Below are 68,955 nucleotides of genomic sequence, written 5' to 3'. Positions count from 1 at the left end.
GGGTGGGGTGGGGGGAGGGGGGAGGGAACAGCAGAAAACACTGGGCACATTGTGTCTCTGCACTCCCCATTGTCTCTAAATGAGACAATAAACATAAAGGTGGCATCCACACACTCGGACTGGGACGCATACAAATGTGCAGTGCAAATGGATTCTCCAGGAGATGTCATTTTATTCGAATGGAGACAAAAAAAATATATCTAAGGTTTGACAACATTTAGATCAAAGAATTATTTAGAGAGGTCAACGTGTCAAAATGTGGACACAGAATTTGGATGAAGGATCAACGGCCGTTTGACAGCTGGATGTGATAAAAAGCCCCTGGGCATGTTTGGGAATCTGTCTCTGTGTATTTGTTCATCAGAGAAGCAGGTAGCTGCAGAAACTAATCGCTTTTATCTTCTCTTTGGATGTATTTGCACCTGCGCACACACAGCAAAATGTAGAATTGTAGTTTTTTAATAAAGATAATTAAAAAAAACGAAGCTCAATTCCAACAAGAGCGAATAAGATGGTTCATTATCATCTTGACAGAGTAAATCATCAACCAGAACCTCCCATTTCCTAAATCAATACCATGTGTAGGCATTTCTGAAGCTTTATTTATGAATCCACGACATCCACAGCTCACAACATGTCGTAATGCTTGGAGTATATATTAAAGAGATCTCTCATCTACTACCACACCAATTTTTTTTTAGCTCAATGTCTGTAAAATTATATAGTTATAGTTATAGCAATTTTTGTGTCTCATAAGCCAGTTGGCTGTAGTGGCCATCTTGAATTGGGCTGACTCCAAATACCAATCAGTTGTAGATGTTCATCTAATGATTACTTGCTGAGAGTTTCATTAAAATTGATCTTGTAGTTCATAAAACATTTTGCTAACAGACAAAACAGGGTTGACATCTTAGTTTAAAACAAAGTTTTAGGTAAAGATCTTGCACACTGTGTAGATCTTAGAGTATGTGTTGAGGAAGATCGTCAGCTACTACCACACCAAATTTTAGCTCAGTCTCTGTAAAACTGTATGAATTACAGCACTTTTTGTGTTTCGTAAGCCAGTTGGCTGTAGCCGCCATCTTGAATTTGATTGACTCCGAAATTTAATAAGTTGTAGATGTACATCCAATCATTGTTTTCTGAAAGTTTCATTAAAATGTATCCAGTGGTTCATGTGATATGTCACAACATGTCCATGTTGAATTGTCACTTTTAGATGTTTATGTAATGATTAATTTCTGAAAGTTTCATTCAGATTCATTCAATGATTCATGAGATATTTTGCTGAAGGGAAAGACAAACACACACACATAAGCAAAAAATGTTACTGCTCCACCTTGGCCTTTGGCAGCCGGCGATACAGAGCAGGACTCTGCCTTTGGATCCGCCGTAACGCGTCCTTTTACTTTTTTACAGCGGCGGGTCACAGGTGCCACAAAAATTAACCATCTTCTTTCCTCCACCGCAAACCAGTGCGAACATTTACCCTCTCACATACTGACATGCAATTCTGTGGATGCGTTCATCCGAGGCATTCAACTTGTGCACAAATGAAGAATAGACTCCTCTTCACAAGCAGAGGTGACTGCTGACCCAGTTTGAAGTTGGTAATGTGTGCCAAGGTCAGACACCCACAGCTTTTATTTGTTCACAAACATCCAGGAGGCATTCTTGACTCAGGTGAGCGTTCTGTTATGTGGTTTTGGTGCCTGTTCTTTTTTGATTCCGTATGTCTTTTTTGGTTTTCTGACACCTGTAGGTGTGTGTGTTATGTAAATAAAAAAAAAAAAAAGAAAAGAAAGTTTTTCTATACTGTAGATACCTGTATCTACTTTATTCCACTTGTAGAACTCACAGCCTGTGCTCTTGACACAATCCAGTTGTGATAAATAAATCTTTTTCGGTTCTTTCAATACAGTTTTATGTTAAATCTCCGAGTTATACAAATCTTTGCACGCGCTTGAATAAAATTATAGTTCTGTTTACCAAAAAGCATGAAAATCATACATTGTCTACAATTAATTCATGCTTCTCGGTTGGGTTTTGAAGACTTAATCTCCGCTTTACAGACTCACTCTAATGTTGAGGATGTCATTTGTAAATCTGACCCGATGAAAAGCCTTTGGAGTCTTTCAACAAAGGAAGGATGACAACTATCTCTGTTTCCTCTTTGCATACTAAATTATGAAGCAAGTGGTGTGGAGGCACTTCACTGCCACAACACTGCTCTCTGCTGGTAAATGAACCTCTCATTCTGAGCTGACCCTTGGGTGGCTGCTGGACCACAGGCTGCAGATTCTTATTGTTAAAGCAAAAAAAAAATTTAAAATAAAAACTGTGTGCTGGTAAAATGTAAAATGTAAAACCTTTCTATGGCACATGAGAATAAATTAAAGAAAAAAAACACCATTGAAGCAGTGTCACTAAATTCTGTTTCTTAGGGTGCAGTTTCTACAGTAAGACGTGTTTGTATTCTTCCCATATAGGCTTGTGAAACAAACCTTCCACCTTATGACTTGCAGATTTACAAACAGGTGCATTGCTTGTAGCTGCAGGGACTGCCAGGACATTTGGAGTAATATTATTTTGTTCAGCTGCTAAGGCTGCGTGCACAAGCTTACACACGTTCCTTGTCAAGAGCTTAGAAATTCCCACAGAGCCCCTGGAGCTGACCACCCACCTCTTTTTTGCCCTGTTAAAGAACCAAAGGGAAATCATATTTCAAGATGATACCCTCTCTCTTCATCCCCACCATGCTTATTACTGCATCCAAGAAAGATCAAAGCTTGCTAAACTACCCTCGGAGCTCGCAGCCCACTGAAGATTCTTCACAGTGCTGGAATAACGAGGTGAAGGCTGCCTCCACTTTTATGCTCACCTTGCTTAGCAAGTGACTCTTTTTTTTTTTGTCAGAAGTGAATTGGTTTTTTTTCACCAGAAGTACCATACTCCTCTTAGAAATGCACTGAGGGACGTTTAGAAGCATGGAATTATTCATGCTGGCAAACACATTGAGAGTCAATATTATCAGCCGCTGCCAGGGGCGAAGGCAGGGCGATCATGTTTTGCCCATGTCTGTGTGTCTGTGTGTGTGTTCAATTGTCTGTATCGTTAGCAAAGCAGCTCATGCACACTTTATACTCTGAGCTCCATTGCAGAAGTAAAACCTCAGGAGGTAATCACTGAATGTACATCTAGAACTGATCAGATTTCGGAGTCATCCCAATTCAAGATGGGTGCCACAGCTAATTGACATTAGCCAACACAAACATTGCTAGAACTCAGTCAATTTTACACATATTGAGCTGAAACCTGGTGTGGTAGTAGCTGAGAGTCATTCACAACTCATACTTTAGATGCGACTCATTGTGCAAGATTTTTGTTTGAAAGTTTAGTAATAACTGTTAGAGTCAATCCTGTTTGTCTGTTAGTAAAATATTTCATGAACCACTGGACACATTTTGCTGAAGCTTTGGGAAAGTAGTCACAGGATGTACATCTAAAACTTATTACCTTTAAGAGTCAATTTAAGTCAAGATGGTCACCACAGCTAAGTAACACAAAAATCGCTATAACTCAGTCAATTTCACAGCTAATGAGCTAAAAATCGATGTGGTACTAGCTGAGAGTTACCCTTAACCAATACTATGAGCTCTACACATTGTGCAACATTTTTGCCTAGGGCTTTGGCATTAACTATTGAAGTCAACACTGTCTGTCTGTTTGCAAATTATCTCATAAACCAGTGGAGGGAATTCAAAGAAACTTACTGAATTTAATCTTTAGATGTATGTCTACAGCTGATGGACATTTGGAGTCAACCCAAGTCAAGATTCCTGACACATCTAATCTACCTTTTCCAACATAAAGATGGATATAAATTATTCTAAATTGCATATTGAGGGAAAGCTTATGTGGTAGTGGCTAAGGGTCTTCCTCAACACATACTCCAAGCATTAACCCAGCTCGCGAGATGTGGCTGTGGCAGCCATCTTGAATTAAAACTCTGTCATGAGAGGCGGCGGGCGATGTGCATTCCTTCGAGGAATGCTAGATCTTTGATTACTTTTTTTCTTCTTTTGTGAGGTGAAGCCATGTATTTCCCCACTGTCTGCCATTGACTTATCAGTATTACCCAGCAATAATCAGATGTGACCAGTATCAAGTGCTGAGTGAGGCTCCAGACTAACTCCTCTCTGTCTGCCCTGAAACAGCTGTTTGAGCTCTAATTAAAGGGAAGTAGCAGGTGTCACCTGAGCCCCAACCGCAGGTCCACACCTGGTTGCATTAATTTGATCCAAAGTGGTTTTGACGGACTGCTTGCACTCTAGCGTCTCGTATTAAGCCACTGGAACGGAGCACCTGCTTGGAGCAAGCGGGCAGGAGCGCTCCACTACCATCACTCTGAAGGACGCAGAGCCTGCGAGCTCATGTCTCTGCTGCGACCCAGGGGACGGGCTCCATCTTCCCTGCCTCTGACTTACCAGAAACATCTGTAAGTGAGCGGCCCTGCGACGCTGACCTGTAGTCACACTGAGCCGAGGGCTCGCTGTGCATGAGATAATTGTCTGTGGAAACCTCCCCGAGGCTGTAAAAGCAGCTTGTTTCAGATCTCCTGATGATTTCACAGGACATTTAACTTTACACCTCTCATTTGTTACGTCTCTAGGGCATTTCCAAATATCCATTACCTGGTTCCCAAGGAATGTAGCAACCCTTAACTGCTGCTAGCTTTTATGTATGCATAAATTGGTGTGGCAATAAATGTGACACTGAATTTGAAGACACTGACGTGATGTTTGTTGGTGTGCAAGTTTGGGCAGACAGACGACCTTTGGAACTTGGTGACAGAAAAGCACGTTGTGTAATAGTAAGTATGCTGAGTCAGCATTCACGCTGCAAGTTTCTTCTGTACATTTGTTGGAATCAAACTACCTTTGGGTACATTGTGCTGTTTTAACCATTCATACTGTATAATAAAACCTTTGGCTCAATCGGGAATAGTGTGCTTTGACTTTTAGTATTTGTATTTTTTATGCTTTTTGAAATATTTAACTTTATTTACAAATATTTTTTACATAAAATTCATTGAGAACTCTTCAGTTCCTTTCAAAACATTGTTCTCTATAATCTAACTCAGCATTAGTTAGTTAGTGAGTTAGTCAAATTTCTTCTATCCCCACAGATGCCTTGCCATAAGCTCAGGTCCATGATGGACAGACAGTCTTCTATCCACCATCAGCCTGTTGGCATCAGCATACTTGCTCTATTTGTGTCTTTTTATGCCCATTATAGCTTTTAGCTATGGTTTTGATTATTTTAGCTTTTGTTCTGCTTGTTTCAATCAGTTAACATTTCGTTCTTCAACAATTCATTCTTTTTTCAGCAAAGTTATTCAGCCTTCATGCTGCATTTTTGCACAAAATGCATTTTCTCCAGTTACAGATGTGATATTGTGCTGTCTGTGCGACACGTCATTTGCCCAGTGAAATTTACATGATGTGAGGATGAAGCAGCAGCGGTTCAAATGGTAACCAGTTCAGGTCACGTTGCACTCTCTGTGGCAACAGTTTCTCTGTGGATTTGACAATACATTAATTTCATGAGTCAACAGGCTACGACTGGCAGTTTGTGTCAAGCTAAACAGTGTTTAATTGGATTCTGATCCATGGCAACGCCACCAGAGGCTTGTTTCCATCTTTTATTTCAGCGGCACCTAGAGCATAATGGTAGTGATTACATCCCTCCTGTGGTGTCCCGGTGGTTGTACCCTCGTGGGCCCCTGGGTGGGTGCTGCTGACAGTCATGGCCTGCTGCCCTGTTTGAATGCTGGCAAACCCTGAGCAGCAGCTGCTGAGGATTTTTAGTTACAGCACTGCTGAGATGAACTCAGGTTTAAAAGGAATTATGACAAAAAGTAAATGAATTTTTTTTTTTGCTGCTGAGATTCCAAACTGTGTGCAGAGAGAAAAAAATCTATTTGAAGAGGCATAAAATTAAAACAGTTTACCTCAAGGTGAATTTAAATTACCAAAGCTGCTTTTCTGAGAATGCTTATAAAACTTAGTTATTTCACATTTGATAGAAACACCTTCCAGTGTAATTAACTTTGTTCTAATAGGACTAAATGTTCCTTGAGTCAGACCGTTTAAAAGGGCCGTTGCGGCTAATCAACGTTTTTCTAAACAAAAATGGGTACGCATCAGGGAATTTTACAAATACTGAGTTGAGATTTGGTGTGAAAGTAATCACACTACACATAATTCAAGAGCTAACAGATCTTGCAAGATATCGCAATATCAGGTGAGATTGCATATAATGCTATAACTCCATCACTTATCAGCAAAGGATGATCTAACTCTTAAACACTGGAATGAAAGGTGGTGGGTGATATGCATTTTTCTTTTAAAGAATGCTTAAGCTTTTAATTAAAACAGTGCTATAGGACAGCAAAAGGATGCTCCTAAAAAGTACATTCATGATGTTACTATCCACCAAACTAAACTATCTTGTGTTTTTTTTTCCACTGGGGCTCATGTGCTGTAATTTATCTTGCTGCAGTCACTTCTAGTAAATGCTTCTATTTTTCTTGTTTTCCTATTATTTAATTCTCATTTTGAAAAAAAAAGATGCTACTATATCTTAAAATGAAATCCTGATTTGTCCGAGTGACACCGGCAAACAAGGCCCTGGAAGGAACGGTGATCTCCCTCTCCTACGCAGGAGAAAGGTTTTCTGACCTCTGCACACAAAGTCTGTCCTGACAGCGCAGGGAGGAACTGTGTTGCCAGACTTGTGACCTTCAGCGCAGCCCCACACCGGCTTACAACCACAGAGTTGGACACGTGTGAATAATACATCAGTCTCTCCTGCTGGGACCACTGTGAGCGCTCACACAAGCAGAGGTGCACAAACACAGCACTCACATCATGTTGTGAGGTTTGTCTCCCTGAGATTCCCATACAATATAATGAAGACAGTGTGTCTCACCAACTGTGGGCTGGTGTTTCACATTGTACATTACAAACACTGGCACCAGCAACCTTTTTTTTTTTTTTTGGGCTGAAATACAGGCAGAAATAGATATTTCTGACACTTTATGTGCAAGGATTTCTCCTTAATATAGTTGTTTGTATACCTTAGCAAATACTGAATGCTTTTCTTTATCTTTTTATATTATATTTGTATTTTTTCATTATTATTTTTATGTATTCATTCCAATAATAGCAGCAAACTATTGCAAAAAGAACATGGTGCTATTTTGGCCATCACAATAATTTCCTGCCACCATGAAAGTAAGTGAACAATAGATCGAGTCACAAGGATTCTGCTGTTTACACAGGGAGAGTGAATAGAAATGTTTGAACCATCTTAAAATCCCCTGTGATTTCTGGAAAGGCGGCATGTCTCTTGTTTCCTTCTGCTTTACATACAAGAACAGCTCTGTGCTTTCCACTGAGATTATTTGAATTTCACAGAGTGTTTGACATTTGATAATAGTGCAGAGAGTTGCTATATTCTAGACTTCCACTGGCGACATTTTTTTTCTATCATGTTTGTTCAAGCTAGCTTCCTGGAAAAAAAAGTGCAGATGAATATAAAAAAGCCCAAAAGTCTGTGTGTGACATCAAAAAGACAAACCAGATTATTGTTTTAGCTTCATACAAAGCCCTTGTGGAATAGGTGTATTTACACTTCACAACATGAGCAGGAGGAGCTTTAAAAATGAGGAAAATAAATGTTTGTATAGCAGTTCTGCTATCATTTACCATGACAGGAGCTGTCTCAAAGCAACGCAGTGATCAGACAGTCTGGTCCACCTGCTGAAACAGATGTATAAGTGTGAACAGGTACATTAATGAAGCTGTACTGCTTTGTTTAAATCGCCTTGCTCAGCTTCACTTATTTAATCATTTGAAAACAGAGAGCTCGGATGAGCGATGAACAGACTTCTGAGCTGCTGCAAGACTAAGACGCTGTGGACAAATGTAACTGTGTGGGAGTGTGAATGTGGTAGAGTGTATAGATAGTAGGAAACAGCCCACACATGACAAACAAGTGTCTGTTTGTATTCATTTTGTAGTTTTCCTGGTGGAGGGAAGGCTTCCTGCAGTCTAATCATGCAACAAGATGCCCTGCAATAGAGTGCCAGACTGGCTTTACACACATTACTTTATCTGTTGCTCTTCAGAGTACAGTGTGTTCAGATGTTAGTACCCTCTGCTGGACCAGATAGTGAATTCATATCAAGTTTCTTCTACTTAAATAAAAGAAATGAAAAGAGATCACCATAGCACTATTTAAACTATATTATGTAATTAATCAACTCGATTTTGTTTTGTTTTGGGAATTTTTCCACAGTTTTGACAACCGCAACAGTGATGTGGAACTAATGTTTTCCACTGTTCCAGTTGCCGCCCGGTGTGTTTTTGTTGCCGCACTGTTAGCTTACTTGTAGCACTCGAGTTAATATTGTACAAATTCATTAAGATTAACGGTGGAAATGGGGCTATAAAAGGTGAGTTAACATTTTTATCTGTTTTTATATTAAACATTTTTAACAAGAGTTTATTTTAAGACCCACTGTTGGCAAACTACACCGATATTACTGAACGTTATTTTCAAAATTAATTAAACTAAATGTTTTCAAGCGTTAGCTAATTGTAAACACTTTATTTTTTATATGTTGTAGATATTTTGGGTTCTTGCTGAAGCATAACTTGGACATAAAAAAATAATAATTGCAGGTGAGTCTTTCTCTGCCCCTGCTTTTGGGTTACATATTGATTTTTGCACAACATAAGTTTTCAGTGCTAATGTGTTATGTTTAAAAGACGAAGCAAAAGCTAATCTAGTGGTGATTTACAAACGTATTTGAGTCAATAAAAAATTACCTAGATAAGTTTGAAAAACTATAATTTTCCAAACATCCCGAATAACTTCTTCTCCTTCCTCTTTATTCCTTTTGGCTCAAGTGTGTTCATTTAATGGGGCTCTATAAACATTTGATAACTGCTGCAGGGCTATATCATCCATATCCATTTTTAATTTTTTTTTTTTTTTTTTTACTGTATTTTATTATCTTTTTTATTATCTTATTTTTGTTTTCTTCACACTATGGACCTATTTTGCGTCTTTAATAAAAAGTTGATTCATCCTTTTAGACGTGATATATTGAGTACAACCCTTATTTTGGTAAACTCGGCCTGTTTTTGCATTCACGTGGCTGGGATTCTGTATAAAAAATGAATCAGGTGCTCAGAGTTGGCTGCCTCCTCCATTGGCAGTATCTCCGGCAGAACAAAGCGTCCAAACATGGATGGAATCACACAAAGGCAGAGCTGGCGCATCCAGAAATCGTGCAACAAACTGTCATCATTGTGCATGTGTCACACGAACAGTTCTGGCTCAGGATGCCCTCACCACTGTTTGGTGTTTGCCAGTTTGGAAATTAGGAGCATACTTCCTTTTTCCCCTGCAGCAGAGATTGATGAAATAAACAAGTATCCTGTGTATGTGTGTGATTATGGTGGGTACTTATTGTGACACTGATGGGCCCACGACCAGCCAAGCGTACGTGTGATTACATTCCAGCCCTTGTCTCTGTTATATTTAGCTTCTTTTTTTTTTCCAATTTAAACTGCTTCTTCACAGCGTAGGTCTAACTTTAGTTTAGATTACTTGTTCTTCATCATTGTTGTTTCAGTCTGAACTAGTGTGGAGCTTTTAATTATCTTTGTTTTCTGTCCCGCAGAACACAGAGAACCATTTTCTTCAATGGCGTCTTTGTGGTCAAAAATCTCAGCTGCCCTTCCAGTTAATGAAGAACAGTTTCCACTGCAGTTCAGTGACAAAGTGGAGTTAAGTGTGTTGGAAATGCTGAAGAGGTCCAGACAGCAGCTGTACAGCAACACAGCAAGTGCCAGCCGAGCGCTTAATGCTCAAATCATTTTGGACATTTCGTGGGAGAGACTCAACACTGGGACGTGGCGCCATGTGGACAAAGACTGGAGGCGAGTTTACTCCTACGGCTGCCTGTTCAAAGTGGCTGCACTATGTGGAGAAAAGCCCTCGGAGGATGAGATCCTGCAGGCTGTCAGGACTTGTGACATGGGCTTACTCGTGGGCGCAGCCATCATGGACAACATACTTCAGGCTTTTGTTCGGATTCTGCAAAGTGAAATGAGAAGCAGTGCTGAAGAAGAGGATAAAAGTGAACATGTTGAGGCAAAGGTTGGTTAGTTGCTTTGTTTTATCCCCAGTTATTTATTTTTCACATATTACTAATATTTCTCTTCAAATATCATCAGATGTTTTCAGTCTTGAAATCGCTCTCTTGTTAAATTTCCCGTCATTTAAAGTTGTCTTTGTGGCAGAGGACATTGCAGAATGAACTAAAGGAGAGATTTTATTGCTCACAGACAACAATCTTTTTTGCCCGTGTTTGTGTGTCTGTCTGTTAGCAAAATATCTCATGAACCACTGGCTGAATTTTAATGAAACTTTCAGAAAGTAATCATGGCGCGTGCAGCTTCAACTGATCCACTTTTGGAGTCAACTCAATTCAGAATGGCCACCACTGCTAACTGACATTAGCCAACACTAAAATGGCTTTAACTCAGTCAGTCAGACATTGAGCTAAAATTCGATCTGGTAGTAGCTGAGATTCATTCATAGCACCCGCTCCTGAGCATGGCAACTTAGGATATGTCATGCTAAAACACTGTCATTTCTCTTCACAAGATAATTTAAGTCTTAAACTCTGGTATGAAAGGTGGCGGGTAATATTCATTTTTTAAAAGAATGCTAAGCCTTTAATTTATAAAATAATTTCCCGTTTTGCCTTTCATCTCGGTGCACCTCATCAGATACCACTGAAGATAAAGTGGCACACATTCTCAAAGGTCACATCACTTTGTTTTGACCAGCCTCAGCTGACTTTTTTTTTTTCTTCCTTCTTGATTGCACATTTTCATCCCCTGCCTTGAAAAATGTCAACTTAAAACTGTTAAAACATCCAAAATACCTCTGAGTAATTGCTTTTAGAGCAGGACTGAAGCAGCTATTTATCATTATTTTGGATCTGCTGCTTATTTTTTTCATCTTAATGAGATCTATAAAATATCAGAAATATGTGAGTAATGACAGTCACCACCTCCTGCTTCCAAAGGTGTTTCTCTTAAAATGAAAATTACTCTTATCTTTTCAACAACAGTTATTTAATTTTTAAAAGCCTAGACAATTGTTTAATCAACAAAACCTTTTTTCGAATTTCACAAATTTATGGTCACAAACACATACAGTAGGGTTTTTTTGGTGACTGCTGCCTTCTGATGATTAAAGTGACATCTTTTCACATTTCTTTCTGCCGTCATTAACAGAGAAGAAAGATTGTGAGCCCACATGTGCCTTTAATCAAAGAAGAGTCGGCAGTTCCCAGAATTAAGTGTCCTTCACTGGAAAGCTTCAATACAAACTACTTGCTTCCTCTCAAGCCGGTGATTTTAGAAGGCATAATCGACCACTGGCCCGCCCTCAGCAACCATCTCTGGAGGTTTGTCTGCTTATGTTCACTTCAGCCATGTAATCAGACTGATCTACTCTTGTGACAATAGCTAAGTGCACTTTCCCTGCTGAGAGGACAGGAAGGCTGGAGGACTCTCATACAGAGGGACAGCTGACACGTAACATACAGATTTTCACAGTTACTAGAATTTACAATCTAAGTTTTGGGTTTATTTTCCCCAAAAAATGAAAGTAGAACATATAAACTGAGCACTGCCAAACAGACGTAATTCCTCCCTTTTAATTGAATAAACCCTCCTAGTTTAACAGTAGCATTCAGTGTCCTCCCTCACAAAGCTCTTGGCTTCTGATTCACATCCAGAAGTGCCTGTTGAACATATTTTTGTGCACTGCTCAAACCTGGTTGTGTCTTGTCTTAGTAATTGTCTTCTTCGTGTGAAGCATAGAGTACCTGAGGTCTGTGGCCGGCTGTCGGACCGTTCCTGTAGAGGTGGGATCCAGGTACACAGACGAGGACTGGTCACAAACGCTGCTAACGGTCAACGAGTTCATTGACAGATACATTTTGGATAAAGTGAGTGTCTTTATCAGGTCTTTAGGCTGTAATTGTAATTCCTATCGGATTTCTAACAGTGCAGGTTTGTTTTGCAGGTCCAGGTCTCTGAAAATGCAGAGAAAGCTTTAGGTTATCTTGCTCAGCACCAGCTTTTTGATCAGGTACACTTTTTTTTTTTATTACATAAAATTCTCTTGGCTTCAGTGGGTTATGTGTCGCCTCACAGTTCTCAGACGTATACAGACTCCGTGTCGCGACCAAAGGGAGTCCGTTTTGTTAGCACACCGCTGAAACACCTGAAACGTCCTTTCTGTGGTTCAGATGTTTGACTTAAAAACATAATCATTAAAAATGCATTTTCTCAGTCACTGCCTTGTGGCTGGTTTGCCTCCACTCCCCCCATAAGAAAAATGTGAGGCTACATTTTTAATAAAATAGCTGACTAATCACAGCACACTGTATGTCTGCAGAGAGACGAAGTAAAGAGTGTTTCAGAGGCAAATAGGTGCTGCAGCAATGTCGAAAAATAAAATAAGCCATTTATTAAACATTAAAATGTGAAAGTAATTAAGGAGACCTTCAAAACAAAATAATAATGATAAAAAATATTTAAATGTACATTTTTGCAGTAATTCTGTAATAGAATTTAGATTACTGTTTGGATTATTCTTTGTAAGACATTACCCAACTAAATAAATACATTTAATGCTTTTATTAGATTTTTTTTAACTTAATGAATATTTTAGGAAAAATTATGTGATTCTAAATATATATATGCACCACTATTCCTATGCTGTTGTTGTTTTTAATAAAATGAAAGTATACGTTGTCCAGACATTGTATTGGTACTGTATAAAATGAATATTTAACACGTGAAACATACAGTATCCATAAAATGATTTTAAAAGTTGACGTGCAGTGGAGTATTTAACACGCAGGGTTTAAATGAATAAACTTCGTCAGTCCCAAAGGAAAAGTAATTATGTTACAAGTGTGTTATGTGCAGGAGAGAGATGAGCTTAAATTTGATATTGCACAGTAGAATGAGAAATTGCACTTGGTTATTGCATTGTGTAATAGTTAATGCACAGAAACAGCACGCACTAGTAAGCAGCCCCAACATTGTGCAGAATGATCTAAAAGTTCCACAAAGTTGAATCTGGAGCTGCAGACTCCCTCGACTAACAAAATTCAAATTTAATGCCTGAAGAAAAGGTCAAGTTGGTAGAAATTTAGGAAAACTGAGAGACTGTGACATTAAATGGCTCTAAAAACATAATTAATACATAATCAAGTCTGCAATCACGTCAGTGGCTTTGGGGCTAGGTAGTGATATTCAAATAAAAATAAAAAAGGTGGCACTACGGTGAACGAAAAGTCAGGGATGAGCAACAGAACCGTCAGGTTACACATCTGCAATAAACTTACATAACAAGCTGAACAATAACTGCTAGCATCGTTTTAGTCTGAAACAAAAAAAGAGCTGACTCACACAATTAATGCTAAAAAGAACAGGCCAAAGATTAGAGTTTAATATCTTTACTTACTATTGTTTTGATCCAGCACTCTTTCTAGAGACTTTAGAGAGTCATATTTTTTGTCTGTTTATTGTTCTAGTTATGAAAAAAAACAAATTCTAGTCAGTAAAATCAGATTAAACTGTTGTTTTGTTTGTTTTATATTCCCATAAGATACCAGAGCTAAAGGAAGACATCTGCATCCCGGATTATTGCTGTCTTGGAGAAGGAGAGGAGGATGACATCACTGTGAACGCGTGGTTTGGACCCACAGGCACAGTGTCTCCTCTTCACCAGGATCCTCAGCAGAACTTCCTAGCTCAGGTGACAACAGCAGCGCTGCTTTATGCTTTACCAACCTGTCAGAACAATTTGTCCTGAGATCACAGTTTGTTAACCACATGGGGATTCTGCTGGCATACAAAGGTGGTGGGAAGCAAATACATCCGCCTGTACTCCCCAGAGGACACAGACAAGCTCTACCCTCATCAATCACAGCTTCTCTACAATACCAGTCAGGTGAGCTCGACAGTTCACAGAGAAAGAGCGTGTGTTAAATCAGTTTTTAAAAAAAAAAAAAAGCCCCGGTTTTCAGTTCTGAACCGTCCCGTGCAGGTGGAGGTGGAGAACCCAGATGCTGAACGCTTCCCTGAGTTTGTCAAGGCTCCGTATCTGGAATGTGTCTTACAGCCTGGAGACGTGCTGTTCATCCCCGTCAAACACTGGCATTACGTCCGATCGTTAGAAGTCAGCTTCTCCGTCAGCTTCTGGTGGTCGTGATGTCATATTTATGATTAAAGGTCCAGCATTCTTAGAAGGAAGACACATCGCTCGCCTTTCGTGTCAGAGTTTTAGACTGAGATTATCTTATGATGAGAAATGATGGAGCTGCAGCCATTTTTGGTCAAACCTTGAAAATACGTGCAGTCTCATTTGAGGTTTGGAAAGTTTCATTAGAATCCGTTCAGCGGTTCATTAGACATTTTGCTAACAGTACAGACAAACAAACACGGGAAAGAAACATTGCTCTGCTCTTATTGTGCTCTCAGCTGCTGTGGAATTAAATCAATCAAGCGTTTTACCTTATGTGAAGCTAATTGTCATAAATAATAAAAGGAAACACTGATCACACGAAGCTTTGACTCATAAGCACACGCTGCTGGATGATTGGTTTCATTTAGCTGCTGATGAGTGAAACAACATCCATTGTGTGAAAGGCTAAACGCCTCACAAACCGAACAAAACAACATAGCTGTTAGTCATCTGAATTAATATTTTACTCTTTGGAAATTGGCTTATTTAATTGTCTCCTCGCCCTTATTCACACAAACATCCTACGACGTGTGATTTCCATAATTCCGGAAAATGAGACAAGTCCTCAAATTTAATAACTGAGTGAGCTGCAGGTACAGAAATGTACTAACAATTGTAACTCTTTGAATAAACTGACAGTCTGAAGCAATCAGGCAGGTCACAAAAGAAATGTATTATATTAAATAAACTAAACCCCAGGGCATACGCAAGGCTTTGAAATTAAAACAGCCTCTCTGGATAAACGTCTTAACAGTAAGACTCCCGTCTGGTACAAAAAGACACAATAACTGATGACAGAGACGGCGGCGTGTTTCGGGCCCCCGCCGTGTAACCTGTAGGTCCGTTTCAGTCAAACCTGCTTATGTCAACTATGATGCGAGGGTGTGATAAAATTAGGCAGATCGGCCCTGATGTGTGCGTTTTTATCTGCTTGTCAGCCTAAATGTGCGCTCGGCTGAAGTGGCGCTTTGGGAAATCAACGGCTGCGGCAGCCAGGTGGAGCTGAACAGTAGCAGGAATACTAAAGTAAAACAACAGCTCAATAAACACAAGATTTATACCCAGTTTTAGGATAATAAATGTCTGCTTCGTTTGACTTCCCCAAACACGCGCGGAATTAAGTTTTAAACGAAGATCATCTGATGATGAGATTGTAGCTGTTTTGGTCGAACCTTGTAAATGATGTGTGTGTGTGTGTGTGTGTGTGTGTGTGATGTCACAGAGTTTGCAGGATCACACATGATCTGCTAGCCCTCAGAGTATGTGTTAAAAATGACTCCCAGCTACTACCACTCCAAGTTTATCTCAATATGTGTGAAACTGACTGAGTCATGAGCTGGGCTGACTCCAGCTGTACAAACGCAGAGTTTCCTTATAATCCGTTTGATTTCATGAGGTATTCTGCTAGCTCTACAGACGAATGAACTCAGACAAGAGTGAAAACATTTTCACCTTTGGTGAGGAGCAATGAACCTTAATGAAACCCTTGAGAACTTTAGCATTTAACAATGTGACTCTTCCATCCCTGTTTCCTCATCTTTATAGTTTATAGCAAAAGGAACTCATGCATTAATCATGCCAGTGTTCAGGTAATAGACTTATCCAAACCTAGTTATGTCCCTTACAAGGTTATCTCCCCAAACTAATAAGATGAATCATACCAGGATTTAAACTTGAGGGTAAATTGTGTAGACTTTCATCAGCCCCTCGATGCTTTGTTGATATCAAATAAGTGGCTTAAATTTTCACCAACCTGTTTACTCTCATTATAATGTGATCAATAGTCAATTACTGATTAAGTAATGCAGGACCTCAGGGGTGCAACCTTTTCCTTTAAACTTAGCCCTTTTATTCCTTTCTTTTTGGATTAATAGCACGATTGATTTTTATTCTAAGTAAATCTGACAAATCAGGGTTAAACTCAGTCAGTTTATTGAGAGACTATAACATCTGGATGCACAGGTTTCTGTAAAAAAAACAAGTCTGTGGAGATACACCACAAATATTGTGATTATCCAGATAAATCAGAACAACTTTAGCCAAAAATTACAAAAATGAGCAAAATAATAAGGACACAAACTTAAGCAGGCCTATTACAGTTTAGACAAAAATGCATAAAAAAATATTCACCAAAGATTTACTAAATAGAACATTAACATTTGTATGCAAAATGTACAAAAACAACAGAGAGTAGTGATTATTAGACATTAATTAGTATCATTTATACTTATAATTAAAAGCCTAGCATTCCTTGCCCACCGCCTTTCATGCCAGTGTTTAGAGTGATGTTATGTTGAGAAATGATGAAATTGTAGCCATTTTGGTCAAACTTTGAAAAGAATAAGCGCAATATTACGACCAATCAAGCTCCGAATATGTATTGGGAATGCCTCTCATCTGTAAAACTGGCAGTTAAAGCCATTTTTGTGCTTTTAAGGTCGGTTGGCTGTGGCATCCATCTTGAATCTGGTAGACTCCAAACAGACTGATGTGTTCATCATCAGATGACCATCCGAAGATTAGATTGCTTTCTGCAAGTTTCATTAAAACCCGTCCAGTGGTTCAAGAGATGTTTTAGTATCAGACACAAACAATATCTTCTGCCTTTGGCTTTTCGGCAGATAACAAGCTTTTAAATTTCTAAAATGAACAAATTAGCAACATAAAATATCTTCAACAGCATTAGTGTTGGAACAAACCTGAGCTGGAAGTCGGTGGTTAGTTAGACCTCGGAGTCCGACTAAACACAGTGCAACTGTTTAGTGGAAAATCCAGCAGGTTAAAGATTAACCATCACTGTGCAGAGTCAAGTTAAAAGGACTGGAAGTCTGCAAAACACTATCTGTGCCTTGATAACCATCTAAAACTACCCTGCTGTACTATTCTGGGAACATCATTATCGACATGTGCAAGACTTCCAGTGCACCAGCAAAACACATTAAATTATTCCCAAACTTCTTCCCAAAACACAGCGGCTACTTAATGAGCGTGTGCGCTTTTTAATCTTCCAGCAAGTCTGCAGGCAGGTCCTGCATCTTCTCCACGATGAAGAAGCAGAGGGTTCCAGTAAAGCCCAGGATGACCAGAAGCAGGAGCTGCCACATCAGCAGGAGGTAACCGCTGTAGAAGAACGCCACCGCCGCGCTGACAGACTAACGAGGGACACACAAATTTTTACTCTGATTAGGAGGAGAAAAGGGTTCCAACGCGCTGCAAACACTGATGCATCTTAGACGTAAGCTACGGGGAGTGACCGTCCCATAGCATTACTTCATCGTGGCGAAAAATAAAGTCATAGCTTCAATTTTGTTTTTCCATTTATCGTTTTGCATACAAAAAGAGTTAAAAGTGTGGAAAAGTTTAATAACAGACAAAGCGAAAGGCGTCTTTTAATATTTATAGTGCAAGTTAAAGATATCATATTCTGATGGGTGCAAAGTTTGTCAACTCTGCAGTAAAAAACAAGCAAAAAAAAGAGGAGAACAGTCGAAGATGTGCCTTTCTGCCACTTTGTATTCCTATTAATGAGCCTTCTAGTGAATTTATTTCACACTTGACAGGACAGCGTTTTGACTGAGCTTTGCTCGGCTCTGCTAACAATGTCTGGGAATAGACAATTGAGGATTACCTGGATGAATTTGAAGATGGCAAAAGCCGCCACGCTTTGCTCGGCATAAACATGACCCAGGATGCTGTAGAGCTGCGTGTTGAAACAACTGTCTCCGAGTCCGAGCAGGAAGCTGCACAACAGGGCGATGGAAACGCTGAGAGAGAAACACGGGTCGTATTAAAACATGACAGGATGCTCTAACTCGTGTGGTAAATCGTAAAATAAGTCAAAAACCTAGCATTCCTTCCGCCTTTCGTGCCGGGGTTTTAAATATCCTGGATAATATGCTGAGAAATGAAAGTGTTGTAGCTGTTTTGGTCGAGCTCTTGTGCTCAAGAGAATGTGTTTGGATTGATGCTCAGCTACTACCACATCAAATTTCTGTTAGATTCACTACATTATAGCCAGTTTTGTGTTGACTAATGTCGAGTAGCTGTGGCAGCCATCTTTAATTAGATTTACTCCAAAGTTGCATTTAGGTTTGTCCATTAGTTCATAAGATTATTTGCTAAAAGACACAAACATACTTGTCCACCTTGGCCTTACGGCGGCAGGTGACGATGACCCACCTCGGCGTTAGATACGGGTTCTTTTGAGTGGTGGATTCAAAGACGACGGGGGCGTCGTCTGGGATGTTCAGAAAGATCAAGTAGGACGCGATGAAATGGACGACCATTCCCAGGAAGACCACGGAGGTCCGTCTGAAGCGGCTGTTCTTACACAGCAGTCCAAACAAACCTCCACCTGAGGGGACACAGCAGCTTCTGGGTGAATCCGAAGACCCTTAAATCACCCAAACGTGTTTCGTGTAAGGAAAGTAAACCCACCTACTATTTCTCCAATGCCTACCACGATCCCAGAGATCCCAATCAAGCCTTTGGCTGCTTTTCCAAAGTGTGTAGTCGCGCCGATGCACGTCCCATACACACCGCTGTAGAACGATAGCTCGAGGCCTGGGGGAAAGAGAAGATGTGCCGTACTGTAGCTGCAAGCCTTTTTTTTTTCTTTTTTTACCAGAGGCTGAAAGATTTAGCACATTAATGCCTTACCGCTGTATGCCATGCAGGGACTCAGGAGCACGATCGTTTTAGTCCTCAGCAGCTGCAGGATTGTTTCTGGAAGGGAGGAGACGCAACACGCTGATCTGAATTGCTAATAACAGCATAATTCTTGAACTAATACACCTTCTTTACGGCTGTATTAAGCTCAGATAAAAATGCAGAGGTTAAGGCCCGATTTTCCTCTGACAATTAAAGTTCAATGCTGGTGGAATATGGGAAAATACTCTTCTAGCAATAAGCCAAAAAGCCACATTTAAATGCAGATTGAAAAGCACCCAGGAGAGATTTTCATTCAGGCTGTTAGAGAAATTCGGGTTTTTAAAGCACAAATCCCACCGGATTTGTTTATATATGCCTCGATGCCCTTTCTCAACATGAATCGGCGTGCATCTTTGATAAACCTGATATCTTTCAGGGAGGTGCACACAACACACACGCACACACACAGACACACACAAGACAAAGAGCAATCAGATCATCCAAACAACCCGGGGCAAGTGCTCAAAGCAGGAGCGACTGCAGCCGAGTTTCCAGATGACAAACACAAGAGATAATCTGAGATAAACTTGCGCTAAGACACTTTCTGTGTACTCTGTCGTGACGCCGAAAGATTTTTATCCACATAAAAGTAAATTTCACTTGAAGAAAAACAAAATTGCCTGCGACTGAGACTAGGAGTAATTGAATGGGGGGGATGGGGGGAGTAAATATCCAGGATAGAAAGGAAAAAACAACCTATTTTGGCTTTCTCAGGCTTCTAGTAGTTTCAAATCAACTATGAAAAACTCTCAGGTGGATAAAACTTGGTTTGGTGACATTGTACGTCTCGTTTTTCACCAAAACAAGCAGCCCGCAGCTCAGCAGAGTTGATTTGGTTTTCAGCTTTGATCCAGACAAAACAACAGATGCCAGCTGGACGGGTAGCAAATCTCGTGTAGATCTATTTTCCTTCGTCTCATAATGAATATAAGTAACATCGTTTATAGGCTGGCTTTTCCTCAGCTGCCATTATTGGCTCCAAACTGCTTTTTTAGACTACACTTTGAATCTCTTTTGTCCACAGGAATCAGTCCCTAAATAAATTACTTGATTTGTGGGACATTTTTCTTACGCACACACACACACACACTGACAAAAACATTATCTTCCACCACCAAAGGCAGGCAATCCTAACTGGACATTTGCTGTTCCAGTTAGGATCCAAATCATCACGCTAATTATAGTAATTCAGTGTTTGTTATCAATCAAGCATCATATCTTTTTATTTTCATTAGAATTATGCAGTTATGAGTTTCCATTTTGAAGTAATGTTTGTTTTCTGTTAGAAGCAGCACAAAGCTTTACTGGGCTTTGCATGGGAATAAGAAAATTACTTCAATTATATTTAGTATGGAACAAACTTCTTCTTGTCATCTTTCCCATACAGCACACTGTCAGACTTCATTGTGTGCTCAGATTTAAATACAAATTATTCCTATAAACTCCAGTAACGGCGTGTTTTTTGTGGTATTTCAAAGAAAAACTTACTGATTTCGGACTTGGTGTCCTGTAAAGCAGCACTCGCTCTGTTCTTGTACCTAAACAACAGAACAAACAACATTAACCCCAAATGCTCTCAAAACCATCAGCAGAAAGAAACACAGAAGAGTGTTGGAGGGTTTCTGCCTGCAGGACTCCTTGTTATTCTGTTGGAGTCACTGTTTAGGCTCAAAGTCGGCCAGTAAGCCAAGGATCAACACAAAATGTGGCCACAAGACAGAAGCAGATGGAGATCATTTTGTTCAAGTCAGCATGCTAACAGCATTTCACTCACTTCAGCCTCTTTATATTTTCTTCTACAACATTTTGATTATATATTTCTCCCGTGACTTTCAGTTGCCTTTGACAAAAACGGCATTTTCCATCCCGTGATTCGACATAAACTTTGTCCAGATCCGTGAAAACGAAGACGTCTGAGGGTCGTTCATGGTTCTTCTCAAAGACTCTCCTCCATCCGAGCCGCTCCACATCTGCCTGATTGCTGCCTACTCTTGTGAAGTGTTATGATCAGGCTTGACTCGTCAAAATTGCAATAATCTCGAGAAAAATGGCCTGTGTCATTTTGTGAAGGACAAAAAAGGCTTAAAACTTGTGTGCAACTGTAGCATTTAGTCATCTTTGAAACCACCGCCACGTCCAGGATGGGCTGTAGTTGGCGAAAACAAATCTTCTGAGAGGTTTTGTCAACAAGAACGAAAGGAAAATTCACAACTTTTTAGGCCATGTTGCCACTTTTTGAGGCATCTTTTGAGTGGCAGTTCCAATATTGTGTTTGATATTGTACGAGCCCGGTGAAAAGATGGTGTAATTATCTAGAGATGGGTCATTTACATGGAGCGGGTTGAGAGCAGCGACTGCCCTTCCTCCTCAGAGAGCATCTCCTCTTCGTGATGGCTCTTCCTCAGCACCAGGAAGCTGAGCGTGCCGAGGACCGAGGCCACCAGCAGGAACAGAAAAATCTTCCTCCTGCTGGTGTCTGAGAGCGGGAGATTAAAAACAGACCTCTTCATTAAAATACAGATTTACTTGTATCTTCAGAATTTTACAGTAAAAAAAAAAAAAAAAGAAAGTTACAAATCCTGTTTTATTTTACCTGATATTTCTGTTTGTCCATTCCAGTCCAGATAAATGTAGAGATTGCCAAACAGCATACTATTAACAAAAACGTGATATTGTTAATTAAACATCACTACTTTCTGGAAAATCTGCTCAACCTCAACCTGTTCTAAACACACACAGTCACCAAAACCAGCCTTTGTTTATTCCTATACATTCAGTGTGTATTTATGGAGTGTACCTGCTTTAAAAGTCCACACATTTGAGTGAAAAAGGACTTTCTGCTTGTTGTTAGTAACAAAGTGTACAAATGGTTCTTTTAATGACCTTACAGTGCAACATGATGACTTGTTGTTGGCAACATGTCAGAGGACTGATAAGTTGCCAACAACAAGTCATCTCAGGTCACTGTACTAAGAAAGGACAAGTCCAAATCATAAATCTAATGAATTCTTATTATCATACATTCACACAGAGAACATAATGAAATGCCAATCAGTAAAAATTGTCCAACTTCCTGAGTTGTGTATTTTCAAATCGCTCCAGGATTTTTAGAGCAGAAAAATCCTGACCTTTAATTAAAGTTTGGTTGTGGTTTTTTGTCCTCTTTTGGACGGTTAGAGTCTTTAAAAAGCCTTGAGTGGTTGGGCGGGAGGTTAACTCAGTCATTTGAGAAATTATATTTGATACAAAATTCCTCAAACACTGAACAGCGTTCATTTTTCCGGCTCAAAATCTCTGCACGTCTGCTACCAGACACGTTACTGTTGGGTTTTGGTGCCGTTTATTTGCTTTCGATGGTTAAAAACATAAAAGGGGTGTGAGGAAACAGAATGTTCTGCAGAAAACTTTGATGGGCTGAAGAATTGTCTTGGTTTGTCGAGCTGCAGCGAGGAGTAACGGGTTATTTGTTACAGCGCTGATCGTCGCTCCGGAGGCACAGATGACAGCCGATGAAGTTATAAAAACTAATTCAGTTTTATATCACACTAATTTGTTGTTCGGGTCAGTGCTACGCAGGAGCAAAAAGCCAAAAGTTTCAGCTTCTGATTTAAGAAGCTTTGATAGGTTTGGACTGCTCCCTTGATCAAGTGGATTAGTTGCATTAAACATTAGGAGAAAAAAGAATAAAAAGCCTAGCATACCTTGAATAAACATCACCTGCTGGATTAGCATTTTCTTCCCAAATACTTGAGTTAATTGGATTATTGTGTTTGAAACATTTCTTTTTCTAATTTTCCTTAAACAGGATGAACACATGAACATATAACATGAGCAGGTTATTTTCTGTGTCAGTGAGTACCTGCACTGTAGGAGGGCCCAGAACATTCCCGTGTTCCTGTTGATGGTGGAAGCCTCCGAGTTCTCCACCAGGAAGAGTCCCTGGGCCGTCCACAGCACTGAGGGGGGGAGGGGGAAGGGGGAGGGAAGAATATTCAGCAGTCTGTAATTTGCCCACATGAAAAGGGATTTTTTTTTTTAAATATGGGTAAATAATGCATCCAAGCGAACAGTAGCCCAGGGACATGATAAAAATGCATAAACTGCAGTGATTTGAGGCAGCATTAAATAAAAAACACAGCTCCAAATCAGGTTGTTTTTTTTTTTATCTTCCCCTCGTTTTTCCATAAAATGCTCAGCAGAGAGCTTTTTCACTAACATTTATGAGCAAGCTCATGGTGCCCTGCACTATTTGGAGATACAGTCCCTAACCCATTTAAGGGCTAATTCAGGATATACTGTTTATAGCGTGGTGCTATCTCAAAATCCCTGTATGCATGATTAAATACAACTTGGATTTGAACATGGAGCCTTAGTGGCAACCACAGTGAGGCTATTGTTAAAACACTGTGTCCTGCTTCAGTGTGCATTCTCAAACAGATGGAGCACGCTCCAAAAGAAAAAAATTGAAATAAACGGAAAGAAAAGAAAGTTATTAGCTCTTTTATTCTGTATTTCCTTTCAGAGGAGAGGTGAAATGTCTTCAAGAGAACTGGAAAATGCATTTTAACTAATTGATGCAAGTTCTAACAAGCACAAAAAGATCATTTATTCATTATAATCGAACCCAAACATGAAAACAATCACATCTCTACTGGAGAAGAGAGTGGCTGATCTTACAGGCTGCTCCAGCGCCGATGAGAACAGAGGTGAGGTAAAAGGACCACGTGGCGGGGGTGATGAACACTGCAACATAACCGCTGAAGACAAACATTCATGAGCCGCATGTTTCACCATCATCATCATCATCATCCTCCTTTTTAACCGTCGAGCTCATATGATCTGCACGTGTACCTGTAAAGTAGGCCACTCAGAAACATGGTCGGTTTGGCCCCAATTACCGACACGACTGTTGGTGCCAGCAAATTGGAGAAAGAAAAGACTCCATAGATGATCCCTAAACTGTAAAAAAGACAAAACAAAGTGAACATTTTTATACAGGAACGTTTAAATAAAGAATGATCACCAGCTTTCTTTTTCTTTACCTGTGGTATCCACGCCCACTGAAAGTAGAATTTGTCAGACTTTTCACCACAGTTTGCTGAAATAAAAAAAAGGGAAAACTAAGATTAGTCTTGCGAGAAGGGGCCTTGGAGTGAGGGCCTCGGAGCATTGATCCGGTTCGATCATTTACTGACCGCTTCAGATAATCAGAAACATGAGATGCGCCTCACACACTCCTCTTTTCTCACGCTGGTTAGACATGAGTGGTCCCTTTATTCTCTCGATTTACTTAGAATAGATAGGGTACAAATTATGTTAAATGAAGCAATGAATACTGTTCATGTCAGAGTTTTAGACTATGATGAGAAATAATGAATTTGAAGCCATTTTGGTCAAACTTGGAAAACAACGATGTGCAAAATCTCAAATGACATTGAAAGCTGTCACGCTCAGAGTATGTGTCATTAATGACTCTCAGCTACTACCAAACAAAATTGAAGCTAAATCGCTGTGAAACTCACTGAGCTGTTGCCACTTCTGTGCTGGCAGATGTTGACTAGCTGTGGGAGCCATCTTGAAAGGGTTTGACCCCAAAAGGTATTGAGTTGTAGAGGTACACCGAGTGAACACGTTCTGAAAATTTCATTAAGATCTGCCCAGTGGCTGGTGAGATATTCTGCTAACAGACAAACGCGTGCGCGCGCAGGCAAAAAAACACAGCCGCCCGCTTTTCCCCCTTTAGGCGGCGGGTGATAGGAGTTACAAAATACTCATGCAGCTTCATAAAATACACAGTTTGTAAGTGACATGAGTTTATTTTCGAGTTCCAATAAATACCATCTAAACTTCTTATCAAAATAAATCAGCTTTTATTCAACTTTTTTTTTTTTTTTTTTGCATTTGATCACTAGAATGTAACTTACCTCAACGTTCCCGCAGGTGGTGAAGGCGGTGAAAATGAGCAGAAAGCCCACACCCAGAACCACAACGTTGTAGGTCCGTCTGTCTGCCATCCTAACACAGTCCGGGTTTATTGGCACTAAGAATGAATCGATTAATCGGAAGTGGATCTAGTGGATCTGCTGGATCTGCTGGATCTGCTGGATCTGCTGGAGCTGAGGGCGCAGACACAGCTCTGTCACAAGAACTCTTCCCTCCTGATCCTCGCAGCACTCATGACTACTTGTGACTTTAATTAAGCAGTTTTTTTTTTAGTTCTGTTTTTCCCCCTTTAACTCACTTTTCTTTCTCTTCTTCTGGACACTCTCTGTCCCTTCTTCTTCGTGTGTGACTTTCAGTAATTCAGATCAACTTTGCTGCCGTCCACAGGTGACCAGGAGGAACATTCGCCAGGGAAAATCAATCTTTTAGCTTTAAAAAAAAGTATTTAAATATGAGTATTTTTGTAATGTTGTCACATCACATCGCAGTGCGTTGCCTGATTAAAAGGCCGATGTAAAAAGATGCTCTAAAATTACCAAAGAATTACATTTTTTTATTTTAACTTTTCTGTTTTGTTTTGTTTGTTGCGCTAAACGAGCATGAACTCGTTCATAAAGCGTTACAATGGTACTAATTGTCCCATTGATGCACAAATGTTCATAACTATTAATTTATTCAAGTATTATGACATCCTAAAGCTGTACAGGGTGTGATTTATTATCATTAAAGAAACAATAATTAACTTGTCTTCTTCAAAACAGGTCGCTAAAGAAGGGATGTAATCATGTAAATCTGTTTCTAAGAGAAAAGAGTAGACAGGGAATCATTATTATCTATTAAATAATCTGTTATTGTTTAATTGTCAGGTTTAACTTTGAGTGGATACTTTAATTTAGCCTAATTAAACAGTTGGAAACATATTTTTATTTTAATTTCCTATAATATAAAAGAAAACAAAGAAAAATAATTGCTTAAAGTGCCATCTTTCGGTATGTTTTTTTGGGCTGCCACAACAACGAAGAGACGTAATATAGCCAGAGAGTAACCCGCCACACACTTCCGGGTTTGCTAAATCTTCTTCCCTTGACTGAGAATTTATTATAAAAAACATTTTAATGCACGATTATTCTGTTTCCTTACATTTTAATTCGCCACAAACAAAACCGTTGTTTGCATAACCTTTTTCTTGCCGTTATCTTGGCTTCTGCTCATTTCTATCACATTTATTCTTCGACAAATTGCTCAAACTACAAATTGTTTAACTTGTTCTGAGTAACAGTAACTGTATTTATGTCGTACGTTAAATAGTATATTAATTTTGGGGTATGTTTTATATGACAGTTAAATGTGTCGGTGAGATATAATTTAAAAAAAAGTTTTTGTCGACTTTTGTTTCCTGTTTCAGGTCCATCCCGCTTCCTGTACTCTCTTTGCCACAAACCGACGGATTGTACACAATCATCATGGCGACCCAGGATGGTGGGTATAGAGAACATTTAGCTAAATTCCGCCAATATTTTCACTCTAACTTCATACTGTTTTAGTGAAACTACACACGACTCGCGTGGGATCGCAAATATCCGATGTTACTCAGAGACTGCAACACAAATTTACGTTTCTCGGCAACGCTTTTTTTTTTCTTAAAACGCGCACGAGTGTGTTCCAGTTAGCGAACGTTAACGTTAACGCTAACATCAGTTACGTTGAGCTCCATTAACGGAGGGTGAAGGTTGAGCTCCGGACAATCAACGGATGGGAGGTTTCTGTTGCTAAACTTAAAGAGTTAAACTGAAAATAAAATATCTTTAGGAATGTCAATGAAGTGTCAGCATGCTGTATCTTACGTAAACCAGTTTGGTACCAGAGAGGCTAAATATCCTGTTTTGGTTAAAGATATTAAAAAGGCATGCTTTAAATCAACCACGGTTTTCTCTTATTTTGAATAAAATCCCCAGCACCGAACACAGTTAAGATTTATTTAGTAGCTGGGGGGAAATAAACAACAACAACGGTGGAAAGAGCTGGAAGGAACACGATACAGAAAGTAGCAGAAAAAGCGAAACTGGACTTTATAGCGTTTTGTTTGGACTGTTTACAGATTTATACATGATTTTAAACATAATTTTTAGTGTGCAGTAAAGAAAAAAGACAAAAATTGATTTTTATTTTAGGTCACGCACGTTTTGGATCATATTTAGGTCAAAATTAAAGAAATATGGTACTCTATGAGAGGGCTATAAGTCTATATATATTCTTGTGTGGACTTATTATTATAATAATAATGACTTATTATTAATCTCAGTCTGGGGAATTCCTTTGTTGAAGCAATATTTAGCTCCAGTTCTGGTCCCCCAACAAACAAACAAAAACCAGAGCAGTTAAACTAAACAGTCTACAAACCAGCAAGAATTAGAGGATTAATCATTTACTCGGATAAAATAAGATCATCTCCAACTATTTTAAAAGGGATCATTACTTACAAGCAGAAACCTTCGACTCTTATCTAATCTTAGTGTCTTCGCTATAAAATAAAAAAAAAAAAATGCTGCTTTTCCTGTTTTGGACTCTTGTAAACAAATGTTTGAATGTGATGGTTTTCATCTGTTGTTCTTTCCTGAAGCTGGGTCACAAAAGCTTTGGTCTGGAGCGTGAATGTCGTTCACCATTCAGCTCTCTCACGACCAAAAACGACCTACGACAAACTTCAGCGTAAGAAACGTTCTTAGAAAGTCGTTCGGTGTGACTGTTACGTCTTTTCCCCGGCCATGAGGCGTCCACAGCCGTCTCTTTTCCTCGTCCTCCTCCCTTTGTGTGTAGAGGCCGAATAGAATAATTAGATCATCAACGTCAGCGCTCAGCTTCCTTTTATTGTTGGACCGGTGTCTCTGTTGGATCTTTGTGAAGCACTCAGTCTTGCTGCAGCTTCTCTTAAATCTTGCATTGAACAGTGGGTTTCAGGTTTCAGGTTTCAGGTTCCTGTCCAGATGTTAGAATCCCGGGCTTGGACACGTACCGCTCAGTTATGACCAAATTGCACAATGTGAGCCAAGCTTAGGACAAGTTTGTTCAGCTTAAACTTCAGTCTAGAAGAAACGCATGTTAAGAGCAGGGCGTCTTCTTAAAGTTTGCACCTGCATTGATATTGAGAATCAAATTTTTTCGAGCCGCTGCACAGAATTTTCTTTCACCAAGTAACTTGTGCTCCTGCAGGAAGTGATGGAGTCATGATGGAAACCGAGGCGAAGCCAACAGAAGCCGAGCCACTTGGCGAGGAGGTCGAAAAAGCCGACGCCGAAGCTACGTCTCACACGGATGCAGGAAATGCCACAACTCAGGACTCTAGTATTAGCAACGGCGACGACGCGGACGACAAGCGGGAGACGGTGGATCTGAAGATCATCTGGAACAAGAACAAATACGACCTGAAAATCCCCGTCGACAGCACCGGAGCCAAACTAAAAGAGAGGATTCACTCACTCACTGGTGCGCACGCAGACAGCTTCAAATATTACTGTAGATACGGCCTATGCATTATTTAAAACAAAACTTATTGACATGTCCATCTTTCGTTAGGTCTTCCACCAGCAATGCAGAAGGTGATGTACAAAGGACTGCTTCCAGAGGACAAGACGCTACGTGAAATAAAGATTACGAATGGTGCAAAAATAATGGTAGTAGGATCTACGATAAACGATGTATTAGCTGTTAACACGCCGAAAGAGGTCATCCAGCAGGAAGTTAAAGCTGAGGAGAACAAGAAAGAGCCTTTATGCAGGCAAAAGGTGAGGCTGCTTACATTGTTTTCAGATTGTCAAATATTCAGATCTTTGCGATTTTGATTTTACCTGCAATGTGATTACAGCAACACAGGAAAGTATTAGACAAAGGTAAACCAGAAGACATTATGCCAGCGATTAAAGGAACAAAGGTGAGAGGAGGTGTTGGCTGTAGGTTTGTACGTACAGCATTGTTGATGTGTGCAGCAAACAGAGTAACCGCCGCCTTGTGCCGCCAACAGGAACGATTGCCAACAGTGCCTTTATCTGGAATGTTTAACAAGTCTGGAGGAAAAGTAAGACTCACATTCAAACTGGAGCAGGATCAGCTATGGATCGGAACAAAAGGTGAGACGACGGTTGGACTCTTGTGTTTTCTGACCCCAGAGCCGCGTGAATAAAATCCTTGTCATGCCTTATTTTGGTTTCTCGCCCGCAGAGAGAACAGAAAAAGTCCCAATGGGCTCAATAAAAAACGTAGTGTCTGAACCCATCGAAGGCCACGAGGACTATCACATGATGGTAACTACTGCCGGCGCTTCCTGCATGCCACATTTACTGCTTTTATAAAGAGAGACAGAAAGTCAGACGTGAAGCTGAGAAGGTTCAGTTTATTTGTAGAGAATGAGCAGATCAAGACTTTTGTTTAAATAATCGGCTCTTTTAGGAGTTCTGTGATGTGTTCAGGGTTCTGCATTGAAGCTGTAAATCTCCACATTTATTTAGAGAGTCGGGTCACGAAGATCAGGACGCCTTTAAAGAGAACCATGTTGTGTGTCGGAACACATCACTCTGTGACATTTACAGTGTAAAAGTTTAAATCACTCCTAATTTATTTAAGCCAGACTTCCTTGAAATCTTTCAGAGCGGTCTTTTTGAACAACCCCTCTCTAATCTCTGGGCTTTCTAAAGGATTTCTGTGGACTTTAGCTGCTTTTTCTCCACTTTGCTGTCCAGATTTTGCAGCTGACCACGGCAGTGTATTGTGCAGTCCATGCTTAAAAGACGAGGAAAGTGGAGAGAAACAAAAGAAGTGTCAGACCTAAAAGAATGTATTTACAACAAATGAACAGTATTTGAAAGCAGTTTTTTTTAAGAAACATGAAAAAGAATCCAGCAAAGTCCTGACCTGAGAGATGCATCATCCTTCAGTTGATTATCTGCTGTTTGTCAGGTTCTCAACTACTAACTCTTTGGGAAAAATGTGCTAAACTGTGTTATATTTGCTATTTTTATGGATTCGTTTAAATTAACGAGAGGCTGCTGACAACAAAGTGTCTAAAGATCCAGTTTAGAATCGGTTCTTAGTGAAGTTATGTGTTATGAGTCAAAACAACGTTGGTTCTTCCCTTGAGTTCAGGAGAGTTTCTGCCTGAATAATTCATAAATCAGAGTTTCAACAAAAAGACACTCTGAAAATGGTCAGGAACTGAACTGAGCAGAAAATCGGTGAAAAAGCAGCCAATGCCCAAAGATCTTTAAAAGATCTTCAGAAATCTCGATCAAGACCTCTTTAAAAGATGCCAATAAAAACCTGGCTCATTGGAAGCACCATCTAAAGGACTGAGGGATGACTCAGCGCTGTCAGGAAGGATCAACCTCAAAACTCCCAGATGAAATGTCGAACTGTGCAGTGAGGTTCTTTTCTACCACCAGTAGGTGTGTTCAACCTCATGGTGACCGTTTTGCCTCATACTGGCACTTCTATAAGTGGGAACTTCCATTTTCTTGGTTTATTTAGCACCTCCGGCTGACTGAGCACTTGTGAATTTTTTATAGCGTCGTTGGAAATCTTGTTCCATAGTATGGATCTCAACATGCACACGGGATCGATGTGGCGGTGTCACGCCCTGTAAACCGGATCCCGATCAATGTGGAGTTGCACCTGCAGTGCGGAGGTATTGAATTATATTCTGGGGCTTTCAAGGCCCGGCAGCTCGCTTCTGTGTTTACATTCTGACTCGGTAAATGAAACGCGATCCCGGCGGCTCGCTCGTCGTGTCCCTGCGTCGGGATCAGTGAACGGGTTGGAGAGGATTGAAAATGAAACCCCTGATGGTAGAAGTGAATGGGAAAGGAATATGGCTGGTGTTGTCAAGATGTCATTATGTTTAGTTTCAGGTGGGTTTTTTTTTCTTCTTTGTTTTAAAACTTACATCTCGTTCTTTGTTTGAGGGTCTTAGAAGATGTACGGATTTCCCACAAAAATATGTTTCTATCAGACCTGTTCGTATTGTTTCAGGTTTATGTTGCAGAAGTAACACGGAGCATCAGATGTCAGTTGCAGATGCACACTTGTTTGTTTTTCTGTTTACCTGAAGTTAATCTTTAGTTCAGCTCTCAGCTGCTGTAGGAATATTCGGTGGTAGTGAGAGCGCATGGCGCGTGTCCACGTGGAGACAGACGGTTGCTTTGATGTGATAGATCCAAAACCAATCAGGGAAGGAGACAAATAGATCCAGCTAGACAGTAAACCTGGTGTTCTGTATCACCATTCAGCGATCCTGGGTTCTCCCGATCCAGAGGAGGTTTCTGAATATGTTACTCCCTGTGGAGTTTACAGAGGCTGTGTTTAATTGTGATATTCAGTGGAAACGTGGAGATTTTGTCATCCAGGACTTCTTCTTCTGCTTTCCTCTCTTTCTTTGGATGTTTTCTTCTGTTTCCTTTATTTGTCATCTTTTATTTTCTTCCTCTTGCGTCTCCCGTCTGCTTCTGCTTTCTTCTCTTCATGTTTGTTTCTTCTTCCTTTGCTTTCTTTCTTGTCATGAAAGCAGCATCTGTGATCAAAACGATGCATTTCAATAAGCTGCATCCCCATGTCCCGTCCCCCCCCCCTGTTGTAGGCTTTTCAGTTGGGTCCAACAGAAGCGTCTCAGTATTGGGTCTACTGGGTGCCTGCACAGTTCGTCGATGCAATCAAAGACACAGTCCTCGGAAAATGGCAGTATTTCTAATGTGCCTCTTTTTTTGACTTTGATGAACTGGGACTGAGAAGAGGAGCCAGCGACGAGCGAAACGAGACACCAACGAGGCGTAAGGAACTCTTTGGAATATGTGTGAAGGAAACTGACGGATGCCTGTGGACTAATGAAATTGTTTTTAGGTGAAAAGTGCACTATGTGGCAGCGTAACGTTCCTCGTCCCTGTTGATCATTCAGTTTTCAGCAAATTCAAGGGAAAACGATTTAAAACAAATGTACAGAAATTGCTAACACTTTTCTTCAGTTATTCTTAAAGAAATAAAAATTATTTAATGAAATAAGTTTACGTTGAGTTATTTCAGCTTTGCTTGTTTTGAAATCCACACACTGTGTTTACATTATTATGAGGTCTTTAACTTTAGGATAAATGCAACCAGTGAAGTTTTATTTTAAAGAAATGAGAAAGAGGCCTGGAATAGATCAGCGCCGACGTTTTAAAGTTTAATTTTTTGTATTTGGGTTTGTGTAAAATGACTGTTTTCCTTAGAAATAAATCATCCAAACAGAACTTTGTTTTACAGCCCAGCCTATTTTCATCCTGGATTTCTGCTTGCTTATGAAACCTACTGTAATGTCTGGTGGTTTTCTTGTACCAAACAACTTAAAAACTTTTTGAGATTAGCCTGAAAACACAGAGCTTTTGTTTACAATTTTCAAAAAACCCTTTTGTCTTTCAGCAAAATAAAAATATGCTAAATACAGGACATTAAAGTCGCAAAACACATTAAGGCATGTTAGGTTTACTCAAATGACTTATCTCTGTTGTCACTTTTTTATTAGGTTACAACAGTTTTTTTATTGAACTCATTTATCAGTTTAGTGGAGGAGTGGAACTGTGTTACATGAAGTGTTGGTTTTGTTTTCAGGGCAACAAGGCAGAGAAATAACTTTACAAACAAAATAGTGATTTTTTTTCTTTTAAATATAAAGTTGTTTTGCATGTTGGGTTAATAATTTATATTAGTTTTTTTGTGGGGTTGAGGTAACATGTTATTTGTATTTATTAACTTTTTGACTGACGCCTCAAAGGTGTCGGCTGTAGCAGTCAGAGTACACATTTCACATGGGACTCATGGCAATACTTTTAAATCTCTTCCCAGTTCTGTACAATATTACTTGAAATCAAATAAATTCTAACATTGTTGCTAATGAGCTCAACTAAAGAAATTAAAATGTGTTTTTCTTGCAGGCTTGATTTTCCCTTGTACGAAGAGGAATTGTTGTGTCTCTATATTACCTTAAAGTCTCGATTTTCTTATTTAATGTCCTTTTTTTTGCCAGTATATTGCAATTTATTTAAAAAATACCAGCAGCTTTAGTTATTAAACAATGCAAACATTACAACAAAAAAATCCAAATTGGGAAATAAAGTAATAAGTTTAGTGATTTGTCCGAACTAAAATTGCACGTCTGGAGCCTGTACTTTGTGTTGAAGTTTGTAATGCTTTTACTTTGGAAGATCTCAGCTAGGAAGTTGCTGTTCCGGGAACACTACAACTTCCGGTTTAGCGGTTCAAATTCCAAACTGTAAAATTATTAAGTCGGAGGTTATTTAAGCAATAATTTGTCATGGAACGTTTTAGTGCCTAAACTCAAGCTAAATAAAATCATCTACTATGTATTATAGTTTAAAAGAGACAAATAAATATATCGGGATGTTTTACTTTGAAAGTACTTAGCCCGGAACCTCTTGCTACAGGAAAACTACAGCTTCCGGTTAAAACTGTTTGGCGGTTCGCTGTGAAATGAGAACTTTCCTTGTCGACCCCACCGTCTGAAGACAGCCGCTCTGCTTCGACAAGCTTCACCATGGAGAAAACGGGCGGCGAGCAGAAACGTCCTCCGCCCGTCAAGGTGCTGTCCGGCCAGCTGAGGGCGGCGGGGAACCGGGCCGCCGCGGCCGCCGGCAGCGGGGAGGGGGTCGTCATCAGGGCGGGCAGAGGTCGCTCTCTGCGGGTGTCGCTGGTGTGGATGCAGGGGACGGTCCTGGAGGCGCAGCCGGACAGAAACACCGTGCTGCTGATGGATGAGACCGGGACCTTTACGGTTCAGGGCGTGAACAGCATCCCGAGAGGAAAACCATGTTTATTTCCAGGTAAACAAACAAACAAACAAATAAAGGTGAAAACATGTTAAATAGATTTAATCAACCACTTGTTTATGGCTTGTTAAATATTAATGAAACCTGCTATTTAGTGTCCAGGGATATTTTAAACGTCACACTGAAGAAATAAAGATAAAAAGTACATCTAAAAATTGAACAAGGAATACTGTCAGTCATAAACATGAACTCTAAATTTGTTTTTATTTATTTTGCTGTGGCATTAATATTAAAAATACTAGTTATAAATGAATGAAGCACTTAAGTAGTTTATTTCAAAATCATTAGTTTTGGTTTTAATTGTGCAGTGTTTTATTTTGAAACCTTCCTTTCTTTCTATACCCTCCAATTCATTAGATTTCTAGTTAAATAAGCTGTTAATTTCCCATTTTGTAATGAGAGTTGCAGATTTTTTCTCTCAAAGCAGCATCATGTGTAAAATGCATGACTTTACATCACAGCCCACAGCTCCATCTGATCTTTAAATCTACAGTCAGGTAACGACTAACCAGCTCCTGCTGCTGATGTTGCAGGTAAATATGTCATGGTGATGGGTGTCATCGAGGCCGCCTCGCCCGAACCGGTCATCCGTGCCGTGAAGATGGCCGACCTGTCAGACTTTGCTGCTCTTCACAGACGGATGTGGAAGCTGGAGGTGGAGGAGCTGCAGCAGATGCTGACCTGAGTGCAGTCACTGCGAACAGGTGTCAAAAACTCAAAAAGACAAGGAGACCGGACCTTCCTGCTGTCTTGGAAATGAGACCTAAAAGAGATCCTTTTGGGGTTGTTTTTGTTTTATTTGGGCTGTAAGACTGTGCTCAGAACAAGAAGTTCATCTGCAGGCCTCAATCTGAAGGTGTGACTCGGTGAAAAGGACTCAGCTCAGTTGAATAAATGTTAACTTTCTTTTATAAAACATAGCTTTACAATTAAAGGTCTAGCATTCCTCAAAGGATGATGATGAGAAACGACAGAGCTAACGTGCAGAATTGCGCCCAACATTTGTGCTCAACATCTGTAAAATTGACAGTTGTAGCCATTTTTGTGTTGGCTAATGCTGATCCGCTGTGGTGGCCATCTTGAATTGGATTGTCAGTTGTAGATGTACATCCAATGATCGCTTCCTGAACGTTTCATTAAAATTCAACCAGTGGTTCATGAGTTATTTTGCTAACAGAGTTGACTACAAATAGCTTTTTCAGGTCTTGTGCAGACTGTTGGTGATCAGAACAGAGAACATAAACACATCTTTGACAGAAGCAACCAAATATATTCAAGTTTTCTTTGGAACTGAACACTTAATAAAGCAGGCGTTTCAATAGATTATAAAAGGAAGCTTTATTTGGTAGGGTGTCCATTACACTGGAAACACTATTAGATAAATGGAAAGTGAAAATGACCTGTTGACTGATTAAACACAAAAATGCCAACTGAACTCTTAATTTAAGTAATTCATACTTAAACAAGAACGGTCATTAACAAACTGCTTTTGAAAAAAAAAAAAAACTTTTAGGTTAACTAATATTCAGAACATGTCTCTGATCGAGGTTAAACATGCTAATTTTGTCACCGTTTTCAGGTGTTTTACAGAACAACGCGCAGCAAAGCTTCAGGAGCCACACTGAATGTTTGCTACTGATGTTAACACTCTGTAGACGAGATCAGAGGGACGGTCCTGAACGCCCTTCGTTTAAAAATCATGCTGCGGTCAGGTTCCATCCTGGGCTCAGCAGAGGCCCTCAAGAAGAACCTGACCCAGGACTGTTTGAATACTGCATTTATTTGCAAGTGGGCATGGATATTCTCGTTAGGTCATTATTTAATGTCTTTAAGCAGAAAACTGTATTTTCCAAAGTCATTGTCATTTGGTGCTATAAGATGGTCTTTTCTGGCTTTGGCAAGTTTCATCAAAAGGAATTCTCTGCGCTCCCTCCATTCTTTCAGCTCCTGCTCCCCGTGAGCCAGCTTACACAAGTCATCCTCTGTGCACGTGCCTTTGAGGAATCTGAAACCAGATCGTATAATAAGCAAAACAATAATGCAGGTACCCAGAACTACAAGTGACGCACCTATTATTAAACTTACCTCTCACAAACTTTGAAAGTGCCGGTGGGAAATCTGTACTGCCAGCAGTTCTGGTCGTCCTCAGAGTTGAAAACTCTCTCTTTGTGTTTTTCTGAAGTGATGTGCTGCTGCCACTGCTTCTCACTGTTACAGTTTTTACCACATAGCCAACAATGATTGCCAGCCTGCAAAAAACAAAAAAGATATCCGTCTTAATCCTGACAGATCATTCACAGACTTTGAGGCTCAGATTTCCAGAGTTCTCTGATGATCTGCGAGCTCTTTGTGATGCCAAACTGTCTGGAAATATCAGGACCCTATAAAAAAACATTTTCCTTCCCACACTGTTTTTATTTTTTCTAAATTCCATGTTTTATGACGTAACCACATTTTTTCCACTTTATGTGATGGATTAATAAAATAATTCAAAAGCATTGTATTTAAGAAATGAATAAAATTTGACGTTTCGATGTGAAGGAGCGGCGGCTCTGCTCCGAGCTTCCCTGGATGACGGAGCTCCTCGCCTGAACGGTGAGGGTGAACTCAGCCATCATACGGACGAAGCTCATTTCAGCTGCTTGGATCCAGGACCTCGTTCCTTCTGTCATGATCCAAACATGACCACAGGTGAGGGTTGGATTGAAGACAAACCAGTAAATCTTTCTTCCCTACGGCAGACCGAAGCAACGCTCTCTTTACTGTGGATGAGGCCCAATCCGTCGAGGCAGAGATTCCCCCTGACTCGAAGGAATAATTCCACCTTGTTCCAGTGGAGAACCTGGTGTTTGACTTAGAGGAACTGACTCTTCATAACTAGTAAAAAAAATATAATGAAAACTGGGACGTCGTATTGTAATTGTGGTCTCTCTTCTTGTCTTGTTGACGACTTGAAGTCCAGATTTCTTTTAGAGCTGATGTTCCGCTCATAAAGCTGTGCGGGTCACTCGCATCTGGTTTCTCCTGATGTGTTTTCCTGTAAAAGTCTGCTGAAGTGATAAGCTAACGTTAGCCATGTCCTGGCGGTCCCAGTCTGTTCCTGCAGCAGACTTCTGTAACGCCTCTACCCTCCACTCACCCTCTCCTCAGACACAGGACACAAAATACTGTCTGGTTCTTTGCAAAGTGTGAAAAACTTAGATAAGAAAAAAAAAAAATCATTACATACATTTTACAATTAACCCCATTTTTAAAGTCTTATTCCACAATTCTGCCCAACTTTTCCACATCTCAGAAATTAAAGGCCTCTAAAATGTCCTATAATTTAAAAACAGAGGTGTGATGTCATTGTATGTAAGATTTTACTGTCTTGACCTCTATAAAGACAGTACATAAAACATACATAAATCATGAAGATCTATGAAAGCAATGCAGCAATGTGGATAAAACTGAAATTAAAAGTTGAAAATCTTTAACCAGCAAAATGCAGCAGTTTCATTTCCTTTATTGAAGCAGATTAAAAACCCCAGAGTGATCGAGATCTCAGGATCTTTTAGTTCATGTCCTCTAATCTCGGAGTTTAAACACAACCTGTGTGCATAACCAGACCAGATCCAACTCACCACTTCCTCAGCGTAGTCTGTTGGCATGTGGATCTGTTTGCCGTTCTCTCTGACCGAATTATTGGACATGTCCTCCCCCCAGCCAGGCTTCTGAGACAGCAGCCACTGCTCATACAGCTGATCCATATCTGGAACTGCACGAAGAGAGTGAGACGATTTACATCTGAACGATATTTTACTGATGAAATTCTTGTCAGAACTCACTGTTGTTTTCCTTCATGTAGGTCCAAAGGTCTCTCTCTTCTACACTGTGAGCAAACGTGCAATTCCCAATGTATTGACACTTTTTGCCGGCTGTCACATGCATGCAAATCTACAACCGACAGAAAAACATTTGGTTAATATTCCTGGGAACGTGTTTTCAGCTGTGCTGGATGGGATCATGTTGAGGACTCACCTCAAACTGAGACGGGATGGGTTTTTTGGTTGGGAGTGGTCTTACCGTTGTCCATTTTTTCCTTTCATGGGAACTTACGAGCACAACTCTCCTGTCTTTTGCCCACCTGAGTGAGAACGACGCACACAGAGTCACGACATGTTGAACAGGTTGGATCTCTTTGCATATTTAAATCCAAATACTTACGTGTGTCTCGCCTTGGCTGTGCAATACTTTTTATTTTTGTCAGCTTCACTTAGTTGGCCGTTCCTCCAGCACTGGCCACAAACAAACATCATCTTCAGATTTGGAGGACCAAACCGCCTTTGAGTGGTAGAAAACTGTGGACAAATTTTAAAAAATAAAAGGTTAAAATCTGTATTTAGCTCTGCAAATTTGTAAGAATTAGCCAACAATGCGCACAAGTAACGGGAAGCTCACATTAAAGTCATTTGTGCAAAAACTCAACATTAATACAGAACAAATAATTCAAAAGTGCACAATCAGCAGTCAGTAAGTTGCTGTTTGATTCAGACTTTATGAGATTCTGACCACGGTTTGACAGCATTACATCAAAACATTTTAAATCATTATTTGTTTACATTTAAAAACCAATAAAAATACGATTACTGCTGCTGCCTAAATAATACCTCGTATAGCCTAATAATGATTATACTGTAGGTATAATATCTAAGTATTTTATTCTTAATGCAGTAATATAAAGCTTTTTAATTTATAACATTTTTATTTACAATGATATTTAGACTTAGGGCTAAATTTAATTTAATTACAAGTACTGAAATTAATTTTAAAATTGAACACCACAGAGTCAGCAGGCCGTTTTAAAATAGTGACTTATAAACAAATTAAACAGGACATAGATATCATTGACCAAGTATAGGTTAGTTTGTTGTTTACTTAGGGAGCTGATGTTTTATGTTTTATACTGACTGTAAATTGAAAATAAAAGTGAGGTATTTCCCTTTAAGAGAGTCCTGTACAAAAAAAATGCAGCCGTCTTTCATTTTCAGTGTCAGAACGAAACTAAACTACAGCAGCAGGTCAATTTCTTTATCCTTCTAAAATAATTCTTTTTGTTTGGCAGAATATTACTGCTCCTCTGTCAGCTCTTTGTGAAATAATGTTTAAAATGTTAGTTCTTTAATGACCCTCTGTGGTGTAGATATTTCACTAACATGCTGACTCCTGGAGCTCGTTACAAACAAAAATCGGTCTCTTAAAAAGAAAGCCAGGTGTCGCTCCTCTGGCAAACAGGACCTGACTGACTGGGTTTTCTGTCAGATAAAATCTACAACCAACCGAGCCACCAAGCAGAAGAAGCTGAGGGGAAATCCCCCTCAGCTGCGGCTCGGAGCAACACGTTCAGTAACTGAGGGGGGAAATAAAAAAGCAGAAAATACTCTCCGCCTCTGTCATCTCATTTTAAGGCATTTCTACAGTAGGAGTGTCATGAGGTAAAAACACTGTGGCCTACTCAAAGCTGGTAGATGCCCCGGGCTTAGTGTCATCACCTCCAGGAGTGTTGCTTTGTCTGTCTGTAGCAAGATGACTAAAAACTAATGAACAGATTCTGATGACGTTTTCAGAAAATGGTGTGTTGTCACAAGAAAAAATTAAAATTTGATGGCGATCCTGATAATAGACACTTTGGGCATGGCAGAGCTGCTGTTAAAGACATTCAACGCTACCCTGAGATACTGGCCTGATACTTCCATTGTAATTATTAATATGAGTCGTACTCAATGTAAGAAATAAAACCACAATCTTGTTTTTACCTGGGCTCCCTGCAACGAAGCTGTTGAATTCCAATACTTCTTTGCCTCTTGAACAATACTTTCAGGAGTGATACCTGCGTAAAACAGACACATAAAACAAAGCAGTGTATTTTCCTGGAGGATGTTTTCTACAGCCTTGGTGGAAAAGACTGAAGCATTTGTACATAAAACACATGATATTTTTATCCAGAGACATTCAGCGGCTGTGCGTCTTACCGAGCTCGTGCTGCATCATCCACACCTTCAGCTCGATGAGGCTGTGGGCGTAGAAACACTCGTCTTCTCTCACGCAGCCGTAGCGAACTTCATGGCGACAAAGATCCAGCTGACTCTGAGGACTCAAAGGTCTGATTTTGGAATAGCGAACCGAGTTCTCCTTCAAAATGTGGACTAGGCACCTTAAAGACACACACACACACACAGGTCAGTCTGGTTCTGCTCAGATTATTCCTGAAGACTTTTAAAACGTTTTCTTTGAATACAAGCTGTCAAACTTTGGCTGACTCACTTATGATCTTCAAAGTTATGTTTTGTCACGGGGTGAGAACAAAGTGAAGGCTCATCTTTGTTAGTTTTGCTGATTATTCTGGGCTTGTGGTCGAAGCACACCTGCAGAACAAACAAGTACTGAAATTGAGAAAATGAGCAGTGAAAACAGTTCATCACAGAGGCTCGTTATTAGTTCACATTCTTTGATTTGTAAACCACACAAGTTGTGTTTGACTTATTTCTCTGCATATAATTACATTTAAAACTTATATTTTCAAATTAAAATTGAAATGAATAATTTCAGAATAAAAAAAAGTGGAACATTACAAATGGTTAAGGGCCGAGTATTCTAATATAATATTCTTATGATTCCAAACTTGATGTTTTATCACTGCTGCTGATGACAGTCAGTCAGGATTTATTTATTTTTGTACACAGTTCACAACAGAAACTCCAGCAGGAAGAATCAATTTACTATGAATATTATTATGATGATTATGATTATTAAGATTTACTACGAGTCAAAAAGGTTTTCCTGTAAAACCATCTATTTCATCATCGGCGTGTTGGTGCTGCAGGATTTAAAAATAAAACGCCAAATTACGCAAAACTTTTAATTCTGTCATCAATTTTGTAGGAGTTATTTAAGATAAAGTATCTCCTGATACAGAGTCTTGTGTTTTCTTACAGAACAGCTGCAAACAGAACACCTTAAGGACATCAAGTTATTAACTGTAACTCAGATATTTTGTATTACCATGAATGAGACCTCTGTAGCTCTGTAACACAGTGACGTAAACAAACTGTCTGTGCACCATTAGACCATTCCTTACTGGAACCACAACACTGCCTAATATCACAGTCTCTTCAGTAAATGAAGGCCAATCCTCACCCCACAGAGAAACGTGAACGTCCCACGATGCTCCTGTAAGATCTTGGGGACAGTCAGCCTGATGTTGGAGTTTGGTCCAAAAGGATCGAAGAGCAGTTCTCTGGAAATAAATCCTTTCCGCTCCAGAGTCCAAACATCAATTTCCTCCTGACAGTATGCAAATGTGCAGTGGCCAGGGTACAGGCACTCTTTTCCAACAGCCACCTCTGAATCAGGTAAGGTCATATTTTAGTATTCACTCCAAGTACAAACGTAACGTGAGAGAACAAAGGAACAAAGTGGTGGTAAAATCTGTGTGTTTTAAATGAGGGTAGATTGCGACAAAATGTTTCTGTCATAATATATAAAAGGAGCAATGAAAATTTAACAACATTGAAATATATTTCAATCTACAAAGACAATTCAATTTCATCAGGACTTTTTTTTTCTTCTTGAATAGAACTGGGGACAGAAGTTACCTTTACAAATGTAATAAGGTCCGACATATTGGGTTTTTGTTGGTCGGGGTCGAATGAGCTTCCACATTTTGTCAGGTGAATGCTTGATTCTGCCAAGTAATACATCCTTTTTGCATTTATGATCTTCAGTATGAAGCGTGTAATCCAACACTCCAGGTCCTGCGAATGGTAAAAGCAGGTTACAGCGAGCTCTCCTCTTCATCTTGAAAAACAATGACCACTTCCAGCTCGGAGTGGGCGATGTTTCAAACAGATGAACCGCTTGGTTTCCATGAAAAACTGCGTCGGATTCATCATCTGGCAGTAGTTCAGATTCTGAAAAACATCACTTAAAGGCACTGCCACAAAAGGTTTGTTAAACCGCCTGCAATGTCATAAACTGGGAACAACGAGACGTGTTTAAAACTCTGCGTGTCGAACATAAAACCTTTTTCAGATGTTCCCTTACATGCACCTATTCACCTCTGAACTGAACTATTTGATAAGTGTCTTTAAAAACCAGGTCACAACAGAAGACCTAACAGTTTGAAGGCTTTTTTTCATCCTGCCCTAACTCCTGTCACAAGGACCCCTCACCTGTTTTGACGTAGCATATTGAGCAGGCTTGCTTGAACTCGTGTGTTTCAGCTAAAGGGTTCTTTGCTAAATCCACAGCTGCAGGTAGGTCCTTCACTTCAGGCATACCTACTGCCATCCCCATTGGTGCGTCATTATTGTTGAGCTGCGTTTAAAAACAACGCAATTAGGGTTTGAAACAGGAAGTAAGCTGATGTCGTCTTAATAATAAAGAAAACCTAATTACCTGTGGAATGAAGTGACCAGAAACATAATCTGAAGAGAGAGAAAAACAGAAAAATACAAGTTCTGTTGATTTGAACCAAAGTGAAATTACGAGACTTTCCAGGAAACGTTAAGTAGTCCCACCTGATTTGTAGTCTATAGAGAGACTATCAAGAGAGTCCAGCGGTGAGGCCAGAGAGTCAAAAGTGTCCATACCAAAATACGTGCTTGACCCTGACTTGTTATAGAGAGGGGGCAGAGTTACGGTGCACTGCTGGCCACTGCTGTGCAGAAACGGGTTCATGTCAGATGGCATCAAGAACGAGCTCGACATAGAACTACCCGAGGAAATACTGGTTGGTAGAGGAAGGGGCCCCTTCACCGTGGGAATAATCTAATAAAAGAGACAAAAAGAAATTACACATCTGCTCAGACATCTATTAAATTGTGCCCTCCCCCATTATTCAGTGGGTATCTACAGTGCAATCTGCTCACTAACCATGCCTGAATCAGGACCGGCTTGGTCCAGTAGATCATCCAGGTCGTCCCCGATGATGTCTGCGTCAAAATCCTGACTCGGTTCGAGAATCGGATGAGGCTTGCTGGTTCGACACCCGTTTACAAACGTGTGCACAGAAAGAGGAACTGACGTGGGCGCAGATACGGGCAGGGGGACAGACTCAAAGCCCGGAGGCTCAGATGGGGTTACAGATTTGATACTGTTGCTAGCAGGAAGTTCATCAATTACTGAGTCATTCAGAGGCGAGTGGACTGCTACTGGGGGTTGGATTGGAGCTGGACTGGGGGCCAAAGCACTGCTATCCTGGGTAACAGGAGGCACTTCTAAAACACACAGAAACAACAGGATGAGTCATCGACAGCATGTGTGGTACCCAAATCAAAGCTTGGCTAAAAATTAAATCTTACCAATTTCTATATCTTCAACTGAAGGTGAACCATGAGAAAACTGAGAAAGAAAAATCACAAGTTACTATATTTCTGGGAGAGTGTGTTTATTTTTAGTTCGTTAAACTGTGTGGGTGATGATGCTTACTTTGTCACATGATGCATCCTGATAACTTGATCCCCGCAAAACATTCAAGGCAGGCTGGTAAACAAAAACACCTCTTTTTCATTTTTATTGTAAAATTATAACAACATAACTACTACTAATCTGATCAGGTTACATCAACAGTAACACGCTAAACTAGTTTGGAGATAAAAAAAGGAAACAATAACACTTCTGAAGAACTCCATGCTATCAGTAGTTTCACTCTGTGTCACAGTTTATACATACCTTACTTCTTACATAGGCTTTACGGATTTTTAACCCCAAAGTTTTGGCAAGGTCCTGAGTCAGCTGAGTGACATTGGAATCCTGAAGACGAAACAGGAAGTGTTGATCTTTACGACGTGTTGTAGTCTATTATATTCAGCATTTAATTTAAAATAAGCAATCAATCTTTCTGATATGCTTTACTTGGTGAAACTTATATGACCGAACTGATTCTGGTAATCTTTTATTTTTTTTGCTGTATTTAAGTTCAACATCTTCCAACACTGCAGATAAAACAAACAGTGACATGGTGTAATGCAGAGCTACTAACAACCAGCTCAGTGGCCTAATGGTAGAGTGTCCGCCCCGAAACTGGGAGGTCGTGGGTTCAATCCCTGGCCGGGTCATACCAAAGACTGAAAAAATGGGACCCATTGCCACCCTGCTTAACACTCAGCATTAAGGGTTGGAATTGGGGGGTTAGATCACCAAATGATTCCCGAGCGAGAGCTGCTGCTCACCGCTCCCTCAGGGGATGGGTCAAATGCGGAGAACAAATTTCGCACACTCAGGTGTGTGACAATCAGTGGATCTTTCTCTCTTTTTTTTTTTAAATGAAAGATAAGTGTACGTTTGTAAGAAAGAGTAGAGAGAAATATAACCATCTGTTATTAAAGGTTTCGCTTGTTTTTGACGTTAAATGAAGTGGAATAACTTTTTTGCGATGTTTAAAATGTTAAGCTGACCCTCTCTAAGCCATGCCCAGAAGTACAAATTTTGCTGAAAATGGAAACACACATTTATGTTAAATTCAGTTTTAATCTCAAGAAGCATCTACTCTGTCAGGAAAACAACAAATAAACCCAGATGGGTTTTGTGTGCCTGCAGGTAACCTTGATGACTCGTTTTATTTCCTGTTGTTCAAATTTGTTTTGCCAACTTCGAGACAAAAAATGAACAAATTACTTGGAAATTTAACCAAATGAGCTGCAATTTGAAGATATTTTCTCTTACCTGAGGCACTGCAAGAGAGCATTTGGCAACAGCCTCGTAGGCCTCTTGATGTCTCCCCATCTCTTTCAAGGCTTTTGCTTTTCTGTACAGGGCTTTGTAGTTCCCCTCGTTTAGCTGGAGAGCTTTTTCACAGTCTTCTAGTGCTTGGTCAAACAGTCCCTATTAATGTGATCAGAAACATGTTGATTTGGTTAGAAAGCCTCACAGCGGAACAAGCATGATACTTTGTACATAAATGGATTTTATGTTGGGTGTGTCGTCCTGTGACAACAAAGAGGTTTTACCTGCATGTATTGTAGCTCAAAGCAAACAGACAATGAGGAAACAAATACCTTTTAGACGCACTAATTAAAACAAAAATACTAGAACTAAGTTTATCAACTAAAACATAGAACTTAGTTTATACCAAGACAATTTTATCCAGGTGGGCTGTTGATGTACTCATAAATATCACCATCTTATTGCATTTCTTCTGATTTGCAAACATGTTATTGACATTTACTACTGCTTTAAAAGAATTTAGCAAAAAACCAATGTGTTTATTTGTTTTAAATATTTACCTTTGTACAGACTGAAATAAAACATTTGCAAGTTTGTCAAATTGTTCCTAAAACTTGAACTTGTATGAACAGATCAACATGTTGGTCTATTAATCCACCCTGAAGTCCCTTATAACGTGATGTCAGCGAGGGGAAAACAGACCCCATGACTCCACGGCCAGCATCTTATCAACCTTAGAGATCTCATAATGTATGCAAGTTAGTATCAATGGCAAAAAAAGGATCTTATTACAGACGTTTATCACATTCCATGCCAAAGCTGCCTGCCTCCAGGCTAAACTGCAACACTGCATCAGTACTAAAGGTTAAACCTTAAAGGCCGTCTAAACAAACTGGGACAAACGTTTGAGCTCAAAGCAAATCGCAATAACCCTCGTAGTGGGCAGAGATCACGATTTACAGAATGATCCTACAAGAAACCAGCTTTGTTCCCCTTGCACTGTGAGTAGCCACTTGAAATGTCTTTGTTAATTCTGTTTCAGACGTAGTGTTTTGTTGAATCAAAGACAGAAGGAAGTGGAAAGTAAGTTGACCTCAGCGTGACAGATCCCGTCTACTTACCGGAACAATATTGAGGTACGCAGCAGCTCGATTTGCATACAGTTTTTCCAGTAAACCCGTTGGAATACAGATTTCTTCGGAGTCCGCGTAGTCTGCTATGCTCAGCGCTTCTGTGTACATTTCAATAGATTTTGTCCATTCCCCTTCTCTAAACACGTCATTCCCTTCTCCAAACAGATTCCACACCAGTTCCTTTATGAACACCTGGAAATGGAAAAAAAGAGGATGATTTAAAAAAAATAACCATTCAAAATGTGGATTCATCAACCAGAAATGGCTGCCTATCATTTAAACGTTGTGTTTCAATTAAATCAGCAGAACAAAGCTTACCTCATACTGCTCTTGGCTTCCAGGAAATGGAAGAGTTGATCTAAAAGCAAAAACAAAACTTTGGTTAAAACAAAACAAACAAAAACAACAAGCATGAGAATGAACAAGTTTAGAAACATTTAGAGCTCAAAACCTCTCACTGGGTACAAAGCATGTATCAGACTCAACAACTTCTTAAAAAACTATCAACAAAAACAAGAAAACCTTAATAGGAGTAACAATGCTGCCATTAATTGTTTTCAATAAACCGTTAAAAATCAACAGTAATGAAGCAAATAAAAAGTATCTGAATATAAATCACAGAGGTAAAGATGGGTGTGGCTGTGTGTTTATGTTTTATGTGCAAATGTTAACGTCTGGATGCAAACAAAGATCAAAAATGTATCATTTACATTTAAAGAAAACTGATTCATTGTGTTAATGATTCTTTTGTTTTCTGCACTGAAGTCAGGATGTCACTGGGCTGTGACAAAATGTGAACAAAATTCGTGAATTTCCAAAACATCTCAAAACGTCTGCCGGGGTTCTCACGTTCGTCCCGTGAGTCACGGAGCCTCGCAGTCTGGACGCTTGCGAGACAAATTTTCTCTTGAAATAGTTGCAGAAACTTCCCACTTTTGTTTCTCTGACTCTGGAGCACCAAAGCTGTATTTTTTGGTGAATTCCCACCTTTTTTTTACGTACTCTTTGGAAACCAGCACGGATTTGTAACTTGACATTGCATGCACTGTTTGCATTTGCAAAATGAAATCTGCATCAAAATGTTTGTTTAAAAAAAAACCTTGTTAAAGCTCCGCTGTGGTCCAGAGCTTCCTTTTAGCTTCACAGGGGGGATTTCCTCCCTGAGGAGAGCTCGGGTTTGACAGGTGTACCGCCCAAGTCAAACTCCCCACCTGTTCTTGTCCCGTGTCAGCAGGACAGCCTGAGCGCTTCATGTTACTTGGGACTCGCCTTAAGTGGTAAATAATTACAAAAGTAGCGGCATTTTGCTGCAGCCAACGGAGCAATGACAGGGCTGCGATGCCCTTAGATGCCATCCCATACCAAACTAATTAATAGAAGACATCTTGTAATCGGTGTGTAAACACACACGACCCACAGACTCTCAATGCAGGTGTACTGAAGCAGATGCTGCATGCAGAGAAAGTGCAACAACTCTGTGTTTTTAAATGTTTTAGGAGCTTAAAGTCTGATTTGAGTAGAAGAGCAGTTTGAAATTTTTTTTAATAATTTCAGAAAACACCTGGGGCTGCAGCCTAACCACGTCGAGGAAATTATTTTATAAAACTGCTCCAAATCTCAAACGCTTACTCCAGTAGATTAAATCACAAATCGAGGGCAGAGACAGCTGCCAGCGTTGGTACAAAACGGGCCGAGGTGTGTTCGATGTGGGTGGAGCCGGAGACAAAATAACGTGCATGGCCTAGAACACAGTTTTGCAAGCCGTGCACAGAAAAATAGACCACGAATTGGTAAGTAGTCTCCAATATTCACAGCCAAGTAAGATCCTGGCTTTACACAAATAAAAAAGAAAAAACATTTAGTGTCAAAAAAAAGATTGCAGTAATTTCCCCAAGTTTCATATCAATAATAGTCAGACATGTGATGCAACATTAAACTGGTCACATGATTTATTGCACAAACCAAGTAAAAGGTTGCTGTATTCATCATTACAGCAGGAAAGCTGCTCTTATACGCTCCACGCTGCTGCAGTTGCTGCCTGGCACAAAAAGTTGTATTTGCTCCTGCGCACACTAGATTTGGGGAATGTGACATTTTAAGTTTGTGCACTTTAACTGAGGCAGGGCCAGCTCTCCTGCACACAGCAAACCAAAACACATTTAAGACAAAGAACACGCCACCACCTGAAAGTAACGTCATTTAACGTGTAGTTTGTGTTCATCAAGCTTTGTTAAGATGAAAATTAACCTATTATTTGAAAAATCTAATTCTTTTCACACATCTAGCTCCTTCTCTGTGACACATTCATAGGATCGGTCGCCGATCTTCCGAGTTCGTCATAAATGATGTAATGTATTAACCAGAAAAACTGGTTAATTAAAACAGTTTCACCTCGTGACACAATGATACAGTTATGACACACGCTGTTAACGCACCACTTTTGTTTCAAGACTAAAAGCGCCCTATCAGATAAGAGGAAACGCGACTTCATGCTGCAAAGCAGTTCTAGAACAATGTGTGGAAGAACCTTGAGTCTCCACGAGCCAGGAAAACAGCACAGACGTCCCACAGAAACACAACCCAAGGAAAGCCACTAATCAGCTGCCTCCAAGCTGATCTGAACCATCATGACGCAATCACAATGTTGTTTTGACAAGAGGAACATGACTAAGATGTTTCCCATGCTCATTTATTATCACTGGATATGCTTATCGTATTTTATTTAGCAGCTCACAATGTTGACATGTTAGATTTCCACAAGCTAAACATTCACAACAATGAGGGCTCAACCCTGCAATCAATTTATACTCATGTGACATTCAAACACTATCCATTGTTTGTGCTGGGTTTGTTTTTTGTTTAAAAACATTACATAATATATCTACGGTGAGCACGCAGCACAACGCTCTCACACATGTTGTGTTTACAGCTCTATGTTTGCATCAGATTTTTGTGGATGCGTAGAGTCTCTCAACTTCACTTGTTCTCTTTCTCCTGAAGCTGGTTATGAAATCCCTACAACCACAGTAACTCAAAGGCCTGCAGACCTTTACACCGATCACAGTTGCTGTCTCACTTAGCAGCTCTACATACCCTGGAATTCACTGCTGGCCCTTTCCTTTGTGTCTTCCTGAAGTTTGGAAAAGCTAAGATTACTGACTGTCCATTACACGGGCTTGTTTTTAACCATAATAAATGTTTATTTTGAAACGTCAGCTTCCATTAATGTATCCGAAGATCAATGACAACTGAAACATTCATCTTTCTATCATTCAGTTAGGAAAAAAAACACTAATAGATCACATTCTTTAATAAAACACTATTCAGAGCAACAATAGAACATTATTAGCCAATTTCTACCTAGAGTCAAATGTAAATTAGTAGAGTTTGCGGTTTTGCATTTGCACTTTCAGTGAACAGTGAACCAAACATGAGCTGAAACTAAATGGAGATGGGTTTTGTTTTGTTTGTTTATTTTATCTCCAAACAAGGTAAGTGGATTCTTTTAATCCCAGAGATTTGAAGCAACAGGGCCCCATCCCATGTCTTGTCTCTTTTTAAAAAAAAATCATTAACTTAAACAAGACTTACTGGATAAACTGAAGGCCTTTCTGAATCTCCTGCCAGCGACTCCTTCTGTCCCGAAACACTTCGGACATATCTGTGTGTTTCAATATCCTCTCCTTAGACTGCACCTGAAATGAAACAGTAACATCCAGACTGTTAGTAATGAACCAAAGGGCGGGAAAAGCACATAAAAACAAAACATGAACTGCAAATCTAACAAACAAAAAAAATGACTTTGTTTCTGAACATCAGAACATCATCTTATTTAGGGTCAAGAGTCATTATTTCTGAGACCTCTGAAGCTTCACCCTGTCTGCCTTCCCCGCCTCACACACACACACTTCCGCGTTTAAGAATGACGACACATTTGTAGTTCCGGAAATGAATGTTGAGTCGGCTTCATTTCAAAGCTCAAGAGCCAAAACTGACTCATTAAATTAGTTAATCGCCGATCGACACGACGGCTTTACTTTACTTCAACCTGTATGTTTACGGAGTGAAAATTAGACTCGACGATTTTAGTTTTTTTTATTATTATTTTCTTTAAAGGGCTTAGCATCTATGAGCAAGAGATCCATTGTCGGACAACAAATAGGTGACATTTACCTACGACTCTGCGTCAGTATTTGTTTATTTCAGCCGCAGAAAATGTCGCCACGTTAAGTCATTTCTCAAAGACGGGATGACAGAAATGTTAACGAGTGTCCAGGTTTTAGTCGTGCTTGTTTTGATTTTAGCAGTCCCAGGGAAAAACCCAGTCAAAACAAACCACAACCCACACGTACTTACAGTCCACCTCATTGATTGTAAATGTTTAACTTTAACTGTAAATTTAGCCTTACAGCAAATTAGATAATGAGCTATGCTGGTGATGTTAGCTGAGCTTCAAAGCAGTTATGCCCCTCCTATTAGATCCGCGAATCCAAAAAATCAGATTCATTCTGGTGACATTTCGTAGCTCTAAACCCATATAATCCAGGGTACCCTAAACTACCCAGGCAGCCCGGGTAGAAACACGTTTTTAAAGTGAACTTATCCCAGCTGTCCGATAATGGGCGCACAAAATTTAGCGCACGTGTGTTAACCCGCCGACAGGGACCATCGGCTCTACTTCTCGTTAGCCGTCGTTACCGTCTGATAGCAAACTTCAGCGATTTTTTTTTTTTTTTACACAGTCGCAAATTAATTGTAGCTGAGAAAAAAATGTTGTTACTATTCTCCAGTTACCGCAATACACACAGGCCTAACATGTATAAAAAACGCCCAAGTTTTTAGGAAGTAGTCTTAGCCTAACAAAGCATCGGCATGTCTAAGTTAAACTAGTTCCTCAACGCAAACAATAGCGAGCTGGAGCCGTTTAGCTCCTGGCAGAGGCTGAGTAAACACCGCAGACACTGCTGAACAACAGTTCATTTAGACACTTACATGAATGGGTCTCAATTCCAAACAACCCGTAAGTCTGTATTTAACAAGAGGAGGGAAAATGATTTTTTTCGTTTTAGCTAAAAAAGAACTTGGCTGGATCTTTCGTTGAAGGCCGCCCTTTGCTTCTTCTTCGTCGAATGATAATGAGGCGGCTCAACCGTTGACTCCAGCACTCTGCTGCCTCCAACCGGTGAAGGTCGGACACTACACCGTTTTATATTTTAAAATGACCCTATTTTAGAAATAATCATCATGAACATAAATAAATCAGTTTATTTTCTGCTGATACTTTTATTTATTTATTTTATTTTTGCTGAAGTTTAATCTGATCAAATGCTGGTGTAAATTCACAGTTGTCCAGGACATGGTAAATCCAAAAAAATGTTAAATATATAGGTTGTAGCTGAATAAAAGTCCAGTTGTTTTTGTTTTTTTCTTTATCTTTTTTTTATTAATCTGATCATACTTCAGCATGTTGTGTCATGCTCCACAGGTAAATGAATCAATTGCAAAAAGAAATAAAATATTGGATATCATCCTAAAAATAAATACAACAAATAGTTCAAATAAAAATTCCTGGCTGTTTTATTTTGAATTTAAAAGCCTTTAAAAACAGAGCAACGATTTGCAGTTGGTTAAATTTAGTAAAGTTGTTCAAATGTTGAAATAAGTATTATCATGCATGTTCTCAGTCCAAACTTTCAGGTTTAGACCAACAAATGTGTTTTTGGTGGCTGACAGAAAAACATATAACCAACATGACCTGTCATTTTTAAACCGTATGTTATGCTGTTCATGACCTTTTCTTTTTTTTTTGCATTATTTCCCAACACAGGGACAGAATTATCTGTCAGTTTGCTCAATTTCTTTTAATCACTTGATCTGATGCTTCTGTCACAACAGGTGGCTGCAAACTGAACTCTCCACCACAGACTTACTGGAAACACTAGGGATTTGAGTTTTGTCAAAAAATGTAGCCTATTCTGTTTCTCTTCAGTTTCATTTCTACCAGGTGGCTACACAAGTATCTCTTTCTCTAATAAAACATCCCCTTCTAGGATGGAAACTTAGTTTGTCGCATCTCTCGTCCTCCTTAAACCCACAATGGCCTTCTTTGTTTGGGAACATTCAAAATGAGGTTACGTTTCCTCACCATGTTACAAAGCAGAAAAGAATCTTGCTGGTTTAACTGTGATACTCCAAGTTGAATCGTGCGTCATCTAAGTTGTAGCACAAAATTTAATGTATAATAATAATATTATTAATATTTTCCCTCATGTTTCTTTCAGATATACTTTATATTTATTCAGCTTGTTAAAATCTTCAGTGATGGATGATGTTTCGTGGCAGCTAAATCAATCAATCCATCCATCCATCCATCCATCCATCCATCCATCCATCCATCCATCCATCCATCCATCCATCCATCCATCCATCCATCCATCCATCCATCCATCCATGTGACTGCAGTTCAGGAAGGAAGAGCGGTCATCTGCCAATCAGAGGTTAGTGGTTTGATTCCAGCTTCTCCCATCACATGCCAAAAGAACTTTGGGCAGCTTACTGAACCATACATTGCCTCTGATCTGTGCATTGTTATGTGAGTGAATGTGAACTTTTAGTGGTCAGAAAGTCTCTGACCAAAAGAAAACTCATTATGCAGAGAGAACTCATTCCAGCCTCTTGTATGCACAGTTTTATTTTTTCTATCATTAGTCTCGACCATAGGTCAAAGGTAGATGTAGATTGACTGGTAAATTGACAGTTTTGCCCCTCACCTCAGCTCTGTCCTCATTATGGCACTGGTACAGGATTTGCACCACTGCAGATGCTACCCCAATGAATATAATTCCTCCTTTGAACAAGATCATGAGAGACTCATGCCACTCACGTCACCTGCGCCAGGCAGTGGCTCATTTCCAATCTTTTACCGACTGAGGAGCATGGCTTCAGTCCTGGAGCAGGTGATCCTCATCTAGCTGCTTTGGCCTTGGCTGCAAACCCACCAGATGCTGATGGTGCTTCCTGTAGGAGGTGGGGGGTCCTCGAGAGGGTGGCCCTGTGTTCAGGTTGTGCCTGGTTGGGTCCACATAAGTGTAGATACCAACACCGGGTGAACACAGACAAGGCTCTACCCCAGGTGTTGCTGACAGGTGAGGTTTTCCTGGTCTGGGTGAGGTATCAGTGTCCATTAACCTTTTTTTTTTATCAAAAGAGTTCATTAAATTGTAATTAGTCAGGCCCCTCACCCAAAACCAATTTGTCACACCCACACAGGGGGCAAACTGTCCAGGAATGGGAATCTTGGGGCACACAAACCCTTCCACCGTGGTAAGGTGGCAATTCATCGAGGGAGTTTTGTAACAGAAGTTAACAAGAAAACCTTAAGTCGTGTTCTGCCAAGAGGAAGATCTTATCTCACATTTTACAGAAGTATTTCTAAAGAAATAAATGACCAACACTTTGTGCCCACTTATTAAAACCAAACTGTGTGACAAGCTGCTCGACTCAAAACAACCAGGAAATACTTTCAAAAGAGAAGAATAGCAAAGTCTGAACACTTTCCAAGCTACGTCCAGATAAGGCCTGAAAGTTGTCAACTGAACAATTCCAATAGTTAATCATTACCAGCTGACATGCAGCTGGTAATGATTAACTATTGGAATCTCTCTGATTGTTGTGTGAGCTGAATATGTGTTGAGAGTTAGTTTTCTGAAGAGATGCCTGTTTGTTAACGTACTGATCTTCAAGAGAAAAAGCTGGAAAAGAAGCACAAGAAAAAAAAATACAATACTGAAACACATTATATTAATTAAAGCTGTCATCTCTTGAAATATTGTTTTGCTTACAATAAATAAATATTTACTCTGTGAGCAGATTCAATAAGAGCAGATTTTAATGCTTCTAGAAGTTTTATTTTCAAAACTAAATGTTAATAGGAGCAGAAGATCACACACAGTTTAATTTATTATCCTCAGAACGCTCTTAAATCTTGCACAAGTTGTTGGCGAGGGCATCTTTGCCATGAGCAAATTTGAACTTTGACCTTTGCGTCCTGAGAGACCTTGATCTACTGAATAAACCACTTGACTTAACAAATATATTCTCACAGGTTAAAGCTACAAAATGAGGTGTTTTGTTTTGTCTATTCAAGATTCAAACGAGTAAAAAACCTGCATGCAACCCTTGCTTGGCATTACAATTGTATTATTTACTTTAACAGGCTCTTTTATTATATTTTACCTGTTTTTGTGTACACACAAGGAGGGGGGAATACTGGAAAGAGAAATACTTGATTAAAATAAATATCTGGATTATTATTATACAGCGTTAATAATTTCCAGGACACTCCCCAGGGAGCATAATCGTCTCATATTTGTGCACACAAACATGGTTGGAACACTGCGAAATCAAGCCCTATAATTTATCAAAGCAAATAATTATCAGGCAACCTAAAAACAGCTATAACTCAGTCAGTTTTACAGATACTGAGCTAAACTTTGATGTGGTAGTAGTAATGATTCAGAAGAAATGGATATTTTTAACACAGAAGAAAATAACACACAGAGCGTAGAACACACACTCAGGGTTCTATTACTTATGCTTCAAAAATTCCAGATTCAGACGCACAAGCAGATAACTGAGAAGCAGCAGTGTGCTGTTCCCTGCAGGGGGAGCCCAGTTTCACAAACCCTGGATTACAGCCTCCGGCCAGCGATGATGGTGCAGGAGGTTATTCAAACAGCCTCTAAATAAAGCTCCCCTCTTCACTTCACACTGCACTCAGACAGTGGAGGTCCAGGAACCCTTGTTGTGAAGAGTCCAGCTGCCTGTTGCACTCCATGATGGCACTTCACCGAACACTCCTCCTGTTATCTGGTAAGTTGATTGTTTTACTTTAAGGTTTGTGTGGCAGTGAAAGTACATTAGAGTGGAAAAGTTATTTATAGAACAGGTAGAGTCTGAGTTTTGAGTCGTGTTTACAGACAGTGATTCAGAGAACGATAGTGAGTGCAGACAAGTTGTGGGATTTTGCCCCACGGTTTTATCTGTTTTTGCAGCATTTATTGTAGAATTTTGTGATGTTTAGGCTGAGGATGAAGTCAGTTCTCAGAGTAAGTTGCTAAGGAAAAGAGTCTCTGTGGACTTCAGTGTAGCTACAGAAGAGCGTCTGACAATTTAATGCTCCTTGAGTTGTCTTATATGAGATCTTTTTAAGATTCTCCTAACGTTGTGTCCATTTGTGTGTAGAATCATGTATGAAATTCTCTCAGATGAGATGCTGTGGGCACACAGAGAGAGTTAAGTTTGTTCCTCCTCTTCTGTTGTTTGTTTCTCTTCGCAGTGGCTGTGGCTTCTGTGGCAGCGCACGGTTCCCAGCGGACTAAAAGAGGGCTGTTTGAGCTTGCAGGAGCCATCAGATGCAGCACAGGGAGATCCGCTGTGTCCTATCTGATGTACGGATGCTACTGTGGGCTGGGGGGTCAAGGCTGGCCCAGAGACAAGGCAGACTGGTGAGGCAGCCACTGGAAACAAATCGCACAAAAAGTGAATCCTGCTTTTTACTTTTGTTGCTACACCTTGACCTGATTATAGCGTGTGCCAAAACTGCAGGTAATCAGCAGATTTTAGATATTTGCTACCCGTACATTATCTTTTCCAAAGGATGTCAATCAGTGTGTTTTTCTTTCTCCACTCCAGGGATGGTATGGATACATTATTTCCTCTTTTTTTGTTGTTTTTTTTCACTCTTTCTAGTCATCTGTCATCCAGTGATGCATGTACAGTTTCCGTTTTTGACGACGTCTCAGCCAAAAAACACTATACCAGAGATGGAAGGATCCAAATTCAGCAGACTCACACGGTCCCCAAAGAGTTTTAAAATGGGCCTGCAACTCCACACCCAAATCTTAATTACTGTCTTCTTGTTTTTTCATTTTTACCACAAGACATCTCACCCACTTAAAACCAGCTGACTACAAAATATCTGTTGTGAAAAGCCAAAGCGGTGATCTTGCCCCGTTTTTAAAATAGCTGTGGTGTCCCACGACCACCCACCTACTGCTCTCTCGACCCGGCCCACTCTTGACCGAGCTCAGAGTTCAAAACAATCCACTCATGTAGCTGTTTGTGTCCTACAGGTGCTGCCACAAGCACGACTGCTGCTATGGAACTGCAGAACGTCAGGGCTGCGAAGCAAAGATCGTCCCCTACGACTGGACGTGTGAGGACAAGAAGGCTGAGTGTGGTACTGACATTTGGATTCCTTGTTTGCTTTTTTAGAGACATTACATATAGGTGTCCATCCATCCATCCATCCATCCATCCATCCATCCATCCATCCATCCATCCATCATCCATCCATCCATCCATCCATCCATCCATCCATCCATCCATCCATCCATCCATTTGCTTTGTTTTTTTAGGAGCCCATAAATTAGTATATTAGTAATTAGTATTAGTATTAGTATAAGCTACAGCCATAACAAAGAATACCAAAAATATGGTCTGGTTTCTTAAAAAAATGTCACAATTTGGACACTTCAGTGGAAACAGTCTTAGCTGAAACTTTGCAAGCAGAAAAATGAGGTGGAAAACTTGAGAAATTACATTTTCTGCAAAATGTGGTGTGAGTGCTGACTGCTGAATGACTTAGCTGAAATTTGTTGAAGCTGAAACTGAGTTGTTAACACTTAAAAAAGCAGAACACTCGACTAGCTACAAAGCTCAAAGGGGCAAAATGCCAGCTACAGGCCAAAAGCAGCAAAATGCTAAAGTAGCTAAAAGTAGAAAAGGGTTAGCTAAAAGTAGTAAAAGGCCCACATTTTGGCAGGATGGGCATCCGGCGTGAAACATTTGTCAAATTGTTCGTGTGAGTTTGCTTGCTGTGGCAACCCTTGAAGAAGGCAGCAGCCAAACCAAAAAAAAGCCTATGATGTGAAGTTTGAATAACAATTTACACAAATATAGAATTAAAATCCTCTTTTTCAGCTTGTTAATGACAGACGTCTTTTCTGTTTTTTTTCTCCACAGATGATTTAACGGACAAATGTGAAAAGTTTATTTGCAAATGTGACAGAGAAGCAGCCAGGTGTTTAAAGAAATCACCTTACAACCAGAAATACGCCTTGTGGCCAAATTTCATGTGTGGTTCTGAGCAGCCAATGTGCAACCTTTACAAAAACAAATAAAAAGCTTTTTTTTTTTTTACTCCTTGTGTGCCTTTTGTGACTCTAAAGCAACCGTGGAAATAAATCTTTTGGTAATCAGTTGTTAGTGATTTAGATGTCTTGTTATTAAATGGAAAATGCACTTATCAGTTCTTGTTTTCAGATGAAGTGTTTTAATAAGATGCTTCTGACTCGCCTCCTGTCGCTGGTGTTTGAAGGGACAAAAAAAACACGAGGAAGCTGATGAAGTAAGTGAGTTAATAAAGTGAGTTATTTTCAGTCTGCAGTCTCGGCAGCAGGGGTGTGTTACTGCATCAGCTCTTCACACTTCAGCTCCTTTTAAGGGTTTTTTACAGAATCAACAGCACGGTCACAGTTTGTTGAGCAATAACTTTCTCGTGAACCAATGTTGCCGTATAGAAGGTGAGCTCATTTACTCCTAATGTTTGGAGCAGATTATCTGTAAGCAATTAAGTCCTTCTGAAACTGGAATAGGTCCTCGGAACGTGCAACGTCTCATCGCGAGAAACATTAACAGGGATGCAAAACCAAGAGGACATTAAGTGGTTTATGTTGCATGAAATCTAGATTGTACCCTGTAGATGGTGCCACATTCACAGCCAATCTTTGCAGGGCACACGTCCAGGCAGCTTGTGTGTTCTTGTGTCTGTTAGCAAACTATCCCATGAACCAGAGGGCAGATTTTAATGAAACTTGCAAAAAGTAATCATTGGATGTACATCTACAACTGGAGTCAACCCAATTTAAGGTGGCTGCCACAGCTTTTAAACACAAACATGGCTATAACTCAGTCAGTTTTACAGATATTGAGCTAAAATCTGCTGTCATAGTAGCTGAGAGTCATTCACATTCACACATCCATACTCTGATCATCACATCTCCCCGTATCCTGTGAGATTATGCATAACTTTATTCTAAGTTTGACCAGAACGACTCCAGCGTTGTCATTTCTCATCATGAGATGATCTTAGTCTAAAACTCTGGCATGAAAGCTGTTGGTCAGTATCTCTCCAGACGGTGCCCGTTAACAAAATCATAATGTCACAATGTCCCAGTGCAATCTTAACGTCCCTCTGCGAAGACAGAATGTCTGCTAAAACTCGTAAACATACTTGGTTGAGAAGATAGAAACTTTTCATGTGGACTGGGTTGTGTTCTCCATATCTGGTGACCCAGAAGAAGACACTTTCAGATTACAGATTTGGTTTCAGCCCTGTATCACTGCTTTCCGTCTCAAAGTTTTTGTTTTGATTCTAATAAAATCTCTTCAGCTGTCAGTCCAGTAAAAAATCTTCTCCACCACCGTTTGTGATCTAAAACCTCTCAGATGACCCGCTCCTCTTCACTCAGGGAACACGGCTTCATTGTTGAAACAGGTCGTGAGTTTATGACTGAAATGGGAGACGGTGCCACGGCGCAGCATCCAGCTCAGGACTGAAAGTTAATATCTGGGTCAGTCCAAAAACACTTGTTGGATTGTGTGAAACTTTTTGCAGTGCGTGATCTCTGACATAGACTCGGTGCTTAACATGATACAGCAATTCAACGTTTTGTGCCTTTTTCCTGGAAAAAAGGGCACATTATATGATTGCAAAAATTGTGTCATGTTTCCCATTAATAACAAGACTTTGTGCTGAATTCTAAGCCTATATAAAGAACAAATATATTGTTTTATGCTGTAAAAATTACAATCTCTTGAGATAATAAACCTTCATATTAAATCTTTGCCATTTTTGTGTTATGAATCTTGTGGGTGTAATCACTTAATCCCTCTAAGGATGAGTCGGTGTATTTTCTGCATTGTTTAGTTTTTATAATCAAAGTATTTCTAAGCTTTAATAACAAGATCAGAGAATTATGAATCCAGTGAGTCTCAGCAGGGCTTCATGTTGATGTTTTCGCCAGAACCAGCATCACATGAACCCTACCTGTGCTGATAAAAGATAAAAGAAAGATGCACATGTGTGATTTTTAAATGTGAAATTTGATGTTTTGAGCTTTAACATGTGGAAATCTCCATGTCCAGGGTGTACTCTGCCTCTCGCCCAGTGAACCCTGGAGGCAGACACCAGCTCTCTGTGACCCCGAACAAGACGGTAAAGAAAATGGGTCACAAAAAGGCAGTGGTGAAAAGTAATGAAGTACAAGTACTTTGTTACTGTACTTAAGTACATTTTTTGTGTATCTGTACTTTACTTAAGTAGATTTAATAATTGATACTTTCTACTTTTACTCCACTACATTTTACAGCAAGTATCTGTACTTTCTACTTCACTACATTTCTACAAAACTGTTGCGTTACTCGTTACATCCAAGTCGCATTTCGGTATTTTGATTTGTTCGTTAGTTTGAAAGTATCCAATGGCGAGAGAGGAATCAGTCCACTGAACCAATGCAAAGTGAGAAAGAACCATTAGCCCCTCCCCCAAGAAGAGCAAAGCATCACGCAGCACCTGCAGAATCACTAACACCCGGAATGGAGTCCGGTGATAGACAACCAGAAGACCTGCGCCACCCATGGTCTTATTTAAAAGATTTATTTGAAATAACCGGGTCAAGTTTACCTTAAAGTGGCCAACTCTCTGCTATTCCTGTATCGATTTGATACAGTAGAGGCCTCTGCACTTCCCATATCTGTGCCTTCTGTCACTTTTTCCAGCAGTTAAAACTGTTTAATCCGTTGTTAACACATCGGAAACTGCTTTTCCAAGCCGCCTTTGAATGCAGCATGAGCGCTAAGATGCTAGCTGGGTTTACAAATGTGGGGCAGCGAAGGACACTTGCATAGCTGCTCAGGTGTATGTTAGAATCATGGCAGCAAACCAGCAAAACGCAAACTTTGCACAGTTTTTTCCCCGAACTAATTGACTGAGTTGAGTAAAACTGTTGGATACAGCTAATGTTTGCTAAAAGATAACTATAGCAGTACAGCACCTTGAGCTTGTTGAGAAGTAGCCTGTAGGCTACTGGTGTTGTTCAAAAGTGGGTAGTACTTGTTACATTTACTTGAGTAACCACCCCTGTTGAACTTGTCTGGAGCCGGGGCTGTTTTCATTAGACCCACATGCCTGCATAATGTTTTTTTATTGGTCTGTAATCTATTCAGAATTGTCATGTTTTCATTAACTGTAAGCAACAAATCATCAGCATTGTTTATTAAAATGGTACATTACTGATTTATTAAAATTAAATACGATAGGTACACTTAAGGACATTGTATTAGCCTTTAGGTAATACAGTCGACAAGTACTTTTACTTTTAATACTTAAGTAGTTTTAAAAGCCAGTACTTTCTTACTTTTACTTAAGTACAAAAGTTAATGTGGTACTTTTAGTTTTACTTGAGTACATTTTTGTCTGTGTATTTGTACTTTTACTTAAGCACATTGTTTGAGTACTTTCTCCACCACTGCAAAAAGGCTGCTGATTTGTACGCTTCATGCAGTACTTTATCCCGCAGTGATTGTAGATTAAACAACTATCAGTGATGCGCTGTGGCTGTTATTCAAAGTTTTTTTATTTTGCTATTATCACATTCTATCGCTTAATAAATGGAATGTGACACTACTGCACCAGATATGATTCACTGTTGCTGCAAAATGTTGTGTTACCCAGGAAACAGCTTTAGTCTGCAGTGCCAGCTGAGAATGTGTCAGAATACAACTGTCATCACAAGGCCAAATTAAAACTTATTCTATATAATACAAAATTAATCACAGTTAAAACCGATAAGTAAAAGCATTTGCAGGGATCAATTTTAATTAAAGGGATAAAAGAAACCTGTATTGTTTTCCTAAAAGGCACGGACGGGGTTCGAACCCGCGATCTTCGGTTTACGAGACCGACGCCTTACCACTTGGCCACCGCGCCTGCGCCGTGGAAGCCTGTCCTTGTATTTTTAACGTGAGAAGTTTCCCTTTCAGGATGGACGGAATGCTTGTTTATTCGTAAAACAATTCAGTTTTACGAGTAAGCAGGCTATAAATATGGAGGACGGACCGAAAAAAAACAGGTTTGGTTTCATGTCGACCTGCGGTCTGAACACAAATGTATTGTTGTTATTCGACCACAAGAGGAGGCTGTTACCATCTGAGGCCTGGGGGAGGTTTTGGAAATTGAAGCAGGCAGATGTCTCTGTTTTACCACTGTCAGAGTTTGCAATGGATTCCTCCAGAAAAGGCGAGAGTTTTCTTTTTTTTTCGCTGCTTATTTTTATTTAATATTTTTTATTTTACTGTGTAATCTACCACGTGGCTGGTGGTTGGGCGTTTAGCATTAGCATGGCTGTTTTTTTTGCATGGAGCCTTTCTGTAGCTTTTCACTGTTTTTCTTTGCAAAACAACAAAGTTGAATGCTTGGCTGTGCAGATTTTCCTTTTTTCCTTTCCCTTGTTTGGTGACAGTTTCAGAGAGTGCTTAAAAGATCCTTTTGACCTTCTCTGTACGTCTTCATCGGCACTATCAAAGCAAACATCACACCTGCAGAGGTCTTTCTCAGCATAAACCATACTGCTGCTCATTGATCATCACCTGAATTCATCAGATTTATGCCTCTGTAGTTACTGCAGCTCTGCACACACCCCTTCTGATTGAAAATCAGTACCAGTACTACCAGTACCTAGTGCTGGGCGATATGACGATACATATCGTGGGGACAATAGAAAAGTGTCTATCTGATATATTTTCTTCTATCGTCTCTATCGTTTCTATCATAATTGTATCAATGATTCATGTAAATATTTCATAACGACGAATGTATTAGTGTTGTCACTTTACATACATTCAGTTTATATAAGTGATAAATAATAAGAAAAAATAACTATTTTGCAAAGAACCTCCGTTTTGCGACATGACGCTGCTTTACATGTGGGTTTGCGACATGCTTTACGGCAGCGGCTTTCTGTGCGGCGCGGTGTTACACAGGGCCCACAGTATATTTTGACAGCATTTAAGTCATAAGTTATGAAAGATGGAGATGCATGAAGTATCAAACCCGGGGTCGTAACAAGTAGAGACAGCTAGCAGGCAGCCCAAGAAGAAAGACTTTTACCAAAACAAGGGGGGACTTCTGTGATTTGGTTCAAGAAGTCCGACACTGAGCAGAAAAAGGTAATATGCTAACTCTGCTAATGCTAATGCTAACTCTGCTATGAGACTGTTTTCTCATCTGAAGCCAACACAACAAACCTCTTCTCATTTGTGAAAGTTCAGTTAAATGTTACTTTGAAATAAAGCTTGAAAAAAGTAAGAAAGGAAATTATTTTTTTCATATTTTTCAGAGAATAACTGACAACGTACGTATTTGGGGTATATCGTGATATATATCGTTATCGTGATATAAAATTATCCATATCGTGATATAGGATTTTTTCCATATCGCCCAGCACTACCAGTACCTCAGGCATCCTCCCACTTGTTAAGTGATCTGGTTGAAAAGCCCTCCACCCTCACTCCAAGACATTTCCATACCTGCACAGGTACAGTATAACATCTGGACCAAGCACCTTTCCTTCATCCCTCACGTCCTGCTTGAGCCTCTGCACTTTCTGATTCTCTGCCTTTTCTTCATCTGTTCTCCTCTTCTCTCGTTTTCTTCAGTCATCAGCTCCTCAAAATGCTCCCTCCATTTTCCCAACGGACTCTCTTCTCACTTGTTAGTGCATATCCATCTGTACCCCTAATCACTCAAACATGCTGCACATCCTTTCCGGCTCCATCTCCCTGCTTAGCCAATCGATCCTCTTTTTCCTTAGCATCCAGTCTCAAATCCAGTTCACCATAAGCTTTTTTTTCTTTACCTTTGCTACTTCTCTCTCTGCCATACTCCTAGCCTTCTCGTAGTCCTGTCTACTTTCTTCACCTCCCTGACTATCCAGCTGCCTTCACTCGCTTCGTCTCCTTGAGTCCCAGTTATCCTACAGACTACCATCAGACGCTGCCTTGCTACAGTGTCCCCTGACACCACCTTATCTCGTTCAGATTGTATCTTCTTCATGGATACAGGATAAAGTCTTGCTGTGTGCACCTTCCTCCACTCTTACTTGTCACCCGATGTTCCTCCCTCTTCTTGAAGCACAGCAAACCTTCCCCATAGCCATTTCTATCCTTGTGGCAAAGCCTTTTACTTCATTTAGTTGATTAGTTTTATTTGACGAGGACAGCACAAACTGATGTGAAGAAGTTCAGTGACAGTGTCTCACAGGCAATTTTTCTACAGCTCAGATATACTGTTGTTATTTTGAAAGATCTTCAAACCTGCAGCGAATTAACGGTTTGTCCTTAAATGTCCACAGACCTAAAGCTTTCCCTCAGTGTGGATGAGTTTCTGATAATTCAGATTTTCTGTCCACCAGAATCTCCTCTTTCACAGATCCCAGTGTGGACACGCTGACTCAATCTCCCGTCACACTGGTCACAGATTAACTTTTTTTTTCACCAGGGTGGTTGAGTTCGTGTTGTTTTAAATCCCTTAAGTCCCTGAAACTCTCCGCAGCCCAGTCCCTGCTGTGTGGTCTGCCGACTGGATCAGCTGCTCCTCACCGAAGCCGTCTCCGTCCTCGTCTTCAGGCTCCTCTGGGATTGATGGCACAGAAAACAGGTAGAGGTGTTGGAAAACACCAGTTCAAGAAAATAGAAAATGACTTACCTTAAAACCTTAAACAAGAACATCCACAATGACACTTAACATAGAGTACAGGAACAAGTAGAAAGATATTGTAACATAAAGCGAAATTTATTTTGAACGTGAGCAAAAAAACTGATTCAACAGTGAGAGACAAGAATATACAGACATAAGTATATTTCATTTTAGGCTTTAGATTTAAATAGCTGCAACTTGCCTTAAAAACTAAAAGATTGTCTTAGACTATAGCAATCAGTTTAGAAACTTGTTCTTTAAATAAAACATTGTTGTGATAAAATAGTTAAAGAAAAACATTTTTTCTTACTGTGCTTATGTTGACTTCCATGGTTACAGATATTTTAAATATAAACGTGTTTAATGTACTAAATTGAATGTGAACAATAAAACTGATTTGACAACTCGGTTTATGAACAATGAAAAGATTTATAAACAAAAAGTCTTTAAGTCTTTAAGGGACAATATGGCAACTCTTGAGATGCTATTATATGTTTTTTCTTACATTTTTTCTTGGTTAAAAAAAAGTTCTTAAAATCAGTGAACATGTTTAACTATTTCAGCCTTTTAAAAGCTTTTAGACAGTTTTTCCAAACAAAAACAGTCTGATTGTTTTACCAGAAGGCTGTTGATCTGACAAACATCATAGAAACGTTTCGCTTTTCTTTGAATCTTTTATTATGTCGTCATGGTTGGAAGTTTAATTAGCTAAGAATTTGAATTCAAACCAAGTTTGAATTTATTGTGAAGTTTCTTTAATCCAAACAAGGTCAAAATTAGATTTACAGGCATTCTACTGAATATTTGAACAAGTGGTTGAAGGCTCTAGATGATTTAGACTTGACAAGATCAGGGTGTATTCGCTTCCTGTTAGTGATCGTGATTGACTGCAGCAGTTAGTTTCTTTTTATAAAGAGGAAAAAACGAAATGACCAATACTCAGAACACTGGGGAAATCCTTTTGTTTTTTTTGGACAATACAGATGAGAAGCAGATGCTGTGTGTATGATGTAAAGATAAACCACAAGTTGAACTTGTATTTTTATGCAAACATATTCTATAATCATGATATTTTCGAGGCTCCATACACGATTTGAATAGAACAGGATTTTATACATTTGCTCTGTCTTCTTGGCCTAACCAGGCCTCTGGGTTTTGCAGCTCAGTTTTATTTTCCTCCTTTTTTTTGGTATTATTTCCTTTTTTGGAATCATAGATTCTCGTAACCTGAGGAAAACAGTGTGTTAACGTCATAGATCGTATGCACCTGGTGCATCACTCTGCTCACCCCCTGGGAGAATGAGAAGTAAACTGAAGGGTCTGTTTAATTATTTATTGGTTAGTTATTGTTGTTAAACTATGTGGGAAGGAAAACCTCCTGCATCTGTGAGAATATTTGATTTTTGTTTTAGCACATTGTTTTTTTCTCCTCTATGTCTGCGTTTCTGTTTAGTTACCAGACACACAGACACATTTGCCGTCCTAGTTCAGATTTTTAAACACCAGCAGAATTATATTCAAGTGTTTTATGAACTTGTTTGCTATTCTGGTTATATTTAATTTAATTTATTTACCTTGTTTTTTAACTTACATCCAGATGCCAGCATTTCATATTTAATCATTGTCTCATTGCTTAAATTTTGAGCTTGTTCAGAAAATATGTGTAACAGTTTTTGGTTCTTAAAATAATCACACAGTCGCAGCAGGTGTCCTGAACTCGTCTCAGATACTTCTTCATTTTGTCTCGGGCGTCTCCAACCCATATAAGGAGCGGTGCTTTGTTTTTTTCTTTGTTTTCTAAAAATACTTTAACATCAACTTAATTCTTTTTGTTTTCAGGTAGGTTTAAGTGTTGAGATGTCATTGATTATGGTTAGGCATGATCTGATTGGTGTAAAACTGACACTTTTACAAAAAAAAGTCTTTTTTTTCTGACTTCTCAGCTGATGAGTCCTACTTCTTTTCAATATTTAGTAAATAAGTTTTGGAGATTCAGCTTCAACTGAAGTGCGGTTCAATATTATTATTTTTTGATCAGATGATAAATGATGCAGGCTGCTGCAGGGGGTGTCTTGCTGCAGACTGAGTGTGTTTTTGCTCACAGTTCTGATGCTTATCGTGGGATTTTTAGCCCTAATTGAAAGCCAGGCACATGCTTCATAATATCACTTTCTGAAAAATATATGCTCTCGTGCCTGTTTCAGGTTCTGTGCTCTTCTGTCTGTGTGTCTTACGTTTTTCGAGACGGAACTAAAATGTGTGTGTTCAGGCGAACGGGTGCAGCTTGAGGAGAAAACTGGTCATTGTGAGAAGGGTCTGCTGCCTCTGACCCTGGTCACAACTCGACGTGGAAGTGTGAAATCTGGTTGAAAGGTAAGCAGCTGATAAAGCTACAATACAAAAGGCAATATCATTTCTCCCCCTCTTTCCAATTTTTTTTTCCCTTTCGCCCATCTCTCTTCTCTTTTCTTTGCATTAATCTGCTTCACTGGGCTGTTCTCACAACTTCATACAGCAGGTGGATCAACGATTAGAATCACATCATCTTGTTACACATTTCTGTGTAGTCACTTTGCTTAATTCACATTTCTCTCAAATTTTCTGTCTACTTCGTGTGAATATATCAGGTGCTTATCCTGATAGTTGTTTTGTCCGTTACCATAGCTACACGATGAATGCGCAGACAAGCATGTGATCGTTTTTTTTTTTCCTCCAATAGAATCTCACAGCCGAAGCTGGTAAATAAAGTTAAAGATGCTCGTGTTTCGAACAGATCCGGGAGTATCGTGGGGTGTCAGACATGAGCCAACAAGACGGGAAGGTAAGATTGAACCAACTTTATCGATAACTGAAAGTGTCTGACAAATTAAAACAGAAGTGAAAATACTTTTTTTTTTTGCATTCCAGGTTTACAACAAAGATATTTAAAGGTCTTTCATACTTTGAAGGAATGCATATCACCCGCCGTGTTTCATGCCAGAGATTTAAACAAAGATTATTTTATGTTAGGAAATGATGGACTTGCAGCCATTTTGGTCAAATCTTGAATATAACGTAATCTCATGCAATATTGCAAGAAGTCTTGCTCAGATTATGTGTTGTGAACAACATTAGCTCAATATCAGTCAAACTGACAATGGTTAATGTTGATTAGCTGTGGCGACCATCTTGAATTGGGTTGACTCCCAAACTTATTCAGTTGTAGACGTATGTCCAATAATTACTTTCTGAGAGCTTAATTAAAATCTGTGCAGTGATTCATGACATGTTTTTGCTAAAGGTACAGACAAACAGACTGACACGGGTCATTGTCACGGTAATGAAGTTGATTGGCATTAGTTGGTAAAAAAGCAAACAGATGAAGAAAGTCTGAGGCACTCAAGAAGAAAACAAACCAGTGGAGCTTTGTTCAGGAAGGAAAAATGTTGCTCTTTTTATAGAACAGAAAGAAAACTGTTTAGAAGTGTTTTTAAGTTTGATGGATGGGAATAAAAAGGAGCAAATTTTAAAACAGGGCGCAGATAAACGTCTACAGAAAATATGAGTTTTTTGGACAGATCTACGACCTGGAATATTTTTTTTTACGGCTCCGTCAGAAATCGCTGAGAAAAAAATAATTGTTGATGGTTAATGTTCAGCTTGGAAAAGGACAACAGCCACCGCAGCATGTTCAAGCTGCCCCCCTGCTGGGCGGCCCGTGAGCCCGTCGATACGCTGGTTTGATGTTGGATGGAAAATAAGAACCCCCCACAACAAACAGAGGGCTGGAACACAGAGACTGGAACACAGAAAGAGAGACTAGAAAGGGAAGAACCATCGACAGATGGACTCTGTTGTGATTAAAGATGGCGGCGGTCTTCACCGCAGACTACGAAGGAATAAATTCGGTCTCTGGAAGAGGGATGGGAGTTGTCTGCGGTCCAGCCGAGCAGAATCCGGCGGCACACAGTGAGGAAGATGATCAGGTACAATGTCTGCTTTTACATCCGTAAGAATGGAAACTTTCCTTTGTCTCGTCCATCGTTCTGTTACGTCTGCTACCATTTTTTCATGTCGGTGCCCTGCTGTTTTGTTGCATCCTCCCTCTCATCAAAACAAAGCACATCATTTCATCTGACCAGTGAATGTGGAGCTCATAAACAGACGGCTGAAGACCTCACTAAATCTAACAGATTCGTTCATTTGAATTTTTTTTTCGTAGCTTGGCAGTTCATCCTTTGTTACACGGTTCAGCACGAATCGCCACATCGCCATCAGAAATGTAGGCCTTTTAAGAAGCTTTCCCCCTTTTTTGTGGGAACATCACAAGCATGAGATCCAGCAAAAATAAACTCAAGTCTGCAAATTGCTCAATCTTCTGTGCCTAATCCATATGAGACGTGTTGGTCATGATCTATTCAGCCGGGACAAAGGACATCGGCAGGACTCCAGAATACATTTTCTAAAAAAGACTTTTGATATCAATCTTTAGATTATTCTCAGAAGTTCAAACAGGGCTGAAATGATCATGGCACAGTTTAATAAAACTCTCTTACTGAAATATTTTCTATTACATCAACGGCTTTTATTATCTCTAAATTAAAATCATAAAATATATTGAATATTCTTTTTTTCAGTTTTAATTCAAAATGTTTTGGAAAAATTGCCTAATTTGGACTGTTTAAAACAGAGCAGTCTTGGTTGTGAGCGCTTAGAACGGGAACATTTGTGGAAATGTTTTCACAGGCTTTTGTTCTTCAGAGAGACTCGAGCAGAGATAAGCTTATTTCAGCCGAAGCCTACAAGGAAATCTAAATCCACACTGACAGGTGGAACAAAAGCACTCTGAAAGGACTGAATGGGGAGACATGAAGTTGTCTTCTGGTAGGACTTAACTGCAGTTGGACGTTTGAGAGCATGAACTTTTATTATTTCATGTATATTTAATAAAAAAAGCAAATGTAGTCTTATTTTTTGGGACATAAATAAAGAAATCCCATAAACAGTTTCTTAGAGCTGCGTTTCCTTCGACTGACACAAAACACATCAGGTTTTTAGATTTTTAAGAAAAACAGACCCTAGTAATGTAATAAAAATGCATTTTTTTACTGTTTCTGTGTCCTGAGGAGCTCAGCTGGGCTGTTTGATCAGAGACATTTTGATTTTAGTTGCGTTTCTTCTCCACACAAAGCTGTTTGTGACGGATTCAGTTTCAAACTGACTGGCTCCCTTTAAATCCTGCACAAATAAAATAGCTTTTGTAAAATAAGTTCAAAAACAGTTCCATTTTGTACTTTATTATTAATAAGAATTTGTCAAATAAAAGCTGATGGTGTTTCACATTGTTTCCAATCATTTAATTAAGAAAATGAAAATGTATTTGGTTGATTTT

At 39.7% G+C, this 68,955-nt stretch overlaps 7 protein-coding genes and 1 non-coding gene across 14 annotated transcripts in view; 5 read left to right on the top strand and 3 right to left on the bottom strand.

Annotated features, from left to right (window-relative positions):
- The first annotated feature begins 8,367 nt into the window (after positions 1-8,367).
- On the top strand, positions 8,368-16,331 carry kdm8 (lysine (K)-specific demethylase 8). 3 transcript variants are annotated; one of them, XM_025008853.2, is made up of 9 exons: positions 8,406-8,521; positions 8,696-8,750; positions 9,758-10,236; positions 11,385-11,557; positions 11,971-12,103; positions 12,181-12,246; positions 13,777-13,926; positions 14,029-14,121; positions 14,198-14,329. In XM_025008853.2, the coding sequence occupies exons 3-9, from the start codon at positions 9,781-9,783 to the stop codon at positions 14,201-14,203; spliced, it is 1,077 nt and encodes a 358-aa protein (XP_024864621.1). In that variant the 5' UTR covers positions 8,406-8,521; positions 8,696-8,750; positions 9,758-9,780; the 3' UTR covers positions 14,204-14,329. The 3 variants fall into 3 exon arrangements, with proteins under 3 accessions (XP_017284803.1, XP_024864621.1, XP_017284804.1); XM_017429315.3 differs by having other exon boundaries at positions 8,408-8,521; positions 14,218-16,331; XM_017429314.3 differs by lacking the exon at positions 8,696-8,750 and having other exon boundaries at positions 8,368-8,521; positions 14,218-16,331.
- LOC108243680 (UNC93-like protein MFSD11) lies at positions 16,325-25,480 on the bottom strand. 2 transcript variants are annotated; one of them, XM_037978684.1, is made up of 13 exons: positions 25,050-25,480; positions 24,168-24,223; positions 23,977-24,084; positions 23,803-23,882; positions 22,985-23,081; positions 21,719-21,777; positions 21,457-21,601; positions 20,614-20,663; positions 19,075-19,140; positions 18,853-18,978; positions 18,553-18,769; positions 18,044-18,179; positions 16,325-17,567 (listed from the first exon to the last, which is right to left on the bottom strand). In XM_037978684.1, the coding sequence occupies exons 1-13, from the start codon at positions 25,137-25,139 to the stop codon at positions 17,415-17,417; spliced, it is 1,383 nt and encodes a 460-aa protein (XP_037834612.1). In that variant the 5' UTR covers positions 25,140-25,480; the 3' UTR covers positions 16,325-17,414. The 2 variants fall into 2 exon arrangements, with proteins under 2 accessions (XP_037834612.1, XP_037834613.1); XM_037978685.1 differs by having other exon boundaries at positions 18,595-18,769; positions 25,050-25,468.
- Positions 25,481-26,402: 922 nt separating this feature from the next.
- On the top strand, positions 26,403-32,109 carry ubfd1 (ubiquitin family domain containing 1). Of its 2 annotated transcripts, none has more exons than XM_037978686.1 (7): positions 26,403-26,547; positions 28,279-28,551; positions 28,642-28,850; positions 28,931-28,996; positions 29,087-29,192; positions 29,284-29,366; positions 31,622-31,646. In XM_037978686.1, exons 1-7 carry the CDS (start codon positions 26,532-26,534, stop codon positions 31,628-31,630), a joined length of 762 nt encoding a protein of 253 aa, XP_037834614.1. In that variant the 5' UTR covers positions 26,403-26,531; the 3' UTR covers positions 31,631-31,646. The 2 variants fall into 2 exon arrangements, with proteins under 2 accessions (XP_037834614.1, XP_017284848.1); XM_017429359.3 differs by lacking the exon at positions 31,622-31,646 and adding an exon at positions 31,691-32,109 and having other exon boundaries at positions 26,404-26,547.
- A 1,417-nt stretch (positions 32,110-33,526) lies between these two features.
- rmi2 (RecQ mediated genome instability 2) lies at positions 33,527-35,611 on the top strand. The gene is made up of 2 exons (XM_017429360.3): positions 33,527-33,923; positions 34,463-35,611. The coding sequence occupies exons 1-2, from the start codon at positions 33,638-33,640 to the stop codon at positions 34,612-34,614; spliced, it is 438 nt and encodes a 145-aa protein (XP_017284849.1). The 5' UTR covers positions 33,527-33,637; the 3' UTR covers positions 34,615-35,611.
- Positions 35,249-50,887, bottom strand: zc3h7a (zinc finger CCCH-type containing 7A). Its single transcript, XM_017429358.3, has 23 exons — positions 50,759-50,887; positions 49,358-49,461; positions 46,085-46,124; positions 45,755-45,958; positions 44,634-44,792; positions 43,641-43,721; positions 43,398-43,451; positions 43,271-43,310; positions 42,843-43,186; positions 42,488-42,737; positions 42,366-42,394; positions 42,140-42,284; positions 41,564-41,722; positions 41,106-41,311; positions 40,233-40,333; positions 39,941-40,122; positions 39,725-39,798; positions 38,136-38,269; positions 37,950-38,055; positions 37,757-37,865; positions 37,553-37,686; positions 36,015-36,178; positions 35,249-35,934 (listed from the first exon to the last, which is right to left on the bottom strand). Exons 2-23 carry the CDS (start codon positions 49,423-49,425, stop codon positions 35,745-35,747), a joined length of 2,973 nt encoding a protein of 990 aa, XP_017284847.1. The 5' UTR covers positions 49,426-49,461; positions 50,759-50,887; the 3' UTR covers positions 35,249-35,744.
- A 3,559-nt stretch (positions 50,888-54,446) lies between these two features.
- On the top strand, positions 54,447-56,970 carry zgc:92162 (group 10 secretory phospholipase A2). The gene is made up of 4 exons (XM_017429309.3): positions 54,447-54,637; positions 55,104-55,272; positions 55,900-56,006; positions 56,792-56,970. Exons 1-4 carry the CDS (start codon positions 54,601-54,603, stop codon positions 56,947-56,949), a joined length of 471 nt encoding a protein of 156 aa, XP_017284798.1. The 5' UTR covers positions 54,447-54,600; the 3' UTR covers positions 56,950-56,970.
- A 3,776-nt stretch (positions 56,971-60,746) lies between these two features.
- Positions 60,747-60,818, bottom strand: trnat-cgu. Its single transcript has one exon. It is a non-coding gene; the product is annotated as a tRNA-Thr (tRNA).
- Positions 60,819-62,283: 1,465 nt separating this feature from the next.
- The window catches only part of axin1 (axin 1), a 29,647-nt gene continuing 22,975 nt past the window's right edge, over positions 62,284-68,955 (top strand). The window contains exons 1-5 of one of the 3 annotated variants that reach the window (XM_037978815.1): positions 62,284-63,545; positions 65,854-65,957; positions 66,304-66,405; positions 66,492-66,514; positions 67,430-67,549. The gene's annotated coding sequence lies outside the window, so the exon portion shown is untranslated. Of the gene's footprint in view, positions 63,546-65,853; positions 65,958-66,303; positions 66,406-66,491; positions 66,515-66,804; positions 67,550-68,955 lie in introns of those variants that run through there. The other 2 variants (XM_025008860.2, XM_025008861.2) reach the window with 2 other exon arrangements.

This window comes from Kryptolebias marmoratus, linkage group LG12 (genome assembly GCF_001649575.2).
Source record: "Kryptolebias marmoratus isolate JLee-2015 linkage group LG12, ASM164957v2, whole genome shotgun sequence".
Taxonomy (NCBI): domain Eukaryota; kingdom Metazoa; phylum Chordata; class Actinopteri; order Cyprinodontiformes; family Rivulidae; genus Kryptolebias; species Kryptolebias marmoratus.
This window is presented reverse-complemented; position numbering and strand designations above follow the sequence as displayed.

Excerpts from the sequence above, each read along its gene's own strand:
- zgc:92162 (XM_017429309.3), top strand. The coding sequence starts at position 54,601 with ATGATGGCACTTCACCGAACACTCCTCCTGTTATCTG. Across the intron at positions 55,273-55,899 it reads CCCAGAGACAAGGCAGACTG|GTGCTGCCACAAGCACGACT; the intron begins GTGAGGCAGCCA and ends TGTGTCCTACAG. Across the intron at positions 56,007-56,791 it reads GGACAAGAAGGCTGAGTGTG|ATGATTTAACGGACAAATGT; the intron begins GTACTGACATTT and ends TTTTCTCCACAG.
- zc3h7a (XM_017429358.3), bottom strand. The coding sequence starts at position 49,425 with ATGTCCGAAGTGTTTCGGGACAGAAGGAGTCGCTGGCAGGAGATTCAG. Across the intron at positions 43,722-44,633 it reads GCTCTCTTGCAGTGCCTCAG|GATTCCAATGTCACTCAGCT; the intron begins GTAAGAGAAAAT and ends TTTCGTCTTCAG. Across the intron at positions 43,452-43,640 it reads AAGCCTATGTAAGAAGTAAG|CCTGCCTTGAATGTTTTGCG; the intron begins GTATGTATAAAC and ends TTTGTTTACCAG.
- ubfd1 (XM_017429359.3), top strand. Across the intron at positions 28,851-28,930 it reads AGCCTTTATGCAGGCAAAAG|CAACACAGGAAAGTATTAGA; the intron begins GTGAGGCTGCTT and ends ATGTGATTACAG. Across the intron at positions 28,997-29,086 it reads CAGCGATTAAAGGAACAAAG|GAACGATTGCCAACAGTGCC; the intron begins GTGAGAGGAGGT and ends TGCCGCCAACAG.
- rmi2 (XM_017429360.3), top strand. The coding sequence starts at position 33,638 with ATGGAGAAAACGGGCGGCGAGCAGAAACGTCCTCCGCCCGTCAAGGTG. Across the intron at positions 33,924-34,462 it reads AAAACCATGTTTATTTCCAG|GTAAATATGTCATGGTGATG; the intron begins GTAAACAAACAA and ends CTGATGTTGCAG.
- kdm8 (XM_017429314.3), top strand. The coding sequence starts at position 9,781 with ATGGCGTCTTTGTGGTCAAAAATCTCAGCTGCCCTTCCAGTTAATGAA. Across the intron at positions 12,247-13,776 it reads AGCACCAGCTTTTTGATCAG|ATACCAGAGCTAAAGGAAGA; the intron begins GTACACTTTTTT and ends TATTCCCATAAG. Across the intron at positions 14,122-14,217 it reads TTCTCTACAATACCAGTCAG|GTGGAGGTGGAGAACCCAGA; the intron begins GTGAGCTCGACA and ends CGTCCCGTGCAG.
- LOC108243680 (XM_037978684.1), bottom strand. The coding sequence starts at position 25,139 with ATGGCAGACAGACGGACCTACAACGTTGTGGTTCTGGGTGTGGGCTTT. Across the intron at positions 21,778-22,984 it reads TGGGCCCTCCTACAGTGCAG|TATGCTGTTTGGCAATCTCT; the intron begins GTACTCACTGAC and ends TTTTGTTAATAG. Across the intron at positions 19,141-20,613 it reads GGACACCAAGTCCGAAATCA|AAACAATCCTGCAGCTGCTG; the intron begins GTAAGTTTTTCT and ends CCTCCCTTCCAG.